Source organism: Amblyomma maculatum, chromosome 5 (assembly GCF_055883805.1).
Source record: "Amblyomma maculatum isolate TAMU_Amacu chromosome 5, ASM5588380v1, whole genome shotgun sequence".
Classification (NCBI taxonomy): Eukaryota; Metazoa; Arthropoda; class Arachnida; order Ixodida; family Ixodidae; genus Amblyomma; species Amblyomma maculatum.
In genome coordinates, this window is record NC_139348.1 from 127,275,308 (window position 1) to 127,347,396 (window position 72,089).

The following is a 72,089-nucleotide window of genomic DNA, read 5'->3' on the forward strand; positions in this document are numbered from 1 at the left end:
CCGGCTAGTTGTTCATAGGCTACTACCACGGACGAAAATTACGCGGAACTCGGAGCTCTGGCACAAACCTTCAAAGAACAATGCGGGACAAAACTTCACAGCCGGCAAACAGAGCAGCAAGAACGTTATTTTGCTAATATCTAAATCTAAGTTGTATGCACACATTTCAGGAGGCATTGCGATGACCGTGGGCTCGGCAGGATCATATGTAGAGCAGGAAAGAGAGCAAAAGCGGAGAAACACGGGATGTATTATACATTACGAGCGCTGTGCGTTTTTTTCGCACTGGAGCCTGTCGCTTTGTAGGGTGCACTTTTCCCCGTTTATTTATTTTTTGTTTCATTCTGTAATAATTTTCTTTTTTGCCGGGTAGGGGTATACCGTCGCTGTTACTCAGGCCTTGCTTGAAACCAGAGATTAATCCAGGTGTGAATAGTTTAGTGACAATCACCGTGTAAGAGCGCCTTTATGAAAACATGCGAAATTTGATATTATAGCCTATATTATTTATTTTTCAATTGCACTTATTTCGTCGGTGGGTGGTGCCTCTAATGTGGTTTTATAAGCAGCGCCGATCATGGTCGCTTAAGGTAGACTCCTATTTAAACTCTCGAATATAGAAACCACCTTCGCTTTCGATTCATGTGCGCAATGACTTCCAAGAAAACCCAGCGTTGTGGGACAATGTTTCTTATTTGCACCATCTGCCCTGGACTCTAGTTTCTAGACTTTTGACAATTCACAAAATAATACTGGGTCAGATGCGATCCCTGCGCGCACTTTTACATACTTCTCCCAGTTGTATGGGGGATAGCCGTGGCAAACCCAGCGTCAAAAGCAAATCCCAGCGTTTTCTCCAATGACGCCAGCGATACAGCCAGCGTATTCTAGTCACAGATCCAGGGGATATAGCAGATCGCCAGCGCCCAGCAAACACCTGTGTGAAAAACATAGATTTTGCATTAGGAGACACTGGAAGACATTGGGTTTGCAATAAGGAAGCTTCGCTATCACCAAGCTGAGTGCAGGCACTGATACGCTGCACCGCTGAGTGTGGTTTAATTTTCAGGTATCACAGTGTTAAATATCATTGTGCTCTTACTACCATCAAGTATGAACGATATTTCTCACGCCATTTCACGTACATATTGTTCGCTTCATTGTGCGCTGCTTCTTTGACATGATTAAATAGGACGTGTTCAGAAAGAGTAAAAAATTTAGCGTCGGCCGTTTCTTGTACAAGAAGGGGTGAACTGCCTAGCCGAAATTATGTCGTTATTTACATTGTTGCTAAGAATGATAACATAGAAATCTATAGAAAAGTGCGCTTAAATGCTGTCGTTTTTTATACTTTGTAAAATTACTGTCTGTGCCTCTGTTAGGTACGCTCAGAAAATAGGCACATTCTGGTGTAGCCACTTATTCTGTTAATCCATTTTGTTTCAAACTTCGGTATAATGATGGAAACATTATGAGGATTCCTTGATTGAGAGTTATGCAAGTATTTGTTGCAAACGAGAAATTTCTATAAAAGACTAACCTTCTTTTGTCAAAAGTGCTTAAAGCAGTAGAGGTTCAGCTGCACAAATTGGCTTCGCTTGGTTATGGAATTTTAGCATCCCCATGTGATTGAGACTAGAGGTACGATGAGACTGGGGCTCGAGGTACTTTTGGACACCCGAGAGTTCTTAAAGTGCGATGAAATTGCGCAGAGTATGGGTGCCCTGCGTTTCTACCCCGTCGTTAGGATTGGGAGTAAAACACGGACACCCAGATGATTAGCGGAGCGTTCTAGCCCCTGAATCGTCGTGTCATTGCCCATGCTTAAGTGAGCTGTGCCCTAAAGAAAGATGATTCTGCACAGGTCAGTATTCGTATTTGAAGGCACAGTGTACTCAAAGCAGCAACCACAAACTCTTAATGGGGGATGGGGGCGTTAGCGAAAAGTAGGCGTTAGCCTTTCGTCCCGATTTTTTTTGGTTGCCTTGCACTCGTGTCTAGGCTCGTGTCGTGTCTAGTTGGTCGAGAATGTCATGCCTTTAAAACGACATTCTGGCCTTTATAGAGCGGCTGTTAACCTCATGATACAAAACCTGCACAAATGTTTTTTCTCAGCATAATTTGAACATCTACGAGATGGACGACTACTTCGCGAAGTACGTCCTCTTCTCCAAAGGCTCGGTCTGGAAGACGTGTCGGACCTGCATGACACAATTCTTCACCCCGTCCAAGCTAAAAGCGGTAAGCGCAAAAACATCACCCCAAATTAATTTATCATTCCACCCCTCTAGGCATTGCACTTCCCCTTTCAGCCTTCTCTCGCCCTCCATACTCAGATATGCACGCGCCTTATACATGTGTACTACAACCTTTTTGAAAAAGGATGGTAGGTGATTATTACAGACACATATTAAACATTTTTATACCTTACAAGAGGGCAAAAGAGTGATCGAGTGACCCTGGGCCAACATCTTACGGGGAAAACCGCAAGGCAGGTGTAAGGCACGGTGGTTAACTATCAGGGACGCCCGGTTGGCGACCATGCGCTATGTAGAATGGAAGAGAGGCATATATAAGAGAAAAATAAAATAGAAAAATGCCGTCTGAAACCGAAAACTGTTGTAGCAGAGTCCTGTGTACAGTGTGGGTTGATGCGCGCGGCGGCCTCAACCAAACACAGCATATGTTTTCCAACATCAAGCAAATGGCACTTGTGTAATGAAGGATGTTCCAGGATGAAGCAGTGCTGCTCTGCTCATAGGTTGTTAGCCCTGTGACTGCGTTCAATTTTAATGGTGCGGAAAGGTTTAGTGTGCAGCTCAGCACAAATTCGCTGACAATGAATGGAACTGGCGCCAATTGTTTAGCTGCATGCCCTGGCTATCACAATGCTTTGTTACATTTAATAGCAACATTGCCCTTAGTATGCTCATGAACATGTCATGATGGCTTCTTGGCTGTGTACATACGTCTTTCCGAAATGTGCCATCTGCATATCGAGGTTGAAAGGACTCTCCCTTGTCGAGCATATAAACTCTCTCCTCCCGGCTTGATCTTTACCTTTTTCACACGTCGTTGTAGTTCAGATACTTCAGATACCTTGCGGTTTATTCGTTACATCACACCGGTGTCCCACAGGTAGGTGGCGCTTATAGGAATGAGTATCTGCCTATCAACTTCTATAGGGGTGAGTATCTGCGCTCTGCTGGAGATACGCGTTGCGTGCCCCGATTAACCAGGCTATGTCGAGAAAAGCTTTTTCGAGCAATGCCATCAGCCATGGGTATGCCTCCAAGGGTTCAAAATGTAGAGTCATGCCTTTCGCTCTTCAGGCGGCGGACGAGTACACTTTTGAAATATCCAGAATAGCAATTTGCGATCCCTCTGAGCATTTTATGTTAACCTTGGTTTACAGAATTTTAGCCTCACCTTGAATATATAAATGAAGCTGATTAACAATCTCTTGAGCAGAGCGAGGAGAATGCCTCGTTAGCGAGCTTTGCTTGAGCTCTGGAAATTTGTCCGCCTGTATGGCACTAGCATGACGAGTACAGAGATTCATTTACGATTCTTAAGAATAGCAGCGCAGCGAAGACAGCACAAGCAGCGAAAGCGATAAAAATAAGTTATTTTGGCATTGCTTTGGGGTGGAGCCCCCAGCGTATTGCTGTTGCCCAATGATCATTAGGTCATGCCTAAAATGTAAGTTTTTTTTTTACTTGTTGGAATTGAATCGGTTTCTTTTATGGCGTATTCCGTTGCTCTTTTATCATACGAGATAATCTCTTGCATTCTCATTTGCAACATCCGACAGGGCCCGCAATATGGCTAAAAAAAAAAAAGCCCTTTAGATTGTTATTTAAGTTTGAGAAGCCTCTTGCATTATACTACAACATATTGAAAATTGTTTTACAAGGCCCGATTATGATTTTAGGACGCGCGCCTGTGCTAACTCGCTGCTCCAACTCCAGGTGCTGCCCTCTTTACTGCACGCTCAGCAGGAGTTCATCGAAATCTTGGGCCAACACGCAGACAGAGGTGGCGAGACGGAAATAAACAGCCTGTGCGAGCGCTTCACTTTTGATGTCATCGGCAAGGCTGCGTACGGAATCGACACGAATGTGCAAAGGAAACCGGAGAATCCGTTGTTCAAGAGCGCCCTTGCCGTTGTCCCGTCCCTGAATGTGGGATTTGTCTACGACCTTGGCCGTGAGCAAACTCTGAGGTTTATCACACGCTGGATAACGAATTTAGCTATTTTTTAAGGAGCTATTTATCGCATCCTGTAAAGGTTTGCTCAATAAAAGGCGGCACTATGTACAAATACACTGACAAGAAGGGAACACTTCTTGTCCGTCTCTTTCCGCAGTACTCCCTTTTATTACACATGACTGACCAACTTGCCGAGCAACGGAAGATCTTAAACGGTAAAGTTTTAACTCTCGATGGAAAAAATCAATATCAGCAGTATTAATATTGTTCCCCTGTGTTTACTGTCGATAAACTTGTTTTTGAAATTGCTGGATAGAAAAAAAAGAGATAATAATTCCGATATCAAATTGTCACTAATAGTCAGTTCATATTTTTGTGCTAAAATAGGCGAAATAAATAAACTCGGCCCCGTTGCGGAAGTTACGAATATCGTAAAATCTATATTTCCGCTCCAAGCTCTAGCTCTTTTCTGGTTTGGGTAACGTCTCGAGCCATTTTCCTAGTTTGTGGATATTTTGAAGCAGTTTGTCATCTGAAGCCGTGGTGGTTCTGAATGAATTTGGTCCATGCAGTTTTTCTTTTTTGCATGGTTCATTTTAAGGTGACAGCAATTCTTGGCTCATGGAGAATAATCTCGTGTGCGTGAGGACTTCTGGTGAGATCTGTTCTTTCGAGATCTGCCTGATGGCTGTGCTGAAGTGTTGACTCATTCCATTCTCGTGGCTAGACTGAGCAAGAAAGCGCCAGAAAAGCAGTTGTTAAACCCTGCAAAGAGCATTAAGTGCACGTTAAAGAACCCCAGGCGGTTCAAATTTCTGGAGCCGTCGACAACGACGCTTCTAGCTTCAATGTGTAACGGGCACGTTATTTACCCTAAACACAGAGACTAAAGCTTCTGGAGTGACCCACTACAGTCTCCCGGCTCAGGGCCAGTGGGACGGTGAATGACCTCCAAACCCAGGCGGTTTAAATTTCCGGAACCCTCCACTACAACGCTTCTCGGTTTAGGATCAAGCTGGCACGTGAATGACCATAAAACTTAGGTGGCTGAAATTTACAGAGCATTGCACTACCGCGTCTCTCGGCTCAAAGTCCAGCGCGCAGGTGAATCACCTTTGGAATCACAGCTCTAAGATGGGAGCTCATGGTCTAAAATTTCTTCAGTGTCAGTAAACTGTCTTCCGCTGCTTAGAAGCAGCTGTGCCGAATGTTGAGTCCGTAACCTCAACATTGAACTTAAAGGCTTACGTATGGCTTCCAGCGGCTGTAGCGACCCAAAGTTAAACAGTAGTGGCAATGAAGAAGCTTTAGCTTGTGACTATAATAAAGAAACATTGGCACCGCTCCAGTGAGGTATATGCAACACGAGCAGAGCTTCATTTCATTTATTCGCTTTCACCCATTGCATGCCATGTGCTCACAAAACGCGGGGAACGTCACTAGGTTTGGGTTGCAATCACATCTGAAACATGTACGTACATCCGGAGACAGAGAACTGACCGAACATTTCTCTTGTTTTGAAACTCAACATGAAGTATGAGTTTACCATCAGCGATATCCAACAAAAGCGGCGATTCTAAAGGGCTTACCCAGTTCCTTTGATTGATTCCCTGGCCAATAAACACACACGATTTAAGCGCACATGTAAGAAAATACTGTGTCGGCTCCTAGCCCTAGGTGCTGGAACGACTTTTTAATAGGCATCGAAAATTTTTTTCAGTTACCACACGGAACATGGGTGCTAAGTATATCCTTGTGGTAATTAACATTATGCACTTAAGCCCGTTAATAGGAACAATTTACATTTTCAGAATGTCTTTACCACTGGTCCTGGTTGCTGAAGGCACCTGTGCAGCTGATGAAGTATATATTCAGCAATCCTCTCAGCGAACTCACCAGACAAGTAGAAGACGTAATTGAGCACCGGAGAAAGAATCCAAAGGTATGGGGCCTAATACACTGTTCTCGCACGTTAAGCGGTGGAAAATTGCGATATCAAGAAATTATTACAAAAAAAACCTACTGCATTGTCTTTACAGCTTAAATCGTAGAGCAAAGAACGCAATTAAAACAAAACCAGGAACATTTCACTAAAAAAGCACCGCTTTTGTATTCAGTGGGGTTTGCATTGAGAATGCATTGTGATGCATGTGTACGCACCTATAAATGACAAGCCAGCCAGTAAGGTACAAAGAACAAAGTACAGCAGTGGAAGTATTCGATATGATATGCCGCTTTCGAAGAAGAATGAAGAGTTGTAAATCGAGTAATAAATTTTGTACAGTACAGTGGAAGATGAAGCTGAACCCTTCGTTGTATCGCAGCCGCTTTGACTGTCTGTTAGGATTCTAATTGTAATGCAAATCAGTGAAGCTACCGCCATAAATATATGTACAGATTGACTGGCTATCGGTAATCTGTAGAAACTAGCGTCTAAAAAGTCGATATTTATTTCACTTCTTCCCTTTGCTTTCTCGAGGATAGCGTTCTAAAGCCCAAGCGTTGATGAGCTCGTACTGCCGAATATTACGGGGTGTCCGGCATCAGTCAAAAATAGATTCGATTCGAAATTCTCAAAATGATGTAGAGAAATCAGGTAAGGGTAAAAATGACGTCAAGCTTTGAGATGGTCTCTCAGCAAAAGGTTTACTAAGGGAAACATAATAAATTAAGAAAACGGTGCAATTTCATCTGCTGGGATCGAACTTAGACCATTCGCGTGCCGAGCGTGCACGCAAGACATTAACCTCTCTTCACCCCCACCTCATTACTTCCATTACGCTGCATTAGAAGGATTCACTGAGAGGTGAGAACAATACTGCAGCGCCTTCCCTTTAAAAATAATATTAAAAGACTCAGAGGTTAGTAGAAGCGTCTTAGAAGAGGACTTAACAAATTTGTTAGGATGCGTACGTTAACGTAGTAGCATGTGCGTGCATGATTAGTGCACTGACAGCAATTAAAAGAGAAGAGAGGAAAAGAAGGCGTTGTCGCGTTTCTCTTTTCAGACGAAGCCTAAACGACTGTCATCCTTTTCAATTTCCTCTCCTCTTTTTTTTTCTTCCATCTGTTCTTTTTCCTCTCTTGGCTTGGCTTGCCTCGACTTGGTGCTGATCAGTGTCGTAAATTACAACGAGTTTCCGTTATAATGTGGGTTGGGTTAGCTCTCCAGTTACAGCTCTAGGCAAAAAAAGATAACAAATTGTGGGTTCGCTTGAGCTCAGACGTTATGTTTATGACGCGATAGATACAATGACTGGCTCCGCATGGAGATCATCGTTTATATAAATGCACTCTACGACTTGCCTGGTGATAATCTCTTGATTTGTGCCTAATGTCTCTCGAATATACTCATTAGCATAAAACAAAGCTACTGCAATGCGCGAAATGCTCACCTGGCACAATGTAAAGCCCTTCTGAGGCAAACCGTGAGAATGCATGCTTGCGTAGTCTAGGAGTATCGTGTCTGATTCGGCATCAAAGATTCCCGAGCTCTATTACTATTCCTCCTCCTATCTCCAAAGAAGTCAGTCGGAGTTGGCTGCTTCTATCAACACGGCCATGTCGTATATGTGATCTCGTGACGTCACAGGCCCGGCCGACCAATAGGTGCCCGGTCATGTCAGTTGAAAATTTACACCTCTCACAAGCATGCTCGGAATAATTTGTTCACAACGCCTGGAACGCCAATGCCGGGCTTTCTAGATAACTGGACCTTTACCATTGTCACATTTTGACTACCCTACACAAAGCAACACGAAATAACTTTACGCAATAGCTCCAAAGAAAGAAATTACAGGAAGCGTTGCGATCCATTGCGAAATTTCATATGACCGTGGAGTCAGATCTTTCTTGCATCTTTGGTAAATGCGGTATCTCGCATTTTCTTGTAATATACTTTATTAACGGTAGTTAATAGTATCAGGTATAATAAGACTGTCGCAAATATACACCGTTTACGCTAGATAACACTCCTCACAGTTACCTTGGGCAATTTTGGTTTTGTTCGTTAGCTCTAAATGGTTTATTCCACCCTTTAGCTTAGCGATGTCTGAAGACACAAGGCTCGTCCAACAGCGATTTTCTTTACGCAAGCTCGAGTCTGTTGCGCCTGTGTGATGTCACGTGACTACATGTCACGGCCAAAACGGCAGCAGCTGCCAACTTACGCAAAATGTTTGAGCTTCGAATTGATTCCACCAAACACTTTGATCCTTAGTCAGAAACGTCACTCCTCGTTCATGCAGGCACGTTTGCACGGCTCGGTAACAACGGGGCTTTATCTATATCAGCGGCTGTTTCTCACAATGTGGACGATTACAACTCTTTATGTATGTACGAAGTGAAACGAAATTGAAAAACAGGGGGAGGGGAGCGGGGCGCACAAGCTTAGCCTTCGCAGTAGACGCGAGAGCGCTTTTAAAGCCACCTGTTACTCCGCGAATTTTCTTCCTAATTGCACAGCTGTTCATTAGAATACATTCGTACGGGACAGCATAGATTACAGGCGCACATCGATGGGTGAATGGAAGTTCAGAGTGTCCCCTTTGAAACGAGTGGTGATTTGTTGTCAGCATGCCGAACCTTTCTTTGTATGCTTGCTAATGTGAACAACTTTTCAACGACTTCAATTTTAGACCCGGTATGTTTTAAATACCGTTATTTAATTCTGATCTAACACCCTCACGCTCACGACCTGCAGCCGGTCGTTCTCCCACTCCTATAGCCCTGCTTTTACTCACCAATTATCCAAATGCCTTTTGCTAATCCTCTACCGCAGATGCACGTCTCCTTGTAATCACTAAACACCAGGGCATATTACTTGCGCGCCATTTGTTCGGCGCGAACGCAGCACGATCGTGGCTTTTTTTATGGAAGCTGCATGCTGGCGCCGATTTTCGCTTTACTACCATGGAGAACAGCGGCGACACCGACGTTTCTGAGACATGCGACACTTAACTCTTTTCGGTTAAAGCTGAGTTGATAGAGTACCTAGCTCGTTTCTTATTAAACGACGCTAGAACCAGGCTGTCTGCAGCATGGAGATATGAAAAGCAACAAGTGGCTTGAAGAAATCACTAAGCCATAGGCTTGCAATTGTAGTTTGGGGAAATCGCTTGCTTTTTTTTTTTTTTGCTTTTTGCTGTATCCAGCAGGTTTGTTGGAAGGACAGATACTACGTCGCAATAAATTTCCTGTTTTTTTCATACCCTACGGGTGTTCTGGGACCCGCCGAAGCATTCATCTATGTAAATGTATTTCAGGAAAATAATTCACCAAGCGCATAACCATGGTGTATTTCGCGCTTAAGGAACAGCTACGGTTTTTCGCGATACCATGCCTCTCGCGGAAAAATGCTTCGGTTATCTCAGAAGTGCAATAACTGAAGGATTGATAAATTATCCGCTAAATGCTGCTGAATATTTTGAGCGTCATGTCTGAAACGGGGGGATACGTGATACTCCGAGCTTTGAGCTTTGTGAATACATTCTAAACAATCCATTAAAGTGGTTTATAGTTTCTTGGCGTGTACCGTTCTGACTTCTAGGCTATATCACATTTCCTTTTTGATAATTATGTCAGGAACAAATCAATAGAAAAGAATGCATATTTAATGGTTGCAAAACATGACTCCGTAAATGTGGATTGTTTTGTTTTGCAGGTCAGTCTACCTGACATGGCACAGATTCTTCTGGACGGATTGGCGAGCAAGGACGATTCCCACACCAAACCGGAGAAAAGCGGCAAGAGTTTAGGTGTGACACAAATTGTGATTTGTTAGGTTAGGAGCGTGCTGAAGCGACAGTGAGGCTTTGAAGGAAGTAGCAGCGAAGGGCTGTAGAATACTTGTACAGCAAGGGTTGTTTTCATTCCCTGAAGTCACTCAGCTGTGTGGGATGTATATATATATATATATATATATATATATATATATATATATATATATATATATATATATATATATATATATATATATATATATATGGCTTCAATCTCTATAGTAAACCAGCCTGCAACTTAACCAGAAGATAGATGATAAATGTGCAGATAGGTCGCACGATCCCAGCCTGAACTCTGCACAAGTACGGTTCCGTCACAGTCATAATAGAAAACCACATGCGTTTTCTCCTGCCCCGTGTTTCTTAGGTTAGGTTACGACAAAGACGATTGCTAAGGCTGTTCGGCAGTAAAGGCTGTAAACGCTTAACATAAAAACGTAGCACGCGCACAAAATTAAGGCAGTGTAACCCCAAGAATCCAAACACAAGCATATCAAAGTGCGTTTCTGTTAACTAATGACATCAACTATCGGACGAGATATATCTCGTTTAGCAAATTACTTACAGCCATGAACAATGTTCAGCACAAAAAAAAAAAATATATCTTTTAACTTGTATTAAACGAAATGCACTTTGCTACCGAGTGGCTATGGAGCTCCGACTTTTACTGTGTTTACCATTTGTATGGCCGCCGAGCTTTATGGATTTGGTTCAGCACATATTGGAATTATTTCAATCTTGCTTGTTTTTGCGCAAATGTGGCAAGAGATTGGGCCTTGTTTTCTGTTGTTTGTATTTTTATAGGATTGACTATTTTGTACCGCCACATTTATTTGTAGTTTTTATCTTTCTTACTGTTTAGCGGGAGCTTTTGGTCCTCCTGGACAGTGGGGGAGGGGGATCTGGTGTTAAGTGTGCAGAGTGCGGGCGCCTAGCTTGCTTTCCGGTACCGCCGGAAGAATTCTCAGGTAATTGTCTCTCTCGCTGTTCAGACTACCATGAATACTGCTAAAGCTAATGGGAAAGCTTGACCACGCCTATAAAAATAGTGAATATGGAACAGCTGCTCTCTCTCTGCCGTCTATCACTCCTGGCAATAACTGTATCTAGGGTTGAGTATAATAAAGTGAACTAGTCAGTGCCGAGAAGAAACGCTTGTAATACGAAAAAGAAGAAAAATTCTTAGCAACTTCCAGAATTCAGTCATTGAATCTTTGAGCTTTGCGATGCTCTCTCGTGCTCTCAACCAAAAAACCGTCAGAACGATCGTAAAAACCATTTGAATATTTACACAGTTCTCGGTTTTGACAAGACGAATGCACGCTGCGAGTAAATGTGGTCTGCTAAATTGGTAGCTGACATCAAACTGCTCATGACGACAATACAAAAAAAAAAGAAGCCGAGTGGTATCATAATTGACGTAAATTATCCGAATGGGGTAGACAGATAACTGCGCAATTGTTTGCGGTAGAATTATTTAATATCTAAAGCTCCTGTATTGTTTATTTTCACTATAATATGCTGCTCTTTATTTTCCCTTCTCTTCTTTACTCTGCACATGTGGCGTGACCGTGCTTCCATGCTCATGTAGCCTTAGCCTTAGCCTATGACGATAACATAGCCTAAACTTTCACTTTCACTGCGCAAAAAAAAAAAACGGCTGAACTAGTTTTCATTCAGTTTAGACAAATTCGGAATAGTGAGGATCGTTTCTTGTAAATCCAATTTTTTTATTGCTTTCGAAAAACTTAAAGGGACAAAAAAAATGCATGTAGACAGAAACGGAGCCTTCTGGCATCGGCCCTGCTTCCGTTTGTCCTGCTTCGATATTTTGGGTGTTTTAATCATCACACGTTTTAATTCATGGTGGTTGTTTTCACTGCATAAAGGAAGACCAAGTTTCTTCAGGCAGCAACACTCGCAAATTTAAATGCTACAATAAGGCGTACGTAAACTGTAACGTCTGCAGATACAACATGGAAAGGTATGAAACTAGGCCTTCTTTACGTTAAGTGTGGGGGATAGCCCGGCAGTCATTACTTTGTCGTCAAACTTTTCATCAGTCTGATTAAATGTCTGCAGTTTACCGTATTTACACGCGCATAATTACAGCCATTCCTTATATTATATGCGCCGCCTTCACTAAGGGACTGTTGCCACGGGACATCCTTTTCACTCTTGCAGTCGGTTTTCTATTTGAATTCCTGGGCTTGAGCTGCCTTCAAGGGGCTCGCTATATAAACAAAGGGTTTAAGCAGTGCCACTAAAACACTGCTAGCCTAGAATGACAGCCACCAGAGTTAGCCTATAGTGGTCAAGCAAGCAACTGACCCCGGACTTTTAAGGAAGGTTGTACACACCAGGGGTCACCAGAAGATAAACTTCATCATTTATTCTAACTACTATTCTTCTTTCCCGTAGGTGCTGATCGTGACAAGCGAATTTTGTACTCGGCTGGCCGTGAACATTTCTTTGCCTAGATGTTGCTTATGAGAGGTGAAATTTCAGCCGAATACAAATTTATTTATTTATTTAGGTGTGGAAATGTGCAGACTTCGACACCATGGAGTGGAAAGTGAAATGTGTACTTTAGTTTTTATTATTATTCAGTTCATTCCTACGAGTTCGGCAGCGGGACCAAATGTACACCACTATGACGCATATGAATATATGTAACTATGACGCTACAGCGGTATTTGACCATCTCCATACAGGCGTATCCCTTAGCATACAGTCATAAGGCCGAACTTACATGGAATACCACATGGCATACTTATATCTCCTCTGGTTTTCCGAAGGCGTACAAGCGCGCCTTGTGTGGCCTAGTCAGTAGAGTGCCAGGCTCGGAACCTATGGATCTTGGCTTCTAAAACCTGAAATTCATCAAATTGTCCTTTAAGCACAATCACTGCCTTTATAAGTGAGTTGATTATTGCGGCGTACATTATTTTCTATTACATGCTCCGCGAATATGGGGAGCATGCTGCTTCAGTCCGTGTGAAAAGCAAAAAAACTAAATCTCTTTCTATTTTTCGTGCTATGCCAAAAGGCAATGCTATCTCTTTAAATGCATTCTCAACCGGACTAGAGGTTACTGTTCTGTACGTGTCAGTGTTGAACATAGTGGTGTGGGAGGGTTGTAGTCGGAAAGACTATGCTAATAAATGTGAGGTTTGATATGTGGAAGGATGCAATAGTGTTTTCTGCGGGTTAATAAAGCTAGGTTATTGTTTGTATCTTTTTTATGTTCAGACAAGATGCCCGAGGAGATTATGACTCTTCTTGCTCCAAACTGCATGGCCATTTTTCTCGGAGGGTAAGCAATTTTTTAATCAGCAGAGTAGTGTGGAAGTAAAAAAAAATTTGTCTTATAATTTCACTCTGTCTCCATTGATAGGACAACCCATTTTAATGAAGAAAAAGCTCTTTCATCTGGTCGAAGCATTTAGGAGGTAGTAATTGGATATATTTGACGTAGATGCGTAGCAAGCATAGGCAGTTTTCGCAATTAACTACGGCGCATTTAGAAGAGATCACTACGGCAAGCCAGCTGCACAGCCATATTCCCAAACGAGGTTTGAACAGTGTCTAGAGTTTCGATGTCACAGGTCGAAACTATTTGAGATGAAACTTGTTTTGTGCCGCATTTTGTTTTCTTCCGCGATGCATCTTCGGTTGAACAACCATATTTAACACAGAAGGAGCTGTCCTACTGCAATGTACATAAAATAAAAATAAATAAATATAAATGTGTTTTCAGTGACCCTTAGAACAGAAATATTCTCGAGTGAACCGCCTCCGCTGCGCCTAACAAAACTATTCTAGAAAATAGTGTTTCTCATTTCTGCTCTATCAAGCCAAAAGTTCAACTTGAAATTTACTGCAAAGCTGTGAGAATTCAGGAAAGGTTGGTTTTCATATATTTTTGGGAATGGATTATCAGTAGAATCACATAAGAAGGGGTGAAAAAATGAATTGTTTGTTGAAAAAGTTTCACAAGTCTGATCTTCCAAGTAATTCGCTTGTATCACTAGGAATTTTACGGGACACCTTTGAACGTTTTATAATATTCTGTAGAAGGTTTTATAAAAAAATAAAGATATGAAGTGATTAATCTATATGATATCTGAAACTGAAAAGAACACGTGTTGAAGAAGCGGGGAGGGAGCTTGAACACGTTTTGAAAACATCTGCTCTTCTCGTAACGACATGCCGTGGCAACAGGAATGAAGAAAGGAGAGACTATGACGTCAGAAGCAACAGAGATACGGGACGAGCATGGCCGTGTGCCCAATGTTCTATACGTGTTTTCGCATTCACTTGAGTAGCTTCAAACGTTAATAATATAACGCATTGATTTCTATCAACCAAAATAAAGACTTGAAGAGGGCGGTATACACGTGCGAATAAATGCACCCAATGATAAGCCTGGCAGATTCGATAAACGCGTGTGGACAAAGGGCTACTTACTATAACACCGAAGGCTTAGGTATCTTCAGAGTGGCTCTGCGTACGGTAGTTTGTACATACAACGGGAATGATTCAACCCTTGTCTTCTATATAACATGGCCATAGGAACGATCAGAAGTAATTTTAGGGCTTCCATAAGCCAAACTTCATCGACAAGACCAGTAACTCAGTTACACCGTTTTTCAAAACACTGGTATCCCAAACAAAGTACCAGGAAGAAATGCACTAGCACAGAACTGATTGCGTTGCGCTTCTGAGTGTGGAACCTGTGCAGCAGTTATGAAAGAAATATTAGAATGGAGCGTTTTTAAAGAGTTCTTGAAGTGTCCAGTGTGGATAAGGAACAAGACTGAAGAAGCTCTATTTTCAAATGGGGTGGTCAGGGCCGTTAAGCAAAGAATATCTTTCAGGGCAATGCGTATTCTCGTCTTCGCTATCTTGTGCTTGGCAGCATTGGCTATTAAATACATTGGGAATATAACAAAACGCTTAGTCTCTCTTTCTTAAGTCACACCCTCAATAGGAATAACAGCTCGCTCTTACAATGTCCCCAAACTAGCGTGTCACAGGGTAATCTCAGCCATCCGATCTGAGCTAATATTTTTAACATCACTTGCCCCATTGTCCTTTGGCTAGCACCTTTCCGACTCTCTGGCTTCGCCAAAATATCTGAACCTAATACCCTGAAATAAACTTCTTGTACGTGGCATCAAAGTTAATAGCTCATTTTTATTATGTAGCTCAGTTGATATCGTAAACATACTTCCCAACTTACTTTTGCGATTGCATTTTTTTGCCACATTTTGCTTGTTCCTTATACTGTATCCTTAAACTGTAAATTTTTCGTTTGATTAGCCCTCGAGGTCATTTTCCACCGGCTGAAATTGAAGATTGAATTGTTATCACCATAGACTTCTCTCATCGCATTGTCCGGATTTTATACGACTACAATCGGCATTGGATGGAATTCGTGACCGTTATTTAGTAGGACTGAGTAACCGTTTCCAACAATTTTCTTTCTCACAAATTAGCTATTTGCAAACGCAGGTACGATACAACGAGGCTGGTAATGACATATTGGTTCTTCCTAATGGGCAAATATCAAGACATTCAGGAGAAAATGCGCAAGGAAGCCATGGAAGCGTTTGAGAAAGAGGTCAGTATTCGGCTTTGACATTTTGACGCTGCGGTTTAGCTTGTGCATTACGTGAAGCGCCGCAGTAGCTAACATGTCAAGGCCGAAGAATTGCAAAGCTGTCTTTCATTTATGCCGCGACGTAAAACAATTATTACCCTCCATTAGACGTTTTGGGAGTTTACGTTGAAACTACTTGCTCTACTTGCAACTATATATGATTATTTAATAACAAGTATGCTTCGAATAAGATGTACGTAAACTCAAAGATATTAAGGTAAACATTTCTCCTTAAGAAAGCAGGAAATTCGGTTGGTGTTTTAAACGGTTTAGGGGCGCTTTACTTAATGACATTGATAATTGTGAGGATGCAATGTTTGGCACTGGCACACAAACAACAAAACTGTAATTAATAAATAGGCATAGTAAAGGGTCAACAGCTTTTCCCTTATGATACTATGAATTGGTGAAATAGTTGCGCCATGTCAAACAAAACTGCTTATTATGCGGGGTATTTTCTACAATATTTCAGACTGTTATTAGCATCTAGAGCACTCCATCTGTAAATTCTGTTTGTTAGGTCAAAATAAATTTCGTCAAAGCAGGTACAAAGAAAGAGCAATAAAAAACTCAGTAAACGAAGCCACTTATAAATGCTTGTCTGGAACCCCAAAACGGCACCAGTGTATTGTGCACAATTATTGTTTAATTGTTCTGAGCTCGACATATTATTCGACAATAAAGAACACGTAACAATGCAAAAGGTTGGGATTTGTTCCTGTAGGTGGAATTCAGTTTCACTTCTTGATGTAGAAGCCCCAGTTTTTAATGTGATTTATGTTGAAGTTACAGCCACCAGGAGAAAGGGAGGACATTTGCAAAATAACTCTGGGCAAAGATAAACACCTAAAAATAGAATTGTCTTCAGCTTGTATGATATTACGTGCTAAAGTACATGATACGAGAGATGTCTGATAATAATTGATTTTGTGTGTGGGTATTTGTGCCCAGTTTTATCCTTCAGTCAGATTCGAAGATTGGAACGCGATCAAGAGTTATTTTCTAGTTAGCAAGTCATCGCGTTTGTCTTAAACTTGATGGAGTTCAACATTTTTGCAGTGCACAGACACTCCTTAGAAAAGAGGGGTGTCCTTTCGAGCTTTATGCCTGTGCCATAGCGTTATTTCCACTTAGGTATATTTACAAAGACCAAACTGTACAACGTTTCTTTGTTGAATGGGCTTGAAGTTCACAGGGCAAATTAATAGTTTTCGGGTTGTGGCTGACTAACCAACAGAAGGTCATTTACGTCCAAGAAATCTGATTTCCTTCTAGATCATCATATGCTCACCTTTTATATGTAGGTAAGAGGGGAGAACAAGAACACTTCTGATTACAACTAGTCGGTAAAATGGAAGCTGTGTCTCGCACTACAAATTTATCTTCAAAATTGACGTATTCGCGGTAAGAACGGCACGCTCCAGCGAACAAACAACCACAACTACTACTACTGATTGCAAAAATTGTATAAGAAAATTTCAGGCAGAAACCATGTGTGACGTCTTTCATTTAAACGAGCTTATACATAACGTATATAGTTTCATTCAGACCAGTTTCAGGATTTTTTGCCTACTTCCTTGGCTTAGTTTTATAAACTTTACTATAACGCGACACAGTTATAACTCGCCCTTTGAGTGAAATGCAGCAATTCTTCAACAGGTATTGTAATAGACCAAATTTCAAAACCCTGTAGCACCTTTTAGCTATCATGATTACAAAAAACAAAATAAAGTGCAGACGAACTAGTCTGCGTCTCTGTGTCTTTAGAAGTGTGTTGGCATGCAAGTGCTGCATATTTAAATATGAATTCAGTAAAATAATATGTGTATGCACTCTTTCGGATGAGCAATTTGCCTGCTCAATGGTGCGACGAACAATCAGGTTTAGAGGTTTCTAAAATTTTATCTCGCAATCGCAACGCGAACCTGATGATTGCATTGATAAAAAGGTTACGTATCACGAACAATTGTTTTCACCAAGTGGATGCACATTTCAGCGATTAAATAAATGCGCAACGTTTGTGACTTGTTTGTATTTGCCAGCAATAAATATATCGCACTTATATTCCAGGGTCCCAATCTATCCTATCAAACCCTCACAACTCTTCCTTATGCAAATCAGGTAATTTCAGAGACTCTGCGGATCTATCCTCCGATAGTAACGTGAGTATTTCGTGCATATGATTATGTTCCTTATTATATTTTTCCCTGAGAGGATAAGCACTGTCCATTTACTTAAGTTCAGTGTGACAATGCATTTGTCAACCCTGTGGCGGTGTGTATATAATGAAATTCAAGCCAAGCATAACCGCCCTTTTAAATGACAGACGTAGGCGATTTGTAGTAATCGCCGCAATATTTAACCAAGTATTATTTTTACACAATATGGTCTATAATTAAAGATAACAACCAATGTCCCTACACCATGTTCATACTAAATGTGCCGATCTCTTGTTAACACAGCCTTTGTTTAAACACCAAGTTTATTCAGACTGAGTCAGAGACACTTCACCTTGTTTTCAAAGTAGATGTTGACCCTAATAACTGGTTTATAACAGGTGCTTGCACGCTTGCATTTAGAGGTGAGCCGCCGTGTTGTGACCTCTTTGCGCAACTCTTGGTCGATACCTGGTGGCAGATTAAATGTACAGCTTCTGAAGCATGCGAGCACATGTGCAAATCAAGCGAAATTAGTACTCATTCTGTTTTTTATTGATTTATGTGTTATTCTTGTATGTTTTGTTCTATTACGTACCCCGCAGCCGGATATATCTTCCGTACTTTCTATGCTAATGTGCTATAATTTTGTCTCCTCATGTGCTCTGAATGTTTATCTCTTGCTCTTTTTGTTCAGGATGTCCAGAAGAACTAAGGAATTCGATAAATATTCACCTATGGTGTGCTATACGATAGATTAAAAAAAAAAGGCTATGGCTTGTGCATTACAGTACCGTAAAATGGGGTTACTTTGTGACAGATTTCATACGTTTTCATTCTCTCGCTGAACAATTATCAACATAAAGACAAATGAATAGTGGCATAACGCTGCTAAAGCCTTCCCTCACACGACGGTATGTTCTACAAATCCGCATCTTTAATACAAACGGCAATATTCTGGTTAAAAGCTGTCACAATGTTGCCCCGCCGTGTGGGGCAACTTTGTGACAACGTTGGTTTTGGCTGAATATGATTGGGAAAAAAAGGGCTGACATAAAGTTACCCCATCAAATGTTTATTTGCGTTGTCCACAGTTGGTTTCTGCTCCGGCAGCGTTACAATTGTATTACAAATGATTGATACATGTACCTCCTCAATCAAGATCTTTTACTTCAAAGATGCCTCGCTTGCCTACTCGCCTAGGGGATTTAATTGTGTACAAAATTTCTTCTTTTGAGTACAAAATAGCGTCTTCGCGGTCCGGCCATCTCAAATTCTTTTTGGTCCTCTCCATAGTGCTGACGATGTACCCCTCAGGTTTGACTTCCGTCACTCTTCCCGGGAAAAGTTGTCCTTCGAAGTTTACTACGACAAAGTCATCCCCCTTGAAGGTGCTTTCTCCGGAAACCGTACCGCGAACCGTCGGGACGTTCCTAGTATTTGGAACCACGGAAGTGGTAGGAGCGTCCGTTTCCGATAGGTTGTCAAGACTTCCGGAGAGTACCTCGGAATCACTTGTATCTCCTTCCGACCACTTTTTGTTGTCTCCATGCTGACCATCTGAAGACGATTCGGTGTCACGGCTTTCTTCTGCGCGGTCATCCTCAAGAGAAGACCTCTTCCTAGGTCGTCTAGCTCTGATACCGAAGGAAGAGCTGCCCTTCTTTCCGGTTGTCAGTTTTCCCGTCCTGCTGGCTTCTTTGTTGGCGTGTCACAAAGTTACCCCGCGAAGTATCAACATTTCAGTTTCCTTTCTACAACCTTATACAAACATGACTTGATTAAATTTATATTACAGTTTATTTTGGCCTAGATATTATCAATCAGAAGTACATAGCTGTTTTCGCTGGTTTTCTCGTGCGGACGGGTCGAGCACACAAAGTTTACGGTGCTTCACCGATGGGCGCTAAAATACGATTCAACCTGTCGGCATCTGAGTGGCTCCGGAGCACGGGAACTTCGGCCGGCTCCCGGTAGGTAGCACGGCATGTCATTTAATCTTGTTGAGTGGCTCGTAGCTTTTCGGTGGCGCCTGGTCGTGGCTCGAGATGTAAAATACAGAAAACCGAGCGCGTGTCACAAAGTAACCCCTGCAGTCACAAAGTAACCTCATCTTACGGTACATAAAACTGTTGTTTTAAATTGTACTCAAATGCTTTGGTAGCTGGTAGCTGATAAGTAAGCTGGAATATCTATTATGTTAAAACATCCCTAGAAACATGGACAGATAAGAAAGGCAAACACACATTGCCTTTCTTTTCTGTCCGTGTATCCAGCGCTGTTTTAGCATAATGTCGAACCAATGCGCCCAACAATCCAACTTGGAATGTCTAATTTATTAGCATTCGCACTTATTTTTATTACTCTTTGATGGGCAGATTCACAACCAGATGTGCGGACGAGGACTACCGCTACGGTCCGTATCTCATCAAGAAAGGAACTTCAGTAATGGTGCCTACGTATCAGCTTCACCATGACCCACACCACTGGGCCGAGCCAGGAAAATTCGACCCTGACAGGCTAGAACTCTCATATATTTTCTTATTGTGCTTGTGAAGCAGCGTGTTGTATTTGAGCAAACAAGCAGTTATCCCCGGCTAGTTGTGGGTTAAAAAAAATCAGGCTTGCACGTAGCTTCGCTTAATGGCTTAGTGGCACAAGCTTTTCGTCCTGCTTCGCTTCTACCTTTTCTTTCTACCTTTTAAGTTTACATCTTCTCTTCCATTTATATATTGCGTGTTTCTGTACTTGTTAAAATTTTATTTGTGTATTTTCTTTGGCTTCGTTGTCGCCAGCTTCGACATCTGAGGACTCCTGTCCTCGACATGAGGGTATGAACGGGAAATTATTTCGGTGTTCGAACCTACTGCGATGTCTCGCAAAAATATCTCGCGCCATCTCGTAGAATCGTCTGAATCTGGCGAAAGCGACATTTCCACCATAAGTCTAGAAATACTGTCATCTAAAAGATATGAGCACATTGGTTAATGCATTTAAAGAAAACACACGCAATTTTACCGGCTTGCCCAGCATCAATGGGCAGACAGCTGCAATTTCGGATGGGGTTTAATCAAATTTCAGCTCGCCTTGTGGATCAAAATACTGCAAATTAAGGTTGATTAGCAAGGTGGGTACTTCATCTGCGCACCTGCTACCATTGAATAAAAGAAACACGCGACCATTCGTGACAGAACGTGACAGCGTGTACGACCAAATTCTTAATTTGAGCAAACGTGGGCGTATAAAAAAATACGCACTGACTTGGTGGTATTAGACACCTTTAGCAGACCGTGTTGCGTATTGCTGTCTGTGTTACTGTAGCTGCGAAATCTCTCCCACCGGCCGAGCTCCCGCAATGATTAGTCCCGACGTGGTGGGCATGCGGTAAGCGGATGGACAACAAGTGCCCTCAAAGCCATCTGGCACGTGTCAGGACCATCGAAGCGCTTGTGCACTTCCGGTGGAAGGTATCATGAAACTCCAGTAACGCAGACGGAAACACGGAGCACGGTTTGCTAAAGGTGTCTGTCTACGGGGCAACGTAGAAACGTAAAGAGAACTCAAGTCGTGCTCTGAAAGCAAACAAAGTTAACGTCTGCAGCAGGCGCTGGGGTCCACAGTCGGCGCTTGTTTTCAAGGGGATGTGAGTGGAAATGAAAACAAGGAATGAGCACGTTGACCTAAACGTAGCAGTTGCTAGTTGTGATTTTGCTTTCTCAGTTCATCACATTAACGCTCCGAACAAGTCAGCACTGGAATGTGCCATAAATATACGTTAGTTTCGAGCGTGAAGAGATGGTCACACGTGAATATTCAGCGGGTTCAGCATCCTTAATAGAAACTTAGGCAGACGGTCTCCTACCGCTAAGCTATCGTATACCATTCTAACTTTCAGCCTAATAGAATCATTATCCACGCGTTGCTTTTATATAACAATGAATGATTACAAACGTAACGTGATAGCATTTTCTTGAGTTTCCTTTTGTTTAGATCACTCGCAAATTACATTCCTGGCTCCTAAAGTAACACAGTGAAATTTGAAGATAATCACGGCTGTTTACCTTACATGGCGGACGTTTGCAAAGCCATGTTCATTATAGACAAATTATCCGCATTCCTTGCTTTACACCGACTAATATTAAACGTTGAACGAAAACTAAGCACTAAAGTTCAATGAAAAACAATATTTAGTTTTGTAATTTAGAACACCTGTCCTTGATGACAGGCGTGATCACTACTTTCTCGAAAAACAAAAATCCTCTATTCACAACCACACTAGCTGCCACAAATGTGATTCTTCGGTGGTGCCTGCGCGTTACAAATCCTTGCATCAGCAAGCTTAGGAGGTTTGCGAATTAGCTATCGGGTTGCATCGTAAGCAGTGAAGGAAAAACAACTGCTAAAATTCGCACCTATAAAAACAAATGACGCGCAAGTTTTCCAAAGATGTAGTTTATAATCACTATTTCTGCCTACTATTAAAACGAAAGCCTTCCTTGGCTAATGGGCCACAAAAATGTTCGCGGAAAGCGTTAGGAGGGAATGTCCGCAGGATATATGTGCGTTAATGGGTACCTAAGAAAAAAAAATGAGAAGAGTTCAACGCTGCTGAACCCAATATGGAGCGAAAGCATTAGATGCGGGTGACCGAGCGTTCTTCTTCCTCGTCGTCTTCTTCTTCGTCATCTTCGTCGTCTCCTTTTTCTTCACCTTCTTCAGAGTCTTCTTCTTCGTCGTCTTCATCGTTTTCTTCTTCGTAGGTTTCGTAGTCTTCGTAGTCTTCGTCGTCTTCCTCTTCATCGTCTTTATCGTCTTCTTCTTCGTCTTTGTCGTCTTCGTCGTCCTCTTCTTCTTCGTTTTCATTGTCTTCTTCGTGTGCTTTTTTGTCGTCTTTCTTATTCGTCGTCTTCGTCGTCGTCTTCGTCGACGTCTTCGTCGTCGTTTTCGTCGTCATCTTCTTCGTCGTCTTCTCATCCTCGAGGAGCAGGAGGGTCCACGGGTCACCGGCCACGCTACGAGCGGTTACCCTGGCCCAGTATTGCTTTCGCAGTAAAATCTGCCTCAACAGGGAATTGCACCACTAACCCTCCTATGCCTAACCGAGTGCGGAAATCACTACTCTGCGCCGGCCTCGTGAGAAACAGATCATAATTCTCTTTGCCTAAGTGCTGGTGATTGCAGCGACACAACCACGATGCAATTGAAGATAGTAATAGCGGTGATAGTAGCGCTGATAATGACGTTGCAGCTAGTGGTAATGATCGTAGGGGGCGATCGCATTTATTCCCCGTTGTTGAGGGTACCGATGAATATTGAAGGTCCCACCTGCAGGCGCTCTCAGTCAGATAATAACCAATTCCAACCGTGCCAACAGTTGGCGACCCCATCGGCTATGATCGCGGCTGTCTAACCGCGAATGAGCTCTTGGGTTTGGATGTCCGTAGCGGCATGCTCCCTCTTTCACTTCTCAATTCCGTCAGTTATTCTTCACGTTCAGTATGCATGCACGAGCATATTTCTAACCCCTAGCACTGCAAATAAAGAAATAAAAAGCGGTTTTAGTGCACTTTTCTTGGCGGCTGCTGTCTGCTGCATGCCTATTATATCATAATGAGTCCATCATATACATACCAAGGTAAGCTCCGTAGATAGCTGAATAATGGCGCAATCTTAATTTCACAGTTCTTAAAGAGGGTGCTTGAATAGCTGCATCCGCCATTGTTTTATCCATTTCCATGTTTAGCGAGTTGAAATAAAGGAAGTGAGAGATTGACATTCTGGCAGAGGTGAGCATTTTGAAGGTTTGGTTACAAAGGTAGCAAAATGCACAATAAAGCAGAAGGATGAAAGCCGGCCTCATATATTTGTTGTCAGGGTGCCGTATGCGCCATGGAAAAGTGTTGAATATAGTGGTGTTAAGGATTGCCTTTCTAAAATTTTGTAATCTATTACGGTAAAAAGTGAAGGAATACTTCTACCATATGCAATCCTGGCTTCCCGTTTCTTCTGGCTTCAATAATAAACTATTACGAGCTTATTTACCGACGTTAGTCTGCATGGAGCAATACAAACTTAGTAGAGCTATCAGAAGAACCGTGTAGGGCAGCCCAAAATATGATGTGCATATAGCATTCACAAACTAGGTACAAAGACGCTTCTACAAGGTGTCATTATAACGCCCGGCCTCATTAAGTGCCCTAAACAAGTTATACAACTAGACATTTCAGCACAGTTGATATACTTCAAAGTGCCTATCTTGTGATCTTGAAGCGAAGTTTACTAGGTTTAGAGGATTTCTACGTGTAGACACCGTGAGGACTGTCAAAACTGGCATATACTTCATTAGACTACATGAAAGGAGTTGTAGTTTGACCTGATTGTGTTTTATTTTAAGCCGCCCAATAAGAGGGTTATATAATCATTCGATCATTCGTCGGACAACACCCACTGCAGAGCGAAGGCCTGTTCCGCATTCCTCCAAGTAACCTGGTCCTGAGGGGGTTATAAAATTGACTGAAATGGTTACGTCAAGTTAGGCGATGCGGGCACTGAGTGACGTAAATACTCACATTTCTGGCTACTGCCCGCTCCATCCACCAGCAGTGCAGGTCTTGAACGTGACCGTTGCCAAAGTTCCGAAATTCCTCAAGACGCTTGCCCCCTTATCATGTTTAATTCTAATCTGTACAGGTTTGCTGTTGCAACCTCCTCCATCTCCCCTTAGTTTTGGCTCTGAACTGGATCTGTAAGGTATTTTTAATAGGTGAATACTGTATGCCATGTTTAAATTATGCACAAGGCTGTCATAGTCGACACTTCTTATAAAATTCTTCTGTGAACTTCTAGAATATTTTTTGTTTTACAAAGGTTGTAGTTTACATCCAGTTTTCGTTATGCTGGTTTGTTACAGGTTCAGCCCTGAAAACAAGCATCTCATTAACCCTGCTGTTTACCAACCTTTCGGAATTGGACCCCGGATATGCCTTGGTCAGCGTCTGGCCCTTGTTGAGCTCGTATCTGTCACTACGCAAGTGCTGCGGCAATTCCGGATAACTCTGCCATCGAGCCAGAAGGTAATTCCAACTCAATTTCACTGGAGTCTTTGAGCCCGGCGCATTATGCATTTTTCGTCTTCACAACAATGGCAGGTACTTTCTCAAGACAGAAAAACATTTAGGGCTTTACCCTTTGCTTGCGACATTCAAAAAAGGAAAACAGGTAGGGCCGCGTAATATCCAGAAGTGTGTAATGAATAGGTAACTTTGCTGGAATAGTACCTGAGAACGGCGTCGCATATCGAGTTTAACTCTTAGTGTGTACGTTCTCAATATAAGATCCCTTCTCAGTGGAGAACGCCTTAACACGATGAGTGTGTCATGAGTCATCCTTCTAATCTGTTGATGTGACGTTGGGTGTGCCAAAGGAATCAGTTTCAGGACTCCTACTTTTTAATTTAGATTAATGACCTTGCTGAGAGAACCTCGTTTCCCACATGCCCGTACGCTGATGATCGTTCAATTTACAGATGCATCAGCACTTCAGATGCTTTGGAATTCTCCAAATTTATTTCAATAATGGCATAATGATGGTTATGTCGAAAAAGAGCCTCGATATATGGAAATGTTATTACGCGCAGGTCACGCAAAAATGATAGCCCCGCCTCTCTGACTACCACATCATTGACAAATTCGTTAACCGCGCTGATAATTTCTAGCACTTAGGCGTGTATTTCCCGTCTGACTGGTCATGGAACACTCATGGGTACTACTTGGCTAAAAAGGCTAGCGCGCTATTGAATTTATATTCTCGAAACTTCAAAAATGTACCCTTAACCTCGCAAATAATATCCTATCTCACATGCATACGGCCTATTCTATAATATGCATGACTGAGCTGGGACCCACATACGCATAACATAATTAACAAACCAGAACGTATTCATATCCGCGCTGCCCGATTACTAAGTAGTAGTTGTAACTTTGCCTTTAGCCTGACAAACACTTCGACCAAACTTGGGTGGCAACCGTGGAAGTAAAGAAGAAAATTTACCTAGTGGGCTCACACTATTTCTTCTAGAAGTGATCATCACAAAGTGTAGAGAGACTGCTTTCCGGAAGAATGTCTCTGCTTACTTATTTTTCTTTTACTCTATAAAAGAATGGAGTCATCTGTGCGAAAGTGTAGTAATCGTTCGATCTACTATGTGTACCTGAGCCCTGCTTGACATCTGTTTTCAATAAGTTCCATTACGTTGTTCACTGCGTTCTTTGTGAATTTCGTTGTATATTATATTCAATGCTTTTTTATTAGTTGTTGTTTAGTTTGGTATTTTTTTTATCTTCGACTGTTCTTTCTTACTTATGGTATGCTCTGCAATCCCTATACAATATTGCCCCGTTGGAGACGTAGGTATGTGATCAAATAGAAAAAACCGAATCAGATTTATTCACGGTCTGCGGCCGAGACGCTCAGGTACACACTAAAGTTAGGGCGTATTTACAGGAAGGTTTTGAGGAAGGATATTAGAATAAAACTTGTGCTAAGGCTTCCTACTGACCGAGCAATCATGGATGCACAATGAATAGATGACGTAACCACTCGGTGAGCCACACTACGGGGAATATTTTCAGCGTCAGATTATACAGCTCGTTCGGTCTACAAGCCATTGGCGTCGTTGTAGTCGCAGTTGTCCGCAACGTCTGTCGGAAATAATTGGGTCCGCATAAAAACGCCATGTATTGGTAATTACAGTTTCTAGTGATTGATTATTGACTTGAGTGCGGTTGGGAATGAGAAGGTAATAAAATCATTGTAATTATTTCATGAATGAAATAAATTATAAAAAATTATAAGAAAGTCCGGAGGTTTAAAATTTCTGAGAATATAATGCAATGCTTGATGGCGGTTATTAGGAACATCTAGTGTGCGTAATTTCTCAAGTGATTAATCGAAATAATTGAAAAATAAATCAATTGTAGAATGGGTTTGAAGTTGTCAAATGAACGCAATGACAATCCAGTGCTTCGTAGACACCAAAAATTACAGATTGTGTAAAGAATGAATCGAAATAATTGAACAATGAACAACGCATTCAAATGATTAGAATGAAAAATCAATATTTGCTGATGCTAACTATTGGCGCATAAAAAATAAAACCTAATTGAAATAAAATTTTAAGGTGTGGCATAATATTGACCGGTTCTTTGAAACGCTATTGCGTCATATCCTTAAAGGCTCAACTTTCATTGTTCTTTGATTATTAACTTTCGACCACATGAAGTGGTGGATTTGCGCCTGGTTTATATTTCATCGCAAAATTAAAACCGCGGAAAAAACAAGACAAAGACAAGGAGACAACACAGGCCGTTTTTTTCTCCCATTTACCTGTTCTTATGTGTTTCTGCTGTTTCTGGGGTTTTATAACACTTTCCTGAGGTCAGCAAGCGAACGAAAGGTAGCCAGCCAGGTAGCTGAGAAACGTAAAAACATTAAACTTCTCGTTCAGCGGACACCATGACCTTGCTGCGCCTGGAGAAGCCTCATTCGTCGTGTTGTGGCATTAGGAGTCATTATAAAATAAAAATTTAGTTACTGAGCGACGGGACGGATTTTGTGACACTTGTATCGTGAGAGAGACCTGCTCTTCAGAGGTTACCAATTTATTTTGTAGCGAAAGCTTCATTATAAGCTACCCTTCACCCATATCGAGGTGCCTGAAAAAGAGAGGCAGTGCGCACGCCCTGTAACCGTGGCAATCAGTTAAGCCGTTCCACAGATTTTCTGCTGCCGCGTTTGCTACAGATTGGAGGAGGACGGTATCGGCATTCCAGCAGATGCGCGCACCGGCATGGAGGAGGATGAGGAAAAAACATTTTATTTTTTTTCTGCCAGCTGGGGAACCCTCTGTTCAGGTACTTCGCTGGCCGAGACAGAAGTAACTGCTCGGCGAGCCAGCCATTGCTGGCGCTCCAGGCAGGGACCTCCATGGCGGCCTCACAATATTCTATGTAGGGGTGAGGGAGTGGGCAAAGGAAGGAGTCACCTGACACGCCCAAATCATGTTTTGGCTGCTCACCGCAATGAGGGCAGTCATGGGAATAAAGGGAGGGCTACCAGATGTATAGAATAGATGGTGAAAGAAACGTATTAGTTTGTAGGCGGCGGTAAGTTTCTGCCTCTTGGGTAGACAGAATGAGAGATCGAGGTAGTAGTGTGCGGCGAGACAGCCCGTATTGTTCCAGCAGTCCAGCCCTTTATGCTTTGTGGCACGGGTCGAGGCTCTTTATTTTTCTTTCCTTTTGCATGCCCCAACATAATATATGTCTATGTAAGGAGCCGGGAGGCACACGTGTGATCCATGAGAGGGGAGGTTCCGGGAAGGAGCGCACCAGCGTGTCGATGGGCAACTTCACTGTCTGCGCGGGCCACCGCGGAGAGCTGGCCGAGTGGGAAAGAAAGCGTCTGCCGGCATCTTATACGTAGAGTAAAAAAGTGGATTCGGCCTAGAACGCCGGCGAACTTTGGTGCGTTCAACGAAACGCTGATTGTGTTCGATGCAATGCTCGGTGGGCCGCAGTAAAAGCTTTCGGTCCACATGTTGTTCAAGAGCGTTGAACTCCCTTAATTTTTTGTCGACTCAAATAAATGACATTGCTGTGCTAGAAAAATGGTTTGGTATGGAATTCGAGATATACCAAATGATTAGATAAAGAGCTTTTTATCAAAAAGGTATCAGTCCGTTTGCGTTGACCAAAAGGTATCTACTGCTGGTGTTATTAAAGCAGCGTTGGGTCGCCTTGTTCATGATATATAAAGTCATCTTTGCAAACATTTAAAATATCGCTAACTACTATCTGTGAGCAGATGACCGATGTACTTTTTAGTAGGAGAGATGCTAACGACTTAATAAAAACGGGGCAACCTTACTCTGGTAATGTCCGTGCAGGGTATCTTAGTAATTCGTTTCTGATTAATTGCTTAAAAAAAAAACTCTATTATTCCGCTCAAAACCTCTTCCATGTAACTTTGTTGAGCCCCTGCACTTAAAGAACTCCGTTTTGAACTTATTTTATCGGTGAATACCCGGAAAAAGTATTTAGTGAATTTATTCTTTGGGGCGATCACACTGACTGCCTGCGCACTATCATCTAAGGCATTATGCATGTTAAGGAAGTGCTTGTTTTTCTCCCAGTACACCATACCTTTCTCATATATATCGCTCTGTTTGAAGTGCATTTGCGCTATTGCCATCTAGCATGTGGAAATGGCCGAATGAAGGCAATGTAAAGCTAAATATGATGCAAGGAAAGCTATAAGAGTGATTTCAAAGAAGCGTTATGACGCTTACACATTCCTATTATTCATTAAACTAAAATTATGAAATTACAAAAACTGTACGAGTTTCAGCTGCTGTCAACAATTAAATCTGAACATCGCAAAGGAACAAACCTTGATATCTTTGGCAATCTTGCAAAAACAAACAAACACATCTTTATATTAAGTAAGGTACACATAATAAGTCTTGTAGCTAGGTCTCGCATAAAATATGCATTTCAGATGGTGGTTAATTCCTGCATTCCGCAGGCTTTGGATAAATACCACCTCATAATAGAGAATTTAGGCGCGCTACCTAAACTTGACCAATATGCCCTGTCTGAAGAATGATTGTTATTATTCTGCCGTTTATTTTGATTTATTACATGATGGTGTAGTTTGCGTCTTGTGTCTATTGTTTACACACTAGTTTCGCAGGTGTAATGTACCTTTGTGTCATTTATACTACTTACCTTTGTCAAAGCGTCCGCCGCTGCAGAGGAGGGAGATGGGGCTAGTCGTACTACTCATGTGTGGCCTTTTGCCACCTTCCCATCACAACGCATGTAAAAAAGTTTTGTACATTAGTGGTAAATATACTTAAAATGCTGCTGGGATGGATATATTTAGCAGAGGGGAGAGCAAAGACAAATACCGACGCCCGCAGCGCACACGCAGTGGTAGGGGAGAAATCTGGTACGACCACATCTCGTACATTGAAGGCGTGCGGTAAACCCGTGCACAATTAGGCTAGCACATCTCCCGCGAGCTAATTCTATCTGATACCGCTCCACTGTGACGGCGTAGAAGTCTCGCAATATGGAGGAGTAGTCCACCAGCAAGTTTGTTAATTTGAATCTCTGGGCGTTTCCCTGCAAAATTTAAGGAGTGGATACGCTTGCACGAAAGCGTAGAGGTCAATGATCAACTGCGATGAATGCCGAGGCTTATGGTATGGCGGAGCATCCGTCAACCTCAGGCGTTTCTCACCAACGCATTTCGTGCCTCACATAAGCCAAAAGCGGGAAAAAGATTCTGCCAACCGCCAAAGGAAAAAGTGCGGGTATTCGTCCTGCACACTCCCTGCCGCTCGGAGGTAGAGACATTGGAAGGCGAGTATGAGTGATGGGTTACGATGAAGAGGCCCTTAGTTCTTCGGCAGTTTGGCCGGGACAGGCGAAAAGGAACGCACGGAGAGCAACACTAGTTTTAAGGCGAAAGCCTTTAACGCCTCATACTGTAGTGAACAAGATGTGTCCCGCTTTTGCGGCGGCTCTGATTGGTCGAGACGGGATGACGTCATGGAGGTCTCGGCCAATCAAAGAGCACCACCACAGTATGCGCAAATGCGTGCCTTATATGGCCATATACCAATCAATGGTCAATTACTAATTAATGGCTAAATACTGATCGAATTATCAGTGAATAATGACTAGTGATAAATTACAAAGTTATAGGAATTTACCGAAAATTAATGACTAATTACGAACAGATAATGATCGACGGTGAATTACTAATTAGTGCCTCTTTATTTATTAATGACTAACATGACTACCTAATGATTACTTGCGTAGCATATGCGGCACTCAGGCTTTCGCCTTTCACTGCTTTATTAGCTAAAGTGCCTCATAATTTTTTCATTTATGTGTATGAAATTGTTGCAGCCATAAGGAATAACCAGTGAGCATAATGATTAATTATATGAAGAAATACATTCAAATGTACTGGAAAGTAGGCTAAACAAATGTGAAAATTTCGCGGTGGGTCAGAATATGCCCATGCAAGCTCGTTTATACACAGATGATGCGAGAAAGGAATGAAATATTCTTGAAACAAATAATTATGAAATGTGAAGTAGAGTTATCTTTCACAAGCATAGTTGACTACAACCTTTCTTTTATTTTCCGCAGCTTGATCTTGAGTTGGACACATACTCATTCCTGGCTGTGCCAAAAGAAAAAGTGCGGGTCCTACTTCAGAGAATCAACAGCGACCTGTGAATCATATCTACATGTTGTGGCATAAAAGGAAGTGCACTGCAAACAGACGGAGACGTCATGAAGATGGCTTCACCACAGCTCTTTGCAAAGACGCGCTGAAATAGACGTGTATATTCTGATCACAATGTGGCCTAAGACTAGAGCCGAGTAGACGGAGGTAAATAAAGCATTCAAACCTCAGGAAATATCTTCACTCCGTGGCAGTGCAGCACTTGTGCACACAAATTGTGTATTTCTAATTGCGTTTAGAAAAACCTAATTAGGAAAACATACTCAGAAGGGCCGCGTTTACGAAAGAACTGGCACTGGTTTCCGATGGCATCAGGTGATGACAAAATATGAAAACAGCAGCATAGGAATTGTGTTCCTAGTGCGAATTTATGTTTAGATTTCTATATAAACTGCCAACATATAGCCATTTAAGCCTAATTTTGATAGCCGCGAATGCGTCAACTTGCGAGAAACGTTTTTTTTTTTCCTCGACAGAAGATTTGGCTAAAGTGTTGAAGTAGGCTCAGCCACGAAAGATCTTGAATGCTGACCTCAACTGCTTTTAAATTATGGCAGTTTATATAAATGGAAACAGCAATGATCGCACGGAGTCTATAGCCTATCCCACAGTAAGTAGCCTTCTATGGTATAGCGATGAGGATTTCAGAGGAGAATACATGTTTAAAAAAAGTTCGCTTTGCGAAAAAGCCCGCATTTGCAATCATGTATAACATTCTCATGCGAAAACTGCTCTACTCCTCCGCCAAATTTTTAACTGCGACACGCAGAGGTCACCGTCGAAGAAAGGTCTTAGATGGTAAGAAGTTGGGAGAGTTTGCGAGCAGCAGGACGATCTGACAGGCTGAACGCGTTATAAGTTTAAACTTACTCAAAGAAACAAGCTCGCATACGAGATATCGGGGATATTTAACGCCGTTCTTGTATTCCTATAGAAATCCTATGTAAAGGAAAAAGTCATTATTTCTGGGCACTCGTTCGGGTTGCTGCATCATCATGTTGAAGAGAAGCTTTTTCGTGCAGCTCGTGGGCGATATGGGAAACAATCAGTAGGGCCACAGTATTTTGTTCAGTACAGTGGAAGTAGCGTTCAGCTCTAAAGTTTAGGAAACATGGGGGGTTCAGAATGCTCTTTCGGAGAAGTGTGGTGACAGCAGGCGCGTGAGCAGGTCCAGCGTTTGTGCCCTGTCGACTTCTCGCGCCGTGCAGCTGACTGCGAGTATGGCCAGATAATTTGCGCATTTCTTGTTCTGCAGGCCGCATGGCATGTAAATTACGCGCACTCGTAGAAAAAAAAGTAAATTTTCGGCGAACAAGATATAAAAAAAAAGGAGGCGATGTGCTATTGTCCTTTTGGGCTTTCTTTTCAATGATTTCGGTTCACATTGTCCGCATATACTAAGGGTTATAATTATTAGGTAGAGGTAAAAGGTTGCTCGCAGTGTCATGGGGGCGTGCCCATATGCCCGTTATTTCCCTTCTTGGTCATAGTTCAAAACATTTCGTGCAGTTCTCGACACTCGTAATAGTAGGCGTTCGGGTTGCTATATCACGAAAAAGAAGGTCAAACCGAAAAAGCCGAATTTCTTCACTATTGAATAGCGGCAGGCGAGTACTTGCAAAACATCCACCGTTTTATTCCAATATGGCATTTTAGGGTATACTAGACTTACTTCATTTGGTTACACCTCATTGTGATGAACGTTTAGAATCCAATATAATCACACTAAGGATATTTCAGGATTTTATTCAGTTTAATACCAAGAACTTGCAGGGAAGCTCTGGCTTCACACTAGAAGTTATTTATGAGCACAGTTTTTGGACGTCGGGAAACAGAGCTGTAAGAATAACTTCAAGTAATTGTTCGGGATGGCTGTCGAGTTTGCTATTTACTAATAAAATGTTATGCTATTAGGCTTTTATGGCAGTAACTGCTCCTTTTTGCTTGTCAACCAAATATCATAGGATCAATTATTTTTCAGACAATAGCACATAAGATTGTTTCCGTTAGTATGCTCTCGATATGGCTCTACAATCTACTACAGTTGCCTTAACAATGTTCAAAAGAACAAACCCTATTGGTCTTCAACAGAACTCCTTACTGCTCTCGAGCGCGGTAGTAACTTCAAGAACACCGTTATACTACGCTTTGAAAGATTGCTGCGTTTCACCAAAAACGTAATATGCGATACTACCTTACTTTTACAACAAGGAGACCTTTTTTTTTCTGATTCGCAGTTTAATAAAACCCATTAAATGTGCGTAATACAAATTTTTACAAATCCTAAAAAAATGTCTGTAAAAATAGAGCTAATAATAGATGTCCTATTAGAAGATGCTTTCGTTGAATGACCATCACTTGACACAAAGCCGGATGTTATGACTCTATAGAACTCACAACAGGTCTAGCAGAGCGCCGGGTGTTTTGAGCCTGGAGACACCACAATGAATAGTTTCTAATATTCTCTGGGTTGAAGAACACCACAGCCCATCAAATTATTTGGCATATTAACATCAATCATCCCACACATTTTGTCCGCGTTCACCTTGTTCACTCGGCTCGTAGCAATATCTGTCATCTCGTGCAGCATTTTTCAGTCGTACTAAGGGTATCATTTGAAAAATTTGACACAAAATTTCGAAAATCCCTCATTCGTAATGCACGGTATTTGATCGAAGCAACGCATCCTGCTCAAACACACTGCCGCTATGTTGCAGTCGCTACATTTATCAGGGAATGAATATACAGGATAAAGTCTTTTGAGTTTTAGGCCGAATTCTGAAATGTAAGCTCGAGCTAGGAGAAGCCGGTGAAGGTACGTATATACGCAGTTTTGGACGTCGTAAATAGAGGCAATAAAGTACTACCTAATACTTGGCGCATAGACGGAGTTAATTTCATTATCTATTATTTGCAAGTGCAAATAATATCCAAGTTTCCTGACTCGGTGTTTCACTAGTCACCTGCAGCTTTATGTGTTTAATCTGTTTAAAATACACATTTCAGGTAATAGCTAAGACAGCCGGATAGATAATAACACCGACTCTTAACAGAGAAAGCTTCATTGCTCAAATTTTAACAGCATTCGCAATAACGTTAAATCATTATCAGAACGATAATATTTAAAACGGCAACAGGTGTCTGAGGATCCAGAGTAGAATGAGAAAAAGAAGACGGCTATACAGAATGAAAGAGGCATTGAACAAAGGTTGAGGGAGAGCCTCAGCTCGCAAGACGAGCTATCGTGTCGACACGTGGACTATGAAACAAATCCACTTGTCGAAACGTTGGCTCGGCTTGTGAAGAAGTGTCTGAGAAACTTGAAAGTGGTCACAGCGACAATGGGCGTACCTCTTATGCAAGCTTCGAATATTTCTATAGGCCTGTCTTTCTTTCCAGCCCTTCCCTATTTGGGAATAAATGTGGAGTTGTCTTGACGCTTGACTGCACGCTAAGTGTTAGTACTCTAGGGTGAGTAATACGCAAGAATAGGAGGCTATGCGGCTATTCTTAAAATGAACGTAGTTGAATCTTTGAGCAGGGCCAGGTTTATGCAGAAATATTATGAGACAAAACGCAGGTTTTTGTTTCCCGGCCTCCTTGTATACGGCAACACACCTTGGTGGATGCAACAGTATATAACAAAATCGCAAACAAATGAAACTGAAAACTATTGAGCAATATAGAACGAAAATCTTTATTTCGATTAAGGTCGAAGTTGCGGTATTTTTTTTTAAATCGTATGAAAGTTGTTCATTTTTGTATATTTTTGAGTTTTTGCAGATTCTAATAAAATTTGGAGAAATAAAGTACAAATCTAGAACTTCTGAGTTTGCAGGAATAAAGAACAGGGCTTGGACAATAGAAAGTAAAAGTTTAAGTAGCAACATTTCATTGAATCGCGCCAGAATACAATCTTGAGGTTTGCAAGTACTCAGTGTGGAGCGCTCAGTTCTGCATTTTTTCAAGCCATATTATGAAATACATTTTAGTATGTAATATTTTTGAGGTACTACGTATTCTTGAGGTGAATTTAATTAAAAATCGAAAATGTTTTTTTTAGTTTGGTGTCAAAGTTGCCCTCTATTGATGCTTTCGAGTTTTAAGTGATTTTTAACCGTTGTGAACACACCTAGCAGTATAGAGCTCAAACTTCCGCCTTGCATTAACATTACAACCTGCGTAATGAAGAGAAATTTTTTTAAAAGTTTACCGCAAATAATATAGCGCATCCTGCCACTATGTAATGTTGAAAATTAACATCTTTGTTGAGCGTTGCTCCCGAAGCAAAGTAAATCTACAGCAAAAATACAGGAAGCTTTTATTATTTCTTGCAAAAGTAACCGTTGTATAGACATAGCCAGTACAAAATAATGGACGACAAACGTTTAGTGCACAAGCTGCACATCTCCTAACTTAATCCTTCTGGAAATGACAAAACAGTGGTTCCCACCTCTAATGAGATACGACTCTTTTTCTCAAAAACTACTCCGTATCTTGAAAAACTGAGGCTCATTCCTTTCATCCAAGGCATTTCCCCAATGGAAGTTGCAATTGCAGCGTTCGTAAGCCATTGTTGCACCACCCGTTGACTGGACCACCGCAGTGGCGGGCGCCGCCGCCTCAGGTGCCACCAATACCTTGTGAGCATAGGAGCGCATTTGTTTGCTTGTTGGAGCGGGAGTCGGGCCCTGGGCAGCCGCCGAGGAACTGTCCTCAACTGCTTTAGGTGTCTCCAGATAACCATCATTCGCCTTAGAAGTAAGGAAAAGGGTGTGGATGCCCCACCTACCGACTATGAGACAGGGTACAGAGCCAGCGAATCGGTCTCAGCAAGAGCAGGGTAAAGGGAACGCCATTCAAAAGTTATAATCATTGCATGAGGTATGTGTGCTAATAAAATACTCTAAATATCATCCGGTTTATTAAGTATGCTCGTTGTATTAAAGTTCAGACATTGAAAATGTTCCTGAGCATTACTATCGATTCATTGTTGCCCCTTCGGTTCATGTTTGCTTGGCTAAATGCGTTTCCCAGCCGGTATCCGCTTATTTGTATTGTCGTCCCACAGAAAAAACTCATTTTCAACTTTAATCTTTATACAGTACTTATCCCCCCCCCACCGGTTTCCTAATTCCGGATGTGCACTGCAATACCTTTCTTCTTTTATGCTTGGTTATAAATGAAAAATCTTCAGAAGTCGAAGTACCCGTTTTTTTTTTTTCAGTCTATAACAGCTCTGCAGTATGCTTATGTTTTTCGTGATGGTTGATAAGCTTTAGAATTGTAGGACTCGGTCAGTTTTGCTGTTTGCGGCCAGTATGGTGTATTATCTCTGTAGAGGACACATTTATGTCCAGCTGTCGTTGAGCATGTCTTCAACTACTTTTGAGGTAAGCTCCTCGTGCATTTCATCGGGTTCCCAGTAGTACCATAAATGTCAATATAATTCTGTCAGGACCGATCTCCCAAATCTGTGAGCTTGTTTTGAACGGTGCAAACTCTTCTTTCAATATCAGAGACCCTAGTACTGACCTCTGCTATTGATTTGGAGGTAGCTTAAATGTTTCTAGTTTGGCTCAATTTCATCCAATCTTTTCTGTATGTTTGTTTGTCCTTGCATCATTTAAGCTAGCTGTTCTTCGATGGGTTCCTGAGTTGGGTTCTATGTCACCAAAAAGCATCAGTAAGGATAAGAGGAAATTTTGTGCAGTACAACAAATCGTAACAACATTTGGTGGGCACGTCAGCTGGATAGAACAACGGGTACTGCTTTCAGAGTCGAGGGATTGGTTACTAACCTACAAGAATAGAAGAAGCGGCTTTGACATGATGCTGCCAGAAGTCCAGCCAGAGTGCCCACTGAAGAAGTTCTGATGAAGAGGTCATCTTATATCTGCGATTGTTGGTATAGATGGCGCTGGACGCAATGGTGTCCCATGGTCGTCGTAGTTCGGCTGCTGTTGTGCGCAGGCTCCATTGGCGGTGGTGTTCGTCGCTGCAATAATGTAGTGTTTCACATCTTGTGACAAGATGGACTTCTGACGCGCTGGACTTGGCTGATGAAACGTCAAGTAGAAAATAGTTTGCATGAAAATAAAAGAAATTACCGAAATGAATGTATAAATAATAGTTTGGTGAGGTCATGCGGGAGCAATTTATTATATGAAAGTAAAATGAATTTATTACCGTTGAAGAAAGACTTTCTTACAGCTTTCCGTTTGTCCCTACTTGGCAAAGACCTGTCAAAGTTGTAGTTCTTTGTTCAACATTTCATAACTACGTTATCGTTCTTGTTTTGTTCTGATAATTAGCAATAAACACACACTGTGGTTTGCGGGAGCTTTATTGCTAAACGGCGGCGTTCAGGGTTCTTGTTGATCCGTCCTGTTCAGTGCTGTATTCCACACTACTGGGCTTGATCACCACATTAATCAAGCCGCAGAATTGGAGGCGACTATAGGCCGTTCATGTCTTCCGCTCTATTTTCAAGAGCATGATCGTCGAAGAAAATTCTAGCGACGACATCAGAGGGGGCTCGAGCATTTCTCTCTTCTGCTCTATCTTCAGGAGCTTGGCCATAAAAATAAAACCTCGCCATGACGTCTTGGTCGGTGCGAGCCTTCCCAACATTAGCTTTGGCAAAGACAGATATCAGGGTGGCTGTGAATGAGAAAAGAGAGAAAATACCCAGTGTCAGCGGTGCCGTAGAATACAGTATAATGCATGAAGACGAGTTTTGATTTTGTTGGTAGAAATCGGAATGCAGAGAAGGCTTAGTGAAGGTCTAATGCTTGTTACTTTTAAAAACGCTCCATAATTAATTGCCTCCTTGGAGCCCTAAAGAGCATTTTGCATACAAACATATAAGCTGTCATTTCAGAATTGTTCGATCTGCATAGATAAAACACCAGATGAAGTGTACTGCTATATTGCAAACGCATACTTTCGAGACTGCTGCTCTCATTAATCATTTAACTGGAACCAAAACAAACTGTAAGTGATCAATAAAACAACCGGGATGTAGAGGGAAACCATACCACTATAGAGAAGTATCTAGTGTGGAGACGCCACTTGATATTCTGTTGTCCCGAAATAATATATAGCTATGATTTCTGCCCGTAGAGCATTCTGCCTTAAGAGATTAAGCGCACTTTTGCAAAAGCTCCACTGATTGGTTGGTTGCACAACTTTTATTTCCATCGGAAATAGGCGTCTTCTTCCCCGGACCCGGCACGCGTGCTGGGGAAGACGGGGAGTCGTGCCACCGCGGATTAGAGGTCGGCAGGTAGCCCTTGGCGTGTTGCGGCCTCTTCCGCCAGATGGATGGCCACTGATGTCATGGAATTTGACTTAAAAGCGCGGCGCGAGAAGCCGGTACCGCTCGCTTTTTTTCGCAGCCGGCGGCCCTATCTTGTTCTCGTGCCTCGCTTATTCTATTGCGCACCTGACAAACTTTATTCGTACCGGTACATATCTTCACCAATATTCAACTTTGCATCCCAGAATGCCCAGAGTCTTCCAGTCGCCTGCATATATTTTTCCTGAAACACCACCACTGCTCATCTGGCTCGCATTCTGGGACCTCAAACATTTGAACTAGGCCACTTCCTAAATTTGACCTCGGCCTATTTGGGCCAAAAGCGATATCCGGCCTGATTCGGCTTTGGCGAACACGATGGCATGTTCTAAATTTAGAGCCAGATACGCCCAAATTCGACCCCGGTCGATTTTGGATTAAAATTGCATCAAATTGTATACAAACATCGTGATCAATAATGAGTTTGCGCGAACATGAAATGCACGCTTGTTCTCGTATTGCTGAGTAACTCACACATAACGCCGATGCTAAGGTTCGGCATTGTCTAAATACCGATTTGGTTCTGCCTTGCTGCAGAAGCAACTGGTTGGTTTGTGGGGTTTAACGTCCCAAAGCAACTCAGGCTATGAGAGACGCCGTAGAGGAGGACTCCGGAAATTTAGACCACCTGGGGTTCTTTAACATGCACTAACATCGCACAGCACACGGGCACCTTGCTTTTCGCCTCCATCGAAAAGCGGCCGCGGAGGCCGGGATTCAATCCCGGGTCTTTGGGAACAGTAGTCGAGCGCCGTAACCACTGCGCCACCCCGGCGGGGCACTGAAGAAACTACAGGGGTATTCCCATCAACAGTCGTCGTGCGGTATAAGCTGTGCCAGATAAATCATGTATGAATAGTTTGCGATGCATCCACTCTATTTCAAGGGTCACAATCAAGGACCTTCGAGGAAATTAAGTTGCATCAGTCACCTCTGAGATTTCCTGCAGCCCATGCTTTCAGCATAAAGTTTGGTGAGAGCGTCAGAGTGTCGAAGGATAGAATTATACACATATAAATTTTCCTACTTAGAGGGCAGATTTGGGTCGTTACTTCAACTGAACCCTAAATTATCGCAGGGCTAACCTGCCAGAACCTGAAGAAAGCGCTATATATACTCTTGTTTTGAAAAAGGGTGATGACAATGCGAGTGTGCGTTTTGCCTAAATTCTGCTTTTTCAAATTCAAATTAATTTTAAGTTCCTAATTACATCAAGTCGCTGAGTAATCACATTCTTTGAGAAAGCGAATTCTACTATTGAAAAGAAAGATACCGAGGAGGGTGACCAAAAATACGTGCTTTGCGTTCCACTCCATGTTCCTTCCTACGCAAGTTGACTGCAAAGTAAGAAATACGTATAACTTGCAGACTGTTACAGCGCTTATAAATATATTTTTATGAAGCATTGTTGATGCTGAGAACAATATTACAATGATAAAATTACCAATTACGGAGTGCGGAATAGAATTCCCTCTTTTACTGACCCAAAGAGTGCTTGGGAAATGTGTGCTTCTCAAGAACTTTATTGCAAGTACGTCTTCATTATTCCGCCCAAATAACCGACGTCTTAAGCGCTGACTGAGAGAGCACACCGCTGTATTGCCAGGAAAACGTCTGCAGAGAAACGTATATCGAAAATATCGTTCCGGATGATTCCTGTAGCCTATAATTGTAGGTGATCTGTCCAGTACCGTTTGTGGGCTTAGATCGGCGCTGGTTGCACGCTCAGCGCGAAATTCCATCCGATATTTGTGCAGATTACCAGCTGCGTGCGAGATATAGCAGACGCAGTGCGCGTACACCGGATGTGACCCACTACTGACGGTAAAGAACACACGAAAATAAAACATGAACCATTATTTTCTTAACTTGTTTTTGCATCGACAACAGGTGTTGTTTGGAGGATGAGGGAAGTAAATAGGGCATTCGATTACCTCCTGCGGATGTACAAAAAATAGTGCCATGAGCTAGATTTATGCTCGAAAGGAATACAAGGTTGTTTTCTTTTTTGGCACCATTATGCAGTGTCGACATATGTCAGCCCATCACACGCTCATTGCGCATGACTGAAACAGTCACAGGATGTTGTCCATTGCTGATAAAATGTGAGAAATGAACGCTGGTTCTAGCACAAATGAAGAAGTGACCCTCATAACTCGAAACATCGCTGCAAGATATTGAGTGAGGCTTCAATGTATTTCAAGATATTGCAGGCTTTTCATCAATAATAATCAAAATTCTGTACAGTGAACAACGAAAACGCGGAGCTCTCACACCACGTAGTCTTTGTTGAGGAATCGTGACTGCATCTCCATCGGGTTGCCCTAGCTATTGAAATTAAAGGAAAGTTGTCATCGACTTCTTCGTTCTCTGCATTTATTGAATAAATGTTTTATATCGTCATACAAAGCTTGGTCGTCCAAGGTGGCCTCTCAACTGTGTAAAGTTTAGGAATCTATAATTTAAAATGATTTTTGTAAAACTTCATGGATCCTGCTTTTTTTCTGTTATCTGATTTCAAAAACGCACCCATTTATTTTCTACAACAAGATCAGTAATTTTTGTTCATTGGTGGAAGCTTGGATATTATATTCATAAACTCATAAAGATCTATGCAATTTTCCGCAGTCAACTGAAAATTAGTATATAAACTGTCGTGCGCACCTTAATCGTTTTCCAAGGAATTTCCAGTTACTCGTTCTGAGCGCAAAACAGCCATCAGAAGCAAAACATCCTTACGCGAATATAAACCTTATACCTCAATATATCAGGAAACAATTTCTTTCAATATTCAAGTTTTCTCATGATTACTTTGAAAACGTCACCCACTGGGTTTCTACGAAATATTAACTGCTGGCTGCGCTTGAAAAAAAAAATCAATGAAAACTATTTTATAAAACACACTGGAAGCGTAGACTATTCCAGTTAACATGTGCATAGCTGAATATTGCAATACCTAACATCTCCATACAAATTTAAAAGGGATTTAAAAGGGTGCAATATCCTAGACCAGCTAGAGCGCAATTATAACTTATGGGTCATGTTCATTTTCGATAGACTGCCCTTGAAAGTATTAAGAATGCTGCGTCCGAATGACATGTTTTACTTTGACAGCGCAGGATCCTTTCGGGTGCATACCGACAGAAAAAATGGCTCCTAGTGACCGAAGTTTCTGGTCACAGCGTTGTTGTTGTTATTTCGGCTGTAGGAAGAATGAAAAGAAAATACACGGGCCTGCTACTGGCTCTGTAGCTGAGGCATCTCCGCTACCTCGTGCAGACAAAAGAGAAAACAGAGAAGAAAGAAAAGGAAGACGGAGAGAAAGACGCGTGCCGCAACTACAGCCGTCGTCCACCATGAAGCGGTGGCGGGTGCAATGACGGCCTACAACAGATACAAAATCGGTGGCAGGCTAGCCCCCGCCGCAAGCGGCGGTGACCTACCTGTCCCAGCCCCATTAAGGGAGTCTTTTCCGGCCACAGCGTAGGCTAGGATGAACTAGAACGAATTTGAAATCAGTATTTGTGAAATATGCGAAGTATACGTACTCTGCAATAATATATGTCAATGCATGTTAAGCCAATGGTGATTACTCATTGTACGAGAGCAGAAATCTGATATTTCACGCGCAGATCACTTAGGTACGGAGGTATGACTTACCCTATGTCATTACTTTACACTGTCTGCAGCAATTACTGAAGCAATCTGAGAAGTTCACTATGCACATGTACGCAGGATAGAGGAAGTGACCAACATATAAATTACGATGTTGGAGGTAGCACCCTATAACCCATAAGTGACGTTAGATTACAGTGGTTGCCATCAGATGAACTTAGCGCTAAGAACACAGACACAAGCAGAAAACACAGAAGGGAGCAGGGGTGCTTCTCACCATGCTATTTATCACGAAAGCTAGTTAATCGTCAAAAAAACAGGGTTCAGCTCATGATTGTGTAAATACGAGAGCTACTTTTAGTTGCCCCATTCATACGGCGATATTTTGTATTGTCCGTTTTAGTAACTTTTGCAGAGTGGAAAACGCTGTGTTTGTTTTGTGTTTCGGTTGAAACTTAAACTGAGTTATTAAATTGTTTGGTAGGGAAGTAAAGGCTCAGTATTTGTCAAAGTTCTCAGAGGACCCCTCAACCGCAACGTGAGGGAAGGGACACTGCTTTGTTGGTTGTCTTTCTTCATTTATCACAAAACTGTGAATAAGGTTTTAAATTCAAAATATGGTTCTTCTCTTTTGCAACCACGTTCTGAACACATCGGATATACGAAGTTAAAACCTGCTGTACGGCGTCGGCTGTTCGATCGAATGAGCTGCATATTCTCTCGACAAAAAATTGCACCAATAACTAGCCCAATACAAGGTCGTCAAGAGGCGTTGCACCGAAACTTGCGCTAAGTATTGCAGAGCAGTTGCTATAACATTCTTCAGAGTGTCAATGAATCCAAATGTAAAAGTTCTGCGGGCGTTGCTGTTAGCTTGTATGGTCCTCCACTGCGAACGCTGCTTCGTGGAGGGTCTGTTAGAGTCTCGAGGACGTACCTGAGATTCGGAGTTTCAAATTGAAGTTTGAGTGGCTGACATACGTTGCGTTGACATACGTTGGCGCCTTGAAAGCCTGATTCACAGCGATAACATCCGTTTTTTTTTTCAGTTTTGGTCATCTGTCACCGCTCATGTCAATGTATACAAAAATGTTTTTAAGCACATCTCTCTCCTGCACTAGCATGGTTTTTTCAGCTCGATCGATTCTGTCTCATGTTTTATCGGCTTAGATTTCCGGATAACTTGGTTGATAACGCTTCTTGCCGACTCAGTCGGTAGTCCTCGTTTGGACACTGAGACCAAGACAAATATGTGGTCACAAGACGTTTCTTTGAAAACTGTAAATAGATTTACTTTTTTTTTCAGATGGCTGGCAGGTATGATTGACAGTTTTATGGGCCTCATAACTCCACCTAAACCCTGCCTACGCGATTCACCACAAACATTGTAAAATGTACAAACTTAGTCTTACTGCGAAAATATATCTTCACTAAAGAGCGAATGCGCAAGCTACTCTTCATACTTCACACCCCCTAATACTTAGGTGCCAAATCACTAAACAGAACAATTCGCATTTCGATAATCAAATTCAGAAATCGAGTTGACCCAATCCAAAATCTGACTTGGACCATCCAAACAATGAACGTATTCCTCACCCGAAATTTAACGTTACCATAAAAAAAAATAATTGTTCAGTAAGTCCTTCAATGCGGAAAGACGGTTGGAATTTGGATGTTTTCGCACAGCACTACGCTCGTTATAGAACGTACACCGTCATTTTTGTCTGAATATTTCACTAAGCCCGAAGAAGGCCCCCCGAGCTTAAAAAAATTCTGATCTACAAAAACCATTAAATACATGAGTGAACAAATTAGCAATATGCTCGCTACACTCACCTGTATTTGCATGCCAAATGCTACGCAGTTCTGAAAGCACATCGGTTTGCCAGCCTACTTGCTCCTCAAAGTAATTGCTTTACATCAGCGGAGTAACCTAGTTCAAGGCTTTTTGAGTGAAAGAGGACATGTCTTGAACCCGGAAGGCTGCCGCCCCTGGAATTTATTTTTCTGCCCGAGCTGGGTCACAATTTATTCACAAATAATTGTAGCTCTGATTAAATTGCGTATTCTGTGGTGCATGTTTTCGAGCAAAAAACAGTGATGAGATGTTCATTGTTTCTCACCAAAAAAAGCCTAGCATTCAGCTTTGTGACCGGTCTTGCACAAACAGCTGTTTTTATATCGACTACGTTATGATTATAAATAGACTTCACGAATATGGAGATTAACGATGACTTTGCGATCAATAATAGAACTCTTCAGTTATTCCTTGCTCTAAGATATGCGCACGTAGTTTTCAGCAATATTTATATAAAATTGCAATTAGCCGTCTGTTAACGCTGACTAAATTAAGGCTTTTTCTAACTACAACCGCATTTTATATTTGTACTGCGATTTTTACGACTTGCATTATCATGTCGGCAAATGCGAGCTGTTCAAAAATTCTCTGTTTCTTAAATTATTACTCTCGCGTCCAGTTTGAGAAACTGATCGGTCTAGTACAACATCTGTATCAGGTTCCTTCTATTATGATAATGTGTTTCAATAGGCATGATGAGTGTTGAATCAGTACTGAATTTTATTATCAATGTAATCACCGTGGCAAGCGTGAAAGTTGCCTATTTGCCACAAATGCATATAGATATTTGCAAGATATTTTGTGAGAAAACATTTTGAAATGTCATGAAAAGGTTATTCAATTTTCACGAAATACTGTCTCTGATAACAACGACACTTAGGGCTTGAAACAAGATGAATATGCCATGCAGATGACGTTGGTTACTTTACTGCTGTTAAGTTTAGGAATGTCTATAAGGCACTCCCATCCTTTTGGTTAAATGATGAAAAAATTGGGTTCTAGTGTTAAAATGAATGATTCTGTTTTGCTGCCTAGTAATAACAGCTATACGCAGCTCTACTACGTAGTAATAACAGCAACAATAAAAACAAATCACTATGAACATATTTCACCAGTGTACTAGACCAGATGTATTGCATTCATGCTGTGTGCTGCGTGCAGGTATATCTTTCTTACTGCTTTACTGCTTTGCGTACTCCGCTATTTCTGCAAATGCCTGTAAAAGGATGAAGTGCAGTTCGATGTTTGTTTCAATATTGCTGAAGTACGTATGTTCTTAAGTAGTGAAATTGAATAACAAGAAACAGAGAGGTCGTTTTTTTTTTTTTTTCAAAATGCTGGTGCGAGGTTTACTGCTAGCTCGCTGTGTTCAGGTTTTTTATTTGTGCGTTTTATTTGGCACCGTACTCAAATCTACTGAGGTGGACCATCGAAGAACAATCGCGCCACGACATCAGAGGCGGCTCGAGTCTCTTCGTCTTCCACTCTACCTTCATTGGCTTGATCATCGAAAAATAATCTCTCCATGACGTCGGGGACGGCTCGAGCCCTCTCGTTATCTGCTGTGACAACAGCTGATATCAGGGTCACTGCGAATGAGAACACAACAAAAACAGATCAGGCGAGCGCCGCACTAGAAAATAGCATTACGGAAAAACGCGCGCTTTGGTTTTATTTGCACAAATTCTCATTCGAAGTAGGCTTAGCGAAGTTGTCCAGCTAGATACGTATAAATGACTTCATAACTTCATGCCTCAAAATTGTTTTCGTCTAAAAAAAGAGGGCCCCAGGCATCAAAAAAGGACTCTTGCAAACGAACTTCAAAATCATATATATATATATATTTTATTGTTGACCCAGGCCAGAATCGATAACTAGTTTGCACTATCGAATTGTGAATAAATGTTGATTCGACTACTGGTCGTATAACATATTTGACCTGAGGCAAAATTAGTTATTATTATTAAACAAAGAAACTGCAACAGAAAATTAGCACAAGCAATCTGAAGAGATTTACATCGTGAAACGCCGCTAGACGTTATGTTGCCCCACAGAAAGGTGCAGCTATGATTTCTACTGAGCGAACATTCCAGTGTCATTGTTTCACCGTACTCTTTCTTGCCTCACTACAGGAAATGCCTGGAGTACTCTCTAACCAATCGGTATATGAGAGAAACTGTGTTAGGTAACGAGCACGAAAGACGTTCCGTGATTTTATTGCACCTAAATTGAAATATTCAGCAGCCATCTAAGACTAAGTTGCATAAAATATCTTCGACAAAGCACTCTAACAGTAGATAAATCTTCAGCATTTAGGTCACCAGATTTAACTTCATATAATAAAATATCTTGGTGAGAAAGTCTTACCTCCAAAGTCAAGAAATCTATGTCAAATGCTCCTGTTTACACTGCACCGTTATGCCATTATGTCTTCTCTAAACGTAATAACCACCTTTAGCCTTCATGAATGAACAGAACGCGCAATTTACACTTTGGTGTTTGAAAATTTGCAGGCCGGTGTTTATGTGTGCTTCGCCACGGTGATGTTTCACACGCTGAAAATAATATAAATTTTTAATAGCGCAGCTTTGTATTAATTTGCAAAATCAGTTAAGCGGACTATTCAAAACGGGAGGCAAGATTAAAGAAATCTTTGACTCCAAATTCAGAAATCATCGCCTTCTTGAGAAAACACGTATAATTTTTTGAAGGAAAGATACTTACACAGAAGAACGACCACAAATTGCTGGTCCGCGTTCCACTTCATGTTCCTCCCTGCAGCAGAGAAGAACAAGAAATAAATACAAGAATCGGTTATTGGAAGAATCTCATGAATAACCTGAGATTATGCAAATATCATGTGAACAGCGCTTTTGTAAAGCAAGCAAACGTTTGAAAATTTTGTTGCCTAAAAATTGTTGACTGATATTTTTGTCAGTCGATTACCACAATTCTTGCGAGTTGACAGAAATATCAACATGAGTAAATATGCTTGACACAGAGGGCGACATGGACACCTCTTTTCTGGTCGCACATATGCTGTGTTTGTGATTCAGGTTATAATGAGAGGAAGATGACAGCACAGCAACAAGCACTGAACGAGGGTTGAGCGTGAGGCGAGCGAACATTTCGAGAAGGAATACAAGTCCCCTTGTCGAAACATCAGCTCGGCTTGCGAACTCAAGCTTCTTCTCAACCCTTTTTCAGGGCTCTTTCAGACTGTGTTTGTGAAACAGGGCATAGATTATTTCAACGAGAAAGCTTGGATTCAGATATGGAAGATACACATCTGACAAAATACATGGGCGAAAATTTCGTTTTCGTGACGTCGTCCCTGTTCTTATGCTAATATCGTTAATACTGTGCACAACCAGCCAGTCCGACTAAATGCTCTTTAAAGATTGTGCATCTAGGTGGCCTAGAGGCACATAACCTTTTAAGGATTCACGACAAATGACTGAGAAGAAAAGAACACCCTAATTCTGATTGAGAATAGCGAAAAAGGGCTGTAGTGATGAGAGAAACGTGTTACAGAAAAAAATATATTGAAATGTTAGTTCTGGGTAATTCACTTGCTCATGATTCTAGGCGCTTTCCCAGTACCTGTGTGGGCTTCAAATGCTGCTCTCAAACTTCAACGCTGACTGCACGCTCGATGTAAAGCTGTCACCGAGCTTCGTGCTCATCTGCAGCTGCTCCTTAGATATAACAGACGCAGTGCACTTGCACCGGATGTGAGGCGCTACGAACGATCTGCGAAAGCAGAAACGAAAAAAATGATCACTAACATTCTTGAAATTTTGTATCAGCACCGGCTGTCGCTTGCCGGATGAGCGGAGCTAATAGGTCATACTTTTCACCAGATGTGCAACAACGCTGCTATTTGATAGAATAATGTACGAGAGGAAAATGCGTTGTTTTCGGTTTGGAGACCATGCAATCTCGACATATCTCAGCGCACAGACAAACATATTGGATTCTGGAAGCTTCCCAGGGCTCCGTTAACTACTAGTAGATGTAAGAAATGAGTGCTGGTTCTATTGCAAATGAACTGGTGACTCACCTAAAAATTAGGAATGTTTAGAGTGTGCAAATAATGAAATGAATATTTGAAATATTTGAAAACAACAAAAAGTATAATAGGGTCAATGGAAGCTGTCGAAATGCTCAGAATAAAACGCTAGAGTGTGTGTGATGGATGGAAATGGCTCCTGGTCATCACACGTCATCTCCGTCCCGACATTTGCGCTGCTCCCTATGTATACCCACATTCTACCCACGTTTGCTTCTTGAAAACCTACATGTGCCTCCATGTGTGCCTCCTTCTGGCTGAGATACAGCTACAATACTGTATACTGTATTGAATTAATCTTGCGGCGACTACTCTTCAAAGAAGACTTTAGAAGGGCATTAATAAATAAGCTTAGCGAAAGGTTACGAGCACGGTAACTCAATTTTTAAGTGCTGAGGGTAAATTATTTCGGGTCCGCAAGCTAGTGGCTTAGTGATTTGAATCTCCCCCTAAAATCCTGGAGGTTCTGGTTCGGCTTCATTGGCCGTTGGGCATCCAGAGTCCTTCCAACAGGTACAGGCCTTCTTCAGCGATAATGCTCAACTCTCTCTTCATTTATATGATTTTGGAAACGACCTTGGAGTAAACCGTTACTTTTCAAGCACTCAAAGCAATTCCAAGTAAAATGTTTTAGGCATATTTAGGCTCCGCCTTTAAACCTCTAAAATGAGAGCTTTATTGCCTGCTGTATGTGGCGGCTCCCCTTAACATTCTTTCCGTGCTTCCAGAATTCGCCTGACCGCCTAATCTGTAGTCTTCATTTTTGCCTCTTTATGTCACACATACTCATTGACACAAAGTCGAAAACTGCCAAACTGAAAGGCCATTTAACATCGAGAGAGATTCACGCTTTAACGTGGCCGTACGATCTTGTCCTGGTGACCTATAGAAGCAATGCCCAATCCGCACTCAACCATGTCAGATTCTAAATACCACCTGCCGGGGCATGCTCTAGTTTCCCTCTCAGAAAGCGGAGAAGCCCAATGCCGGTTCCCTCACTGCAGAGAGTGCGAATATCCGCCTAATTTCTAATGGGGACAGGTTCCGCCTTTGAGTATAAAACTCGACACCACCAGTGCTTCACATTTGTCTGCCTGCTTGCGGATCCTAATTCATATACGAGCACTTTGCTACTTGTATGTGATTTTTCTATTAATTTTAACTGCTTTGTCACACACGTAAAGGTATCTTGTACTTCCAAGCTGCCATGTTATTTGATATGCCATCAGCAGTAGAGATAAAGCTGCTGATTACAAAGCGATACCTGCGTGCCTACCCTTAGGGGCGGTTTATGAAGCTTGGGATCTAAGGGATCTGGATTGCTGCATTCTGATCTCACGCTCCCATCACAAACGAGAAGTCCCACTTGGCCTCAACGGTCAAGTGGGACTTCCCCTTCTCCCCTTTCTTTTAAACACAGGCTCCACTTGGTTGGAACGGCCGAATGGAGAAATTGTTTTAATGTCGTCAAAGGCACCGCCAGCGAACCACTGCCCTGGCATGTCACTTGCCAACAAAAGCCTGCCAGTGGCAAATCTCTGATATTTCGCACACAACGCCGCCGCGAGATTTTCATGGTAACACAGACTTTAACGTTATCGCGTTAATATTCGGCGTTTCTAGAAAGCCAGATAAGATTGGAGTGATAAACATTATTGCAGTATTCCAATTGCCCGTTTTCCATGCTGCACCTAAATTTAGCGGCAGCCGCCTGAGTTATGTTCGAATAATGCGAAATGTTTACTTTATTAATGCTGCAGTTGCGCTTTGCACTATTTTATACCTAATAACGTAATAATTGAAAAATAGGATGCAGCCTCCTGCCCGGAGGTAGGAGCCAAGTGTTCGGTCCATTCACTGAGTAGTCCTGAGTTTTGTGACCTCACGAGGATATATGACACGGCCAAAATGTTAGGACGCTGCTAACTCGGCCTGTCTCTTGAGGTTGGAGTGTGAGATCAGAATGCACCCAACCAACACGCTCCACTTGGGTCACGCTGGCACATTCGTTCCACTTAATCGGAGCGGGGCTTTGTTTTGTTGTTGTCAAAGGCAGCAATCGAGGCGAGTAGGCTGCGCTGAAATTCCCTCTCAATTCGACATACGTGCTCAGGAATCAACAGTGTCGGTGGCGACAACAGGAACAAGTGACTCGGCGGATGGGGATTTACCGGAGTGGACAAAAGTAAACAGAGAGCCCTATTTCATTCTAAAATTTCTCAATGACTTGATTATTTCATAGCAAGGAAATTCTGCACGCAGACACATTTTTCACTGCTACATCATCAGTAGGTGGCTCTATGTGGCCCAATCTGGCCACAACTTCGACTGGCATGTACATAGTGGAGCGACAGCTTTGCGAAGAGGGAGGAGGAGGAAGAACATTTATTTCCGCCCCGAATATGGCGCGGCAGCCACCTACGGGTCCGCACGCTGGCGTCCGGGGAGGCAGTCTGTCGCACCGCGGCCAAAGGACACCCCGCCCTGTCTAGGAGAAGAGGTCTTCAGCCTCGGCCGCCAGGCGGACGGCGAATCGCTGAGTTTTTTTAGTAGGAGCTTCTTAGCGTGGTCTCCCATTCATCGCTAGTTTTAACCGCATTGCGCCCTGGGGCCCAAACGCATCTCCATATTATTTGATCTAATGTTGCCACGTGGCCGCAAAATTTACAAATTTCGGTTTCTGCACTGTCCCCTTTCCGCCCTCTGGCACCCGTCCAACTCCTCCACAGGGGCAAAAAGAAATTTCGAGCTTGGAGTCTTCTCCAGTCGTATGATTCCTTTTTACTCAGGGATCTAACCGGCGGCAGATATATCCTCCGGTCTTTCTTCAGGTTGTCGGTTACATCCCTAAACGTACCAATACATTCTATGGTTTTATATGTTGTGGAGGCGTCCGCAGCACCGCGAGGTAGCGAGGAGCGGGCGAGCATGTGGGCAGCCTCGTTTCCGGCGAGAACGGCGTGTGCTGGGGTCCAGATTATGGACACGCTTTCGGCGAGAGACGACTCGTTCAGAATGTTTGCAGCACGATTGCTGACTCTACCCTTGCTAAAATTCCTAACCGCCGCTTTGCAACCGCTGATGACGTGTTTCACGCCTGGTCGTGCAATGGAAATGGCTATTGCAATATCCTCCGCCTCTACCGGCGGTAGATCTCGGTTTCTTTCGATTCCTATGGCGATCCCGGTGTCTAATAGGGCGACCGAGGTTACGTCGCCTTCTTTCCTGATCGCTGCATCGGTGTAGGCGACCGATCCTGGAGGGCGTTTGTCCAATTTGTTAGCGAGGTGCTTAGCTCTGCTTTTCCTCCTCCCCTCGTCGTGTACGGGGTGCATGTTCTTCGGTATGGGCGATCTTTCTCTCATACTTTTCGTCTTTCTCCTTTCTTCTAATTTTCCTCCTGTTCGCGCGAGACATCAAAGGTGGCTCAGCTACACAGCCAGTTGCGGGCCCGAACAGTTTCCATTCCGTCTTCTTACAGTTGCAACAACAATAGCATAAGGAGGGTGGCTGCTCCTGGCCCTACGGGGCTGGGAATAGTAGGCCCCGCCATTTCAAGCGGGGGTTCGCTTGCCACCGCGATTTCTACATGTAGGCCGTTGTTGCACCCGCCGCCGCTTCAATGGCGGACGACGGCTGTTGCCCCCCAACGCGTCTTTCTCTCTCTCCCTCTTCCTTGTCTTCCTTTTCTATTTTTTTCTCTGTCTGCACTAGGCAGCGCAGGTGGCTCAGCTACAGAACTAGTAGCAGGCCCGTGCATTCTATTTTCCTTTTTCCTACAGTCAGCATACTGCCCGCAGAATTTGCACCTACCCGTGAATATCGGGTCCACTTGTTTTAGTGTGGCGGGATTTAGAGAACACTCGGTTTGGAGCCGTATAAGGTGCCGCTCCTCAGATCTGTCGAGACCTTTGCCACATGCTGTGGGCCTGCCAACAAAATACAAAAATAAAAGTTATAAAACAGCCAACAGGGAGGGTTAGGAGGCGGCCCTCTCCAGCTCGGACCTAGAAGCCTAGCGTGTCCTGGTCCAGAGAGCTGGGGTAGCGGCGACGGCCAATGGTGTCCCAGAATAGGATCTGCCACTCAGCTCCACAACCCTAAGCACCTACCTTCTCAAATTATTTCATTGCAAATAAATGTTTTCTCTTCCTCCTTCTGCAGTCGCAACGACAACAATTAGGGTAGCTACTGGTGCTGGTCGACAGGCGCTAGGCAGGACGGAAAAGGTGTGACGTCACCTGTTTTTAAGTAACACAATAATCAATATGGTTTCACTACCCCGGAAGGACTTGCTTCGAGGTTATGTGGTGTGATAAAAATCAGTGGAATTATGTGGTTTAATCGTCGGAGCAACAAAGGTGTATAATATTCGTGGGAGTTATCGGACTAGATTTTGGCACCTGAAAGCATTCAAATGACCGGCGCCTTACATCTGCAGATTGTCTTCTTCTAGCGCGGCAAACGTCTGTAATAGAACTTATTACAAACATGCCACTGTCGCAGGCATCCCTGTGTCGGCAGCTATCTCTCTGTCCGCAACAGAGGTTGTAATTGGAGCCTCTGAAAGCCCTTGAGTCATCTGTAGGCAAGAGTGTGGCAGTTGTGGGTGTGCCTCAGTTGCTAATAAAGCCATTTGGGCATACGAATGCATTTCCTCACCGGATCTATGAGCCATGCCTCACCAACACCTCATAAGGCAGGGTCCTCATGTGTCTATAGATATTACCCGCGTCAGCAAGTAGGATAGAAAGTCTGATTCACTCTCCTGCTGACAATGAAACGACATTGGGAGCAATGGGACGCGTCCAGCTATGATGCGATGTGGTGGAGAGGCCTCTGGGGTTTGGTAATTACTGCAACACTGTATCGGAATGGTGCGGATGGCTATCGGTTAACCGCGGAAGCTGCAAACCGCACGGTATAACGCCTTGTATTGGGGCCGTAAGTTCTTGAAGAGCCGCATGGAGACTGCTGGCTACATAATTCTAAAGACAAATTGATAGTGGTGGTGAAAATATAGACTCCGGAAGTATACATAGAGGTAGGAATGTGTGGCGCGGAGCCTTAAATCCCTAGGCCCTTGCAAACATTATGTGGAGTCCTTAGACAGGGACCCAATTGGCCGTTGCAGCCGCCCGGGCATGGTACGTTAAGGCCCTTTGGGACTGCAGTTCTCGGCAGCCGACTAAGATTGCCTTCCACTCTACCACCCCGAGAATCGTTATTGATCTGAGGAAGGGTGGGTTCTGTCGGCAGTCGCATACCGTTTGGTAGGTGTCAGCTCTCTGCTGACAGTACTGGCACCGCCCTGAGAATTGAGGGTCGAAGTGTTTCGGCACTACCAGGCACACTGCAGAGTTGTGCTGGTAAAGAGGCACAGGAGTAGCCTCTTGCCTGTGGCTTACGATAGCCCCTAGAAGGACATCATCACCGACTCACAGGCGACTTGTCGTAATGTCGAACAAAAATGACCCCTTCCACAGACTATATAATTGCATAAAAATGCAGTCGGGATACGAAATTCGCGTGCCGATATCTCCTCTATGCTCCTGATTATCTGGTTCTTGCCGTAAATTAGGCAGCGGTCGCGAGCACATAAATATTTGCCCAATATTTCAGCGTCAGTTTTCATCCGAACGAACCTCGTGCCAGAGGATGTCACAGAGTGGTTCAATCTGGTTCATAATTTGCGGGAGGAATGTTCTATGCTTTTTAATGAGCTCACTGAGTGCCTGCTGGGCACGTACAAAGGCATCAAATAGCAGGCTGCTAAGTCACCTGCGGGCCTATAGAAAATAAAACAATGTGCTTGCCGCCGATGACCAGGCCGCCGATATCTACGTTAATGATGCCCTTCTCGTAGCTCTGACTAGCGAAATGTAGATGGTCATACACAACACTGTGAAATATTGTGAGACCAACCAAAATGTCTGCCTGGTCAATGAAGGTATAGATACAAGAGCTCACAGTGAAAATATATTGATCATTTGTCTTTAACATACCTTTTCACAAGCAACTCAAATATGACGTGTGTTGAAAAAGTTTTATTGGACATGAGACATTCATATGAGCGAGAATTTATTGTATACATACATACATACATACATACATACATACATACATACATACATACATACATACATACATACATACATACATACATACATACATACATACATACATACATACATACATACATACATACATACATGCACATTACACAGACCAAACCATTATACAAAACACTATAGGGTAATTACACAAAAACTGAAACTATGATAACCCAACAGAGGGGAAAACAATCGAAAGGGGGGGGGGGGTTCTAATAAAGTACGACCAGAATCTGAAGTCTAGTCCCTGCAACTAGAAGAGCACCTTGGCAACAAGTGTTTTTGACTGCTAGCCTAACCGAGGGTCAGTATTTTCAGCTACAAGATTCCTTGTGTTTGAGCGCAGAAAGATTACCGGTTGTATTAGAGTATATTCGAAGCCGTCATGCAGTCCTTTCAAGATGTTCATTTTTTATCGCTTCAGCCACATATCATTCAGGTGATTTAATAAGTCGTTTAAATTAAAAACCCTACAACAGTATGCAGAAAATATAGCTTTTCACGCGAAAGCTTCATTCGCCGCGGTGCAGCGAATTTGGCAAGCACTAAATTTTCACCATGGTTACATCGCATAGCACACGGACTACATCAGATAAAAATTCGGTGGCAGGCCAGCCCCCGCCGCAAGCGGCGATGACCTACCTGCCCCAGCCCCATCAGGAGAGATGGGGAGCCGTCATTGCACCCGCCACAGCTTCGGTGGTGGACGACTGCTGTTCTTGCGGCGCGCGTCGTTCTTTCTCTCTTCCTTTTCTTTCTTCTTTATTTTCTCTTCTGTCTGCACGAGGCAGCGAAGGTGGCTCAGCTACAGAGGTAGTAGCAGGCCCGTGCATTTTCTCTTCCTTCTTCTTACAGCCACAACAACAACAACACATGGACGCCACTTTGGAGGCGAAAATGTTTTCCCTTGTACTGCCGATTTCACTGACGTTTTTCATTTGACTATTGTACCAAATGTTCGATTTTTCTACCCCTGGCTGCCATGATTATTATGTTCTAGCTGTGTATAATTTTTTCTTTATATATGATGTAATAATATTATTGTTGCCACTCCTGCTTGGGTCCACCAAAGGGCCTGCAGTATATTGTAAATAAATAAATAAAATAAATGGCGTACCGGTGCTGTTCGATGTCAGCGCGCGTTGAAGATCCCCAGTTGGTCGAAATTACTCCGTAGGCCTTCACTGATTCCCCTTTGTCTCTTTCAACTTTCACTCCCACCTTCCTTCCTTCCCTTACGGCCCATGAAGAACCGTCGTGGTCACACATATAGAGTGTCTTTCCTTTCTTATAAACAAATTTTTACCAGAAAACCGATTATAAAAAAAAATATTAGTCTTGACTTGGCTATTTGTATGTTTCCGTAATTCCGTGAAGTCGACTCTAAAGCATAAGGCTCCTTCCTTTCTCCAAAACCTAATTTAAATGAAAAATTAAAATAGCGCGGAGTGAAAAGTGGATGTTAAACAGGATATCGCTACAACACAGTATTCGCGCTATCGCTATGTTCGAGCCGTGTTTAAACCCCCATTATTTTGATTTTCTGTACCAGTCATCATCATCATCAGCCTGACTATACCCACTGCAGGGCGAAGGACTCTCCCATATTTCTCCAATTAACCCGGTTCTGTGCTAGCTACATCCACTTGACCCCTGCGAACTTCTTAACCTCATTCGCCCCCTGCTACACTTTCCTTCCCTTGGAATACAGTTTGTTACCCTAAGCGACCATCAGCTATCGTCTCTTCGCACTACTTGTCCTGCCCATGCCATTTGTTCTGGAGGAATGTCAGTAACTGGAGTTATTTCTCTGCCCCAGTAATCTAATCAGTCTCTAATCAATCTCACAATGGCAGGTCCCCCCATCCCTCGCGTATCGTCCTGCCGAATCCTTGGACTACATATCCATAAGTCAAATAATCAGGCTAATGTTTCTACAACTATTAAAGTTTGCAATCAGCTTACGCATCTAGTTCGCCGCATTGCCAACAAGCACGCCGGGCTGCACGAAGGTCAAGTAAGGCAGCTTGTCCACGCATTAGCATTGAGCAAAATTCTATATACAGTTTCATACCTTGATCTAACCTGTCGCCAAAGACATCGAATTGAGGTTGCACTTCATATATTGTATAAGCCTGCCCTTAACGTCCCTGCCCCATTCAAAAAAACGTTGCACACGATACTAACCCAGGCGGACGTTCCGCTCGCGTTTCCAATCATGTTCATCCTACTGATTCCACGATCATCTACACAGATGCATTACGAACTGACGTCGGAGTAGCTGCTTACTCAATTGAGAGCTTCAGCCAGGTAATGACGCATACCCTCGGTTCTTACATAGATTCTCCTCCTACAGCGACTCTCGAGACCCTATGAATAGTCGCTATTATTCAAGACCTCGCCCAAGCACCCCCTCACCCTTTAGGATATACGATATACATTGATTTAATACAGGCTATACGCGCCATACACACGGGTCGCATTCCTGAAGAACTGCAGTATGATCTACACAGAGCTCTCACGAAACTACAGCCCCGGAGGCTTTTGATTCCCTGGCCTTATCCACCCACGTGGGATGCTACTCTTCACTACAAAAAGAAATCAACACTCACTATGACAACATTAGGCAAACTCTTCGTACACTTCCTCTTCGTGATAAATCACTCACTACCACGCAAATACGCATACTTAGACGCATACAACTAAATACAATCCTTACTCCTGTGCGATCACTTCTATACCGAATCAGACATTCCCTCATATGCCCAAATTGTTCTGAACATTATGCAAACTTAGAACACTGCATGTTTTACTGCCCTGTTGAAATACAGTCTCCTTAGTTTACACATCCTCCTCCCCCAACCTGGCGGGCTTGGTTAGCCTCTGACCAGCTGAAGGACCAGTTGGCCTTGGTGACCAGTTGGCTAGGACATTCTCGACGCTGAATATTGCGTTGAATAAAAATGTTTCATCCTCCTCCTCCATGGTTCCGGTACCGTCGATGACATCAGGCACCACGTATACAGGGTGGCCAGTTTTTCTAGCACGACACCCCCCTCCCTCCCCCCGTCCTTCGACAAATATATAGTTATCTGATCCACTCCAGCAGCATTCCCCCTGTTGATAGTTTCTATTGCTCTCTTAACCTCGTCCTTCGTCATTAATGGAACGTCTTACTGTTCTTCCCTACCGCCAATCTCATTACAGTCCTGCATACTTCGGCTACTGTAGAGATCAGTATAGAACTCCTCAGCTACCTTTCCTGCCCATATTGGTGATGACGTTGCCGCCTTGTCCCTTACCGCATTTTGCGGTAAAAAAAATCAGATGTACCAGTCAAAAAGACCTTAAACGCCGTAGGTGTTCGAAAAACAGTGACGGAGTTTTTTATTTTTTAGTTGGTTCACGGAAGGGAAAGGCACCGTATCTGTCACACTTGTTTCTGTGGATACCTGAACCACGCCGCAAGGTAAGGACTTTGCGAGGGAAAGTGGAAAGGTTGGTTGGTTGGTTTGTGGGGTTTAACGTCCCAAAGCAACTAAGGCTATGAGAGACGCCGTAGTGGAGGACTCCGGAAATTTCGACCACCTGGGGTTCTTTAACGTGCACTGACATCGCACAGCACACGGGCGCCTTGCTTTTCGCCTCCATCGAAAAGCGGCCGCCGAGGCCGGGATTCGATCCCGCGTCCTTGGGAACAGTAGTCGAGCGCCGTAACCACTGCGCCACCCCAAATAGGAGTCGTAGTGGAGGGCTACGAAGTAAGTTTGACCACCTGGGTATCTTTAGAGTGCTGTGACATCGGGAGGGGGTGGGGTGGCTGCTCCTGGCTCTGTTGCGTATGAGCAAACCATATCCCGTAGGAGCACTCCCGACTGAGCCGCGTCGAAGCCACCGCCAGACAGCCGAAGAAGAGGAAGAGGGTGCGGCCGCGGCGGCCATTGAGCCTGAGAGGCGGCGCCATGGTGGTTACGACTCGGCGTCCGGGAAGTCCATCTCGGAGCCGTCTGGTGCCTTCCACACCTTATGCGACGCTGGTGCGTTCGAAAGAAGATACATAGCTCTCTGTGCCGGAAAAGTGACGCTTGCCGCCGTCCGCCAAATGCGCTCTTATAGAGCGGCCCGCACTCAGGCGTTGCGGCCTCGTGGAGCCAGAGCGTCTTGCCACCGTAACGCCAGACAGGGTGACTTCCATACTGGGGAGGACGGAGGCAGAAGGCGCCGAGTGCAGGAAGCGCGGGGCGTTCAGCAGAGCCTCCAGATTGGCCGACTTCACATGTGGAGCGGGCGTCGTCTGCAGCTTCTCGCCGTTGCGTGTGCTGGTCCGCCACAGCTTGCGACTCCAAAGCTCGGGACTCAGAGCCGGATATGTCTGCGGAAGTCTCGGAGTCGCTCCGAGAGGTTGTCACCTTCGTCACAAGCTCGCTATCGGGGGAGGACTCCGTGGTTGCCCCGTCAGAGAGGGCCTCAGACGTGGTCGTCAAGGCCTCGTCGTCGTACCTCTCTGCGTCCCTGCTGGGCTCCTGGGGGCCGCCTGACAGCTCCAGGTCCGCGGCCTTTTTGGGTTCCACGCCAGGCTCCGAGGACGACTTGGCAGCCGCTGCATAACAGCATGGTAGAACATGATCCACCGTTGGATGTTCGCCGCCACAGTGCTTGCACGCGGAGCGGCAACTGGCACTATTTTGGCCTTAAGCGCTGCAACGACCGTAGCGCACCGCCGAACAAGCAGCGCCAATGTGGCCATCAACGCCGCACCTCGAACACACGCGTTTAATCCCTCGATACTCCAGCATCACGCGGGTCCCAGTTACCATCCGGAAGCTGGGGGGAGACCACGTCATTTCCAACTTGACCAGCCGCGTCCCGTTCCGGACGTGGCTCCTAGACTGGAACGCTACTTCTGAGATGGATCGGACCTTTCCGTACGGGGAAAGCGCCGCAGCGAGAGCCTCGTCGCTGACGCACGGAGGAAGATGGTAAACCGTCACATAAACCACCGGAGCTCCCATCTGCTCCACCGGCACTTCTCCAGCGAGACGCAGGACACCTCTCGCCACCATTTTGGTCGCTTGCGTCATGGAGGACACGGCGGTCAGGAAACGAAGACCTGCAAGGTGCTACAGGTACTGCAGCCCCCCTACTCCGACAACCTCCTCGATGGTGTCGATGACGCTGTCCGACGGAACAGGCTCCTGCACAGTGAATGTGAAGCACTGTGCCTTGGACTGGCGCAGTGCCGGGGTAGGTCGTTCCATGACTCGATCCAGGGCCCAGGTACCCCTGACAGGCGGATCCTCCGCGGGGAGTGCAGCAACAATCGGTGCGCAGCAGCCTCCTCAGTAAACGACAGACACCGAAACAACACAACGCTGCTCTATGTTTGTTATGCTCTATGTCGTCATTCTATGCTTGTTAGGGCTATCAGCGTGCCATGAACTGACGCAAACATTGAAAATTGTTGGCTGCTGGAGCGGAGACAAGTCCTCAGCATATTTGTGGTGGCTGACGATAGCTGGAGTGCAGTTCTTTTAGAGTTTTTTTCGACTTACTGAGGGAATGCACTCCTGACAAGGTTGTAAGAGTGCAACTGCATTTTGTTCGTGTCTGCAGCCAAACATGTTACACTTTGCTTATGTAGTCAAACTCACATGCTGTATGACTGCTCGCACTCTGTAAACTCTAGCCTAAAGCTGCTGCTTGAAAGAAAGTGTTGGAAAGGAGGAGCAAATGTGTGTTCATGATGTTTATAAGGTTGAATGAGAAATACATATGCTGGTTACAGTCCAGCTTTTTAAGGCCAAACATCCTGATTCTCGGGTTCATAACTTCATGAGCTTTGATGCTAAACTTAAAATGTGCACGAGCAGTCACACATCATGTCAGGTTGCTAGCAAACTTGAATGTGTTTTCTGTGCGCGCATGTTTTACCACAGACGCAGGCGAAACGCGACGACAAAGGCTCATTACGAGAGTACTCACTTTAACTCTAAAATAGTACATTTGAAACCGCACTATAGTCATTATCAGTCACTGCGCATACTTTGGAGTTCTCAGCTCCAGTGATCAATTCTTTTAGTGCTGACATCAGTTCACGCCCCCCTGCCGAGTGTTTTGGTTAAGCATGCTTACGGAAGTAAATTTTGGAGGACGCATTGTAGCTAATTCAGGTTCCATACTTGATGTAGGCATGCCTTATGACCAATACTAGTTTGTGCATAAGTAAGTGATAGCTTCCTGCTTTATTAGGTTGTGTCATATTAGTATATAAACAAGTTTAGCATAAACAGAGTGAAAACACTGGTACCTGAGAAGATACGGACACACAATGTGCTAACGCAGCAGACATGATGCAGCAATCTGTGTTCACATCATGGGAAAAATTGTGTTGTGTCTCAGTATAAAAACAAGTTTAGCATAAACAGAGTGAAAGCACTGGTAGCTGGGAAGATACGAACACACAATGTGCTAACGCATCAGACATGATGCAGCAATCGGTGTTCACTTCATGGGAAAAGCTGAGAAAATCCTTAACTCGAGCACGGCTTTAGACGTATTTTCTTCTTGTCGCATACTGGACATTGGGAAATCAGAACCTTGAAACCATTATCTTCTCAGAGGTTTCGGGGTCACTAAAATTTGTTGTGATGGAAGTGATTTTTATCTCCGCATAGCAGTGGGATTGAAAGGCCCTCATATGTGAACATATTTTGGAGAAGAAAAATTGTTCTCCATCTGTCAGCGTGCATATATACACTGCTACAATGGAGAAAGTCCAGTCTTCTACTTTTTGTGACAAATAACGTGAATGTCCCCTGCGAGTAAAAGTGAACATCGGCGCATCATTATTTCACTGCTGTTTACTAAATTAACATATTAGACTTATTCTTCCTTAGACAGCAAAATTGAAAAAAAGACATTTTTCTATCATTCCTTTCTAACTGTAGCCGTTGGTCTTCACTGTATAATATTAGGAGCCTCGAGTTTGATCCACCCTTCCGCACGAAAGCTCGGATGGATCTTGCTCCAAGTATTCTTGGTGCCTCAGGTGCCAAGAGAAGGTACTCTCACAGTTTGGGCTCTTCCGAGGCCCAGTAACATCGCACGTGAGATTCAGCGTAACACAGCACGTTCTTTGTTCGCCAATAGAGAACAGGCTGGCCCCCAGGTTAGCACTCTCAAGGATACGTCGCCCGAAAAACATGGAGCTGCATTGCAGAAAACAAGACAGACGGGAAAAGAGAAAAGAATACAACGAGAGACAACACGAGAAATAACCGCCGTTTTATAGACATTAGACCGGGCACGAGTGCACATTGTTACAGCGTGTTGTTAAATTTTATTGTTGCTTTCAAAGTATCTGCAAATTCAACGTAAATTACCAACATCGACTTATTGCCCTCTTATATTTCGAAACTCCGAGGCCTACCTATTTTAGAAGGTCATTCGTGCATCAAGGCGCGAAAGCTGTATTGTGTCCTCTTGATTTACGCGATGTTGAATCTCAAGTATTTATCTAGGTGGCGTAAATTAGATTTTAAACTAAAATTGTAAACTCAACCTGCGAACATATTACTAATAATGAGTAATGGTTCACTTGATTGCCTACTTTAGAGCACATTTCAACAAAAGTGTCTCATGTTGATGCATTCCTGGACAAAGCAGGCTTGACAAAAATTTTCTCATGACTCGAAGAAACACATTTTCGGTGGAATCCCCTTCTTATCACGCCAAGTGCTGTCCACTGCGCTGAAACATCTTCGCACTCGGTGGAATTGCCCACCACGGTCAGACGGTTTGAAAGTCCCTTGGTGCGGCGAGCCATTTCTGTATCTGCAGAGCAGTTTTTTGTGCGGCATTTGTGTCGACGAGCAAGGACAATATGCCAGGCCAGCGACCAAAGCAAATGGATATAAGTCAAGACGGCAGCCAGTTGTCGCGGCTCTGGAGTTCCGTTAAATTGACGAAATCTGTCACGTGCTCCCTCTGCATCGGTGTCGAAATGGAAGTAAGAAAACGATTTTTTTAAGACGTGAAAAACGCTAAATGTGATTGTGATAAAATGCTGATTGACATTCATCGCACTGTATGTACAATAGCTGCTTGCATCTAAGAATTGATCTCTTACTTGTAAGAACAGAAAACATGCTAGGAGAAGTCCTAACTGTATCAAACAAAATAAAGAAGAGATCCTCTCAGAAAAAAAAAAGACATGACAAGAAGTAAACAAAGAAAGTCGAGAATAGATTGCTCTTTATTATTCTAAATTGCGCTATTGTCATAGAAAACCCCAGAACGATATTTTTGACAATTGAGCTTGCTATCGTAAAATTAAAGTTTAGATAAAGAATATAGAAACTGACTTAACGTACCGACACCTTAACACACACAGGGCAGTTTAAAATTGCGCAGAAATACATGATAAGGGGAGCAGTTTTGTACATATTACTGGCAGAAGCATGTATGCATCATATTTTTAAACATGTGAGCGAGGTAAAATAATATAAGTACCCAGTCGTCGCAGTAATTTTCCGGATGAAATAGACGAATCACGTGGACAAAATATGCTACTCCACTCGTAAGCAAATGAGATTGTTTAGGTGTCGTACAAGAGATGGCAACAGTGCACGAATATTGAAGAGATATAGCTCCGTAGCAAGGGCCCAATTTCGAACGTGCCTGCATTACAATGCACGTTTGCTCGTTAGCGCTTAAAGAAAAAAAAAACAGCTTCTTGATTCTACCTTCAAATTGATATGCTATCGAAGACTCGACTCAGCTTTTGTAATTTCGCAACTTTCGACATTTTACCAACTTGTAGGTTGAGCGAAAGTCCGCCTCAAACTCTTGCATCCAATTTAACAGAGAGAGAGAGAGATCTTTAATTGGTTAACGGAATTGCGTGGGTGATTTCCTCAGTTCAGGTTACCACTGGCTTGGGCTGCCTCGCGGGCCTTGGTGAGCAGGCTGCGGAAGGCAGCCTAAACCTGGACTGAGGAAATCACCCACGCAGTTCCATTAACCAATTAAAGTTTACTCTCTCTCTCACTCTACTAAATTGGATGCAAGAGTTTGATGTAGACTTTTGCTCAGCCTACCAGTGGGTACAATGTCGTAAGTTGCGAAATTGCAAACGCTGAGTCGAGGCTCCGATAGCATTCAAATTTGAAAGTGGCTTCAAGAAGCTGTTTGTTTTCTTTAAGCGCTAACAATGAGCAAATGTGCATTGCAATGCAGGCAGGCACGTTAGAGGTTGGGCCTTGGTACGGAGCTATATCCCTTCAATATTCGTGCACAGCTGCCATTTAAGAAACCTCCCAAATAGCATATGGCCCGAAAGCTACATCGCGAGATTCTACGCGAGGCTTACGCTGTATGCGCAGGTTTAGGATCAAACGTGTTTTACCATGAAAGCTTTACAAATCCCGTAACAAGAAAGGCCGGTAGCGTATGTCTACGCACCATCCGTCCTAAATATAGGCTATTATAATCAGCCGTACGATGCAAAACCTGTGGCGCGTCCAGGTGTAGAGTGTATCTGGCTCAATGGATGGAGAGTTGGCGGCTGCTGCTAGATGTACCATGACACCTTGTCTCGTGACGCCACACAACTATCTCACCAATCCGTGTTAAGTCACGTCACTTGTTTGCTATTACCACCTAAAAATGGCAAGCTCGTGAGTTTTCGGCCACAATTAAGGGTAAGAACGCGGACGACTCATAAGATGCCGGGCGTATCTGACGAGCGGTTCCTGTGCCCCTGTCCTAACAAACGGTACATAATATAGGGTGACGCTCATACTGGTCTAGGCAAACTGTAAACTATTTGCGTTGTGTATATTCTCCGCTTATAAAGCAACATTATTTTCCTGAAATCTTACCACTAAGGCGAAAATTGAGATGGTCGTTTAATATTAAATACAGTAGCTTGGAACTTGCCCTGGTAGTCACCGTTATCCTATCACAGCCCGAATCGCTTTGGGGCGTTTAAGTCATAAAGAAATATAATAATCCAGCCCTGCGAGAGATTTCGTTGCCCTGTTATCCTTTCTAATGATATTTAATCCGATTGCAGCTAGGCAGTTGCTCCTAGTAGAATGATGTCACGAACAAGGTAATGCCACTTAGTTTCGAAAACGCGAGCAGGTGGTCCTGAATTTCTCTTGCCTGCCACTTTACTTCAACGCATGGCGCTATCAGGAGCAATAGCACTTTAAAAAAAAGCAACCACTTGTTCGTGTGTCTGGAGTTAGAGTCGATGACCTTGACCCTCTACATCCCCGAACAAAAAGCTTACGTTCCCTCAAAATAACGTGGCTATTTTTAGCTTGTGTTTCTATCTTCATATGACATGCTCGTGTGGGGTGCTCGTTCACTGACAATTGAGAACAGATGTCCGTCTTTTTCTGTTATAAAGTAACTACGTCTATAATGCTAGTGAAAAGTTTGTTCTCAGGATGTGAGACGCACGGTGATTTCCTCTACTTTAACAATGTCCTTGTGGCATTCATCGTCTTTCTGCCAGATTTATTATTTCTGCTTACTGCACAACACTTTCCGCTGCTAACATGTGGAGTCTGCTTAACTTGAAATCCCTTAAACTGCGCCGCTAGTTTGATAGGCTGAAAATCATACATCATACTTCCTCCTCACAACACATTATTGTAACTGTTTACTTCCATTTATTGCTGAATGTTTTTATGAAAATAGAGTTGCTGAACTGTTACTACAGTACTAGCAACTTTTTTCTGCTTTATAAGCGCTGTTCCCTCCAGTATTTGTAAATACATAAACAAACAGTGTGGCCCCTTTGATCCTCTAAGTGTTTCAATGTACGCGCGGTCTTTTGCCGTATGTGGGATGCACGTTCAGCACGACTGCGTAAAGTGAGCCATCAATCAAGGGGCGGCCCGTGATTGGCGTGGCAGCGAGGGTAGAATAACGTGGCAGAAGCAAGGCATGCAAATTCCGTCTGAAGCCCTACTGGGTGCGGCTGCGTGGTCGCCGTGCGGCACTGCCCACCCTGACGCACATGTAGGATGGAGCATAGCTTTGCCAGGGCGAAAACCGAAGCTGTGCATGATATTGGTTCGACAGTTTGCGGGAGTTCCTGCCACTAAGAGCAATGTTTATTCTACCGTTTGGAGCCATTTTTTTCGTGTGCCATAGCCCTATTCGTGGCGGCCTGTGTTTTTTTTTTTTTTGACCTGACTGTTGTGATCTTAGCATTGCGCTGTTTTAAGCTTCGACCGCATACTTTGTTTTGAGGTGGTGTCCAAAGTATGGCTTTGCATAAGCCATTTTGTTGTTCCAGAAAAAAAAAAAACGATGTTTTCACAACTACTACATATTCTTCACTCATCGGTAACCGTGGCTCACGGATCTCTTTCTCGAATGGCATAATTTTACAAAGTGGACGTAATTGTCTAATGATTCAACTAATTATAATGTAAAAAGACAATACCAATGCAACTGTCGCTAAATTTCGCGCCGCTTACTAGTAGCGATTCTCTAAATTTCTCTAAATTTTCTAAATTTTCCCGATAATTTTTTGACTCGAGAAGCATGCCTGGACAGCAGCAAATATGTATTTGGCCTTAATAAATGCAATTTATATGATCTACAAAGAAATGTACTCACCTATGAATTCCAATATGATTCCTTGCACTGCACGTGCCATTTGCGATGCACAATTTGTTTGAATGTGCTGGAAGAAAAGCAAAGCGTGCCATAACTGTAGTTACCTTAGGTAGAATAGTGTTGAGAAAGAAAAGTATGTGCACTGCTCTTTTTTCAAATATCCGCACTTTATTGAACTGCGAGCGGGATCCCTTCATATATTCCGCTGTGCTTCAAATTCAAGCCTCACTAGGATTTCGTAGCGGTTAGGGAGACAAACTGATAAATGGAAAAACTCCAGTTCGTTTCCGCACATGGCGACCGCTTTTTACGCTAGTGTTAGTTGAGGAACCCCAGGTGGTTGAAATTGTGCGTGTCCTCGACTACATCGTATCTGACGACCGTATACCTCATACTTGATCTTCAAATGGCATGTTCAAAACTTGTGGAACGAAACATCTAAGCATATACTTGATATATAGCAGCTTCCAAAAAGCATGGGATCATCATGGCCTCATCTTGGTTAAAAAAAGCAGGCATGTTTATTTATAAATATTTTTTAGCTTCCGGCTCTTCACTTTTATAAAAGAAGGCAAATTATTAAGTAATGTAAAGCCTTAAAGAATAGCTGGTGGCAATTTGTTTACCAAGGTGCCAGAACCTCATTTATCAGCCGTGAACAAAAGGTGAACAGAAAAACATCTTTGCTAAGGGAAGAGAATGGAAAGTCTGTTGATAGAGAAGTGATTTAGTGGAAGAAACAGCAATATTATCACGGGGGAATTATTGCACTGTAGGGGAGATCTTTTAAACAGTAGATTACGTTGAGACCAACTTGGAAGAAACGTTCCAGAGAACAGCTTTTGCTATAATCTAAAATGTATGACATTTTTCTTGTTAATTTCAAGATCATGTCTGACTAATAAATATTTTCTAAGATCGAAATAATATTCCAGAAACTAAACAATGCAGCCTTCAACAATCGTCAGCTTGTCTGCCACATTCGCGCCCGCCTGTTTTGAATCCTTCGTAAACTGCATTTTCCTCAGACACGTGGTATAATGTGGAACAGGTGCTGCAATAAAACAGCAGCTGGAAACATTGGAGCCCGACATCCTCCCTAAGGTGCTCCCAGAACGGTACGATAAATCAAATAGGGCGGATAAGAAAACACCAGCAATATTTTCTTCAAGAGTGTGTGATGGCTATAACGCGACGTACAGTGTCATCCACTTCTAACTATAACACTGTCACTGCTTTCAAAACAACATTACGTCCTACCCGGCTATGTAATAAAGCCAAGTGGCATTACATGCGAAGCACCACCTCCAGGTCTCTTCGTGCATGTACCGCTTTGCACCGATATGCGCCTGCGGCGGAAGCAACGTTGCTTTGAAAGTAATGACCGTGTTATATATAGAAACGGACGACCCTCTACATTGAGCCCTTTCGGCAGATGCACTTGAATGAATACGCCTATACCGGCTGTGGAGACGCTGTCTTTACCTCCATGTATATGAAATCCTAAATATAAGAAAAAGAAAGAGTAAAAAGATAAATAGAAAACGCTGTACACAGCACTTTCTTAAAATCAAACTACAAGATATGCCAAGGGAATATCTTTTAACGGACTTTTGATGCCAGCCGAAACTGCCATTCATTCTAAATCAGCGAGCGGGGTGACCTTGTCTTCACGTTCCGAGATTATGTCCAGGGGTCAGGAAGGTTGTTTTATTCTATGTCTAATTTTCTGGCAAAAATGTATACTTGTGCTGTGATATACTTAATGACGAAAAAAGCAATTGAACCGTTGTTCAATATGTATGAAGGCTGAGTAAGAGCGTGTCCATAACAGGCCAGCCGGGCTGAACGAACGTTGTGGCGTGAAGATCCCCACTCAAGATGACATGCGTCCCTTGGTGCATCTCTGCTTAAAGGGGTATAAACGCCAAGGTTTGAAGAGTCGGAAGAATACGGTTGCTTTCCTGGTTATACAGAGATGGTCCCCAGGTAATCCCAACCTCTCATATTGCTGTGAAGATATTTTAATTTCATTTTAAACACAAGCCAGGCAAATACTCTGTTTCTCAAAATCCATCGACAGTGATATCAATGTGACGAAACCGTGCACATAGGTAAACAACAGGACGTCATCAAATAACTGTGACGTGGAGTCAGTAGAGCAAATAGCAATGACGACCTAGTATAGCTCACTGTTTCTGCCCTGTCTGTTCCGACTGGGCACCCCTAGGAACGTTCTGCGCTTCTCTTCGCTTGACTGGACTGCTGTTTACACTGTCTTCGTTTCTGCAAGTTACAATTATTTCACCTGGCGTCGATTCCAAGATGGGCGTGTTTTCAAGCGCAATGCTAAGGTACACTTAGTGCACGCGCATGGACAAAAAGATTGGACTCCGAAAAGGGTAAGCACAACTAATTTACTCATTTCATTTGTGCCGCACTCGTGCAGATCGAATATGCTGTACAGCAAGGCTACCTGCTGCACGTGACTCCCAAAAGCATGCTGCACAAGTACACAGCTTTCGGCAAGGACGCCGCCCGCTGGCGCGGAATGTGACGACCTGTGCCACCGCTCCCCGCCTGCCCGGGGCTTCGCTCCGAGCTAGTTTCGCATTGAAGAGCCAGCGGACGACGCTTCGGAAGCTAACGTTGTAATAAACCTTGGAATTTTACACCGCTTTACTGGGGAGCCCATATCGTAATAAAATATAATCTTGTTTCGCATGAAGCCTTCGGCAGCGGAGCTAGCAGACGCCAGGTACGTCGCACCGGACAGAAGCAGCAAATTGGCTGCGGGAAAAAAGCTCACTTGTATCGCTGTAATCACTCTATAATCACCTCAGTATTGGCTAAACCACTCTCCAAATTTATTCATTGTTCATGGTCCTTTGTACAGTGTTATTATGCACGCGAATAAACAGTGATTCGTGATAGATTACAATGCCCAGGTCGCCTTGACAGCGCCAAATGGCGCCAAATGCTTGGACGGCGCCACTCAGGCCTGTCGCTCGGGAACAATCAGCGCGTGAGCAGCATGTCATGGTGCCTGATGTTGACTGTCCGGGCCATGTTTTTTTTTACTGCTAAAATAATGTTTTTCGGTCGCCAGCTAGGGGCTCACAGCGCTTGCAAACCGGGCTGAGAGAGCAGCGTCTTAACAGAAACCGGTACCTTTGTTCAACACGCCCTACCAGCTGATCTTTCCTGCACGTCAACCGCCAAGCTTTCGTAGCTACATCATGCGTTTTTATTTGAGTCGCTGGCGCGCGGGTCGAAATCAAAGTGCTTGGCAATGTCAACAACATCCGTGCCTTCGGACGAAACAACGTCGGAGAATTCATTACGCTACGCTGAAGCACAGTTCGACGACAATATTATCTTGCACGTGCGATTGCAGGCAGACAAAAGACGCTGCCCTTATGCGCCATTAGATTGTGTGTGTACTTCTCGCCAGTCTTGCCAGTAGGAGGCGCTCATGTGGCGCGCTCGCATCTTTGATGTCATCGCGCGCTCGTGCTCGGGGAGTTCGAAAGCGAAACTGGTCCTGATAAATGCCCTGATAATTAATTCATTGATCTGTGTTGGGGATTTTTGGGCGGCAGTGCCTCCTTTTTGGACCATCGCGCATCGAGTAAAGCAAAAAGGCCGAAACAGAAAACGTACGTGTCTATACTACTACAAAACGGACAGAATGGTGAGCGAAATGCACTAAGATTGGGCTTAGGTATTATGGAATTTAAACTCCTAAAGCGACTTAGGCCAAGTGACGCCATAGTGGAGGACCCAGGAAATTTAGAACACGTGGGATACTTCAACGTACACTAGCACTAATAAAATAAAATAACTAATAAAAATATGCAATATACTTTAGGTATATATACTTTATGCATATTTTAACGCGGTAGCGATAAACGCTCGCTGTCCAGAAACTCGGGCGTCTGCGTTGTGACCGAAGAATCACGATTATGAATCTGGCAGCTGATAATTGCAGAAGATTTGGTCGTACCCTTACTGCTCGTCGGGTGTACGAGATTCCGAGACTGCCTGACGCTGCGCAGCTGGCTGGATCCGTCAACTCGACCTTAGCCTTTCACATGGGAGGGTAAGATATGAATCGAGGCCTTGTATTCCGTCTCAGAGACGCTACCCCTTAGCCACACGGGCACGTTCCCACTGTTTGGTCAAAGCAGGGATTTTTATAATGACCTCTGGTCTTCTATATATTCAAAATCTGTACTAAGCAGTATGTGTGGCATAACAAAGGAACAGTTAAGATCAATAATGACGAAGCTGGTAGCCAACTGCATGAAAGCAATCAGCGATCCAGAAGGGGAGCCGTCAAACGGAAATAATCAACGCTATCGCATTATATTTTCAAAATCATTATATTATTATTATTATTTAATGTTTTTCTCTCTTTGATAAAACCTGTCAAACAAAAGGCGCCGTAAGATGTTGGTAGGATTAAATCTTTCAACATCTTAAATTAAAAAAAAGTGTTCTCATTAAGTCCTTGCGCATGCCGGATTTCTGATTGTGGTAATAAATATACGAACTTATCGAGCTGTCAATACCAAATATGGTTTGGGCACGTCGACTGACACGCAGTTGATTCCAAAACCATAGAAAATCGGCTGCTATGTCAGTACCAACAAAGACGTTTTTATAATTGCACTCATTAATAAAATGTCATAAAAATTAGAATGTTTATTTCGTGCAGTTTTTCCGAAAGCCGTTCTGCTCAGATATAGTGCACGGGCCTGAATGCCCTTAAGCTGACGATTTATTATAAATAAAATAATCAGTTTTAAGGATAGCTCAGGAAGGCTTTGAATTTAAATGAGTAGCCTTAATTGAGAAGAAAGTGGTATATTGAATGGCGATCAGGCAGGTTGTGAGGTTATCAATCTTGAAATAGTTACACAAGTTAGTTTGAATCCCCATATTTTGTGGCCCATAGAAAAGCACAGTCTTTTTGCGTATAGTGCAGCACATCTGCAGAGAAAGCCCAGCCGATTCCGAAAGGAATTATGGGCACAAGGTTGAGCAATGTCTCACATTTAGTGGGACGTATTTTAAGACAAACACACCTGCGCTCATATATAAAGTGAAGTTTCATATTTTCTGTAGCTTACTCTCCCCACATTTATATTTCTTCACCCTTTGATTGCTTTGGCTGGGTGAAAGATTGACATGTCGTAAACTTATTTATGAACAAGTTAGAAACATCTTTTTGCCTTTATATAGGCTTCTGTGTAAGAAAAATAGGAAAAAACACGTCCGCATTTCTCAACAATAATTAATGGCGTCGCCGGGCATCTGAAATGCAATCTCGAGGGAATCTGCTTTCTTTTTGAAGCACATGTAAAATTATTATGTACTTTATACAAAGACACTAGAGAAGGGCATGCACTGCATGTTTTATGGCCACATGAGGGCCTGCATTCATATGGAAAACTGAGCACTAACCTTTTTTTCCAGAGGAAAGACGAGATGGTGTAGACAGTAATACACTCCTACCGATTGCCATGTAATTTTCAACAACCTTGGTGATCACGTGCTCTCTCAATGATAAAACGCCACCAAAGTCGAGGCACAACACCTGCTCGGCCGCCGCATCCGCCTGAGGGCAAAAACCCCGTTAGAATAAAACACCCGCTACACTTACTATTTTTGTTTTGTAGGCTGGCAATGAACGCTCCAAAGGACAATGCCAATGAATTCCCTAAAGACATCCGACGTTTCAAAGCACAGTGCTGCATCAGCACCCACATTTTCCCCCATGTAGTACATGGTTAAGCCGCCAACAGGACAAAAACAGCATCTCATTATGGTGAGGTTACATTGAAACTGCCGTTGAACCTTTATTGAGGACATTGAGGAGCACCATTAATATTATGGTTTTCAACTACCACAGGCCTCGCAGTCTTACGTGCTATTTCGAGCGGTATACAATTGAAATACTTCTTTCTGGATTAATCTACTCATCATCATCATCATCAGCCTGATTATACCCACTGCAGGGTGAAGGCCTCTCCCATATTTCTCCACTTAACCCGGTTCTGTGCTAGCTGCATCCACTTGACCCCTGCGAACTTCTTAATCTCATCCGCCCACCTAACTTTCTGCCGCCCCCTGCTACGCTTTCCTTCCCTTGGAATCCAGTTTGTTACCCTCAGCGACCATCGGTTATCCTCTCTTCGCACTACATTTCCTGCCCATGTCCATTTCTTGATCTTAATTTCCACTAGAATGTCGGTAACTTGAGTTATTTCTCTGACCCACTCTGCACGCT

The 72,089-nt window shown here is 43.2% G+C and overlaps 1 protein-coding gene and 1 long non-coding RNA gene across 2 annotated transcripts; one reads left to right on the forward strand and one right to left on the reverse strand.

The window, feature by feature from the left end:
• Positions 1–2,115: 2,115 nt before the first annotated feature.
• On the forward strand, positions 2,116–31,236 carry LOC146189498 (cytochrome P450 3A6-like). Its single transcript, XM_084603271.1, has 10 exons — positions 2,116–2,241; positions 3,972–4,209; positions 6,024–6,154; positions 9,875–9,962; positions 13,245–13,308; positions 15,510–15,618; positions 17,728–17,819; positions 20,192–20,332; positions 24,724–24,886; positions 31,037–31,236. Exons 1-10 carry the CDS (start codon positions 2,137–2,139, stop codon positions 31,124–31,126), a joined length of 1,221 nt encoding a protein of 406 aa, XP_084459397.1. The 5' UTR covers positions 2,116–2,136; the 3' UTR covers positions 31,127–31,236.
• A 14,119-nt stretch (positions 31,237–45,355) lies between these two features.
• Positions 45,356–47,661, reverse strand: LOC146189499 (uncharacterized). Its single transcript, XR_014707301.1, has 3 exons — positions 47,573–47,661; positions 46,694–46,744; positions 45,356–45,558 (listed from the first exon to the last, which is right to left on the reverse strand). It is a non-coding gene; the product is annotated as an uncharacterized LOC146189499 (long non-coding RNA).
• Positions 47,662–72,089: the final 24,428 nt, after the last annotated feature.

Coding starts and splice junctions, on each gene's coding strand:
- LOC146189498 (XM_084603271.1), top strand. CDS start 2,137: ATGGACGACTACTTCGCGAAGTACGTCCTCTTCTCCAAAGGCTCGGTC. Junction 13,309..15,509: donor ATGGCCATTTTTCTCGGAGG/GTAAGCAATTTT, acceptor TTGCAAACGCAG/GTACGATACAACGAGGCTGG. Junction 24,887..31,036: donor CTCTGCCATCGAGCCAGAAG/GTAATTCCAACT, acceptor TATTTTCCGCAG/CTTGATCTTGAGTTGGACAC.